We start from the raw sequence: 67,966 nt of genomic DNA, 5'->3' as shown, positions 1-67,966 counted from the left end.
ATCTCATACATGAAAAGTCCACGCCACCTTTTTAAAAATTTTTTATTTATTTATTTTTGAGAGAGAGAGAGAGAGAGAGAGCCGGGGAGACAGGCAGAGAGAGATGGAGACAGAGAGAATCTAAAGCAGGCTCCACGCTGTCAGCACAGAGCCTGACTCCAGGCTCGAATTCACAAACAGTGAGATCATGACCTGAGCCGAAATCGAGTCCAATGCTCAACCGACTGAGCCATGCAGGCTCCCCCATCGCACCGCCCCCTGCCCACCTCTTTTTTAATTATGTGATGGAGTTTTATCATTCTTTCATGTTTATTGGCTTTGTATACATTTTTTTTCTTATGACTTCCTGTTGATGTTGCTCATTTTGGTTTAGTCTTTTTCTTGATGATTTTATTCATTCACCCAACTAATTGCACTAGTACGTATTAGGGATACCACAGTGAACAAGACAAAGCCTCTCCCTCATTAAGTTTATCATCCAGTCAGGGAGACAGAAAATTGGCAAAGAAAGAATAAATTAATTACAAATCCTAGGGAAAAAAAAAAAAAACAGATGATGTTAAAATCATGAGGGCAGCATGAGGGAGCACCTTCCTTAGAAAGAGTAGTAGTCATGGAAGGAACATTTGGAGAAATGAAATTTATGTGGGGAACAGATGGCTGAGAAGGAGACCATCGCGTGAGGAGCAGGGGATCACGTTTCAGGCAGAAGAAACAGCCATATGCCAGAGCTCTAATTCAGGAATGAGCTTAGCATATTTCAGAAAGAGAAAGGCCATTGTGGCTATAGAGTACTTACTTAGGGAGGGAAGAGAGTCACCAGATGAGACTGGAGAGGTAGGCAGGGCCACAGGAGTAGGAATTTTATCTCGAGTGCTGTAGGAAACCAATGCCAGGTTTTAAGCAGGAAACTGACACGATCTTGAATTCTCAACGATCACTCAAGCTGTTCTGTGAATGGATGGGAGGGAGCCAAATGTGGATGAAGCAGGAAGGCTCATCAGGAGACCACTGCAGGAATCCAAGCTAGTGACAATAGCTTGGGTACAGTGGAGACCCCGGAGACTGAGGAAAAGGAAACTTAACGATATTTCTGGAGGTGTGTGGCAGGACGGGAAGTGAAGTTTCAAAAATGACTCCCAGGTCTTTAGCTTATTTGCTGAGTGAACAGAGCATTTACAAAGATGGGGAAGAGAGCAGGAAGGGAATGGTTTGGGAGGTGAAGCGGGAGAGAGCCATCTTAATTCGGATATAATGTTATGACATCCCAGCCGAAGTGGCAAGAAGGAACTGGTTATGTGAGTTAGGAGCTCCAAATCACGGTCTGGATTACACATATAAATTTAATGAGAAATGCTCTTCCGGTTTCCAGCAGGAAGCCTGAAAGTAATTAAGTTTAATGGTGTGAACGTTATACGTCAATTAAACCTCAATTACGAAAGGAGCCTGGGTGGCTCAGTTGGTTAAGTGCCCACCTCTTGATTTCGGCTCAGGTCATGATCTCAAAGTTCGTGAGGTCGAGGCCTGAGCCGGGCCCTGCACTGACAGTGTAGAGCCTGCTTGGGATCCCCTGCACGTGCTCTCAAGCACTCATGCGCGTGCTCTCTCTCTCTCTCTCTCTCAAAATAAATAAAATAAAACCTAAAAAAAGAAAGAGCAGTGAGTTAGAAATTAAAAAAAAAATGGTTTAGCAATGAAGAGATCTTGCACTTATATTGGGCCATTCTCTCAACAACGCAATGCACGTTGAGTCAGAATGGCTGATTAGAAAGAGGAAATCTTGAGCAGCAGGAAGGAAGCAGGGGACAGACCGGCTCCACCACTGTAGAAGGGAATGGTGAGTCTAGAGCCCCTCCTGCACAGTGAGGCATCCCCTCTGCCAGGGCTGAATCACTTGGCCACATTTTTATAAAAACTCTAACCCAGTTCTTAAAAGATAGTTTAGATGCCACAGTACTTGGTGAAGGAGTTTCTCTTTTCTGGGTTTTCCTATGTAGCCTTTCTGGATGAAAACTTCTGTTCTGGTACAGTAAATAAGTGAAGTGTTGAGCACACCGTGTGACACAACTCAAGTGCTCAAGTCCTCACTGCTATTTTTTTTTAACTTTTTAAAATTTATTTTTTTTTTTTTTTAATTTTTTTCAACGTTTTTTATTTATTTTTGGGACAGAGCGAGACAGAGCATGAACGGGGGAGGGGCAGAGAGAGAGGGAGACACAGAATCGGAAACAGGCTCCAGGCTCTGGGCCATCAGCCCAGAGCCCGACGCGGGGCTCGAACCCACGGACCGCGAGATCGTGACCTGGCTGAAGTCGGACGCTTAACCGACTGCGCCACCCAGGCGCCCCTTAAAATTTATTTTTAAGAGACAGAGCATGAACGAGGGAGGAGCAGAGAGAGACAGGGAGACACGGAATCCGAAGCAGGCTCCAGGCTCTGAGCTGTCAGCACAGAGCCCATCGCGGGGCTCGAACCCACGAACTGTGAGATCACGACCTGAGCCAAAGTCAGACGCTTAACTGACTGAGCCACCCAGGCGCCCCCTCACTGCTAATATTAACACTGGAAAAAAGGACCCTGGCCTGAGAGCCAGAGGTTCTGGGTTCATTTCTTTATTCTAACTAGTATATGGGAAAAAAGAAATTTAGGGGCTCACCTAGCCTGGAAGACTAGCCAGATAGGTCACAGAAACGGAACAGCTCCGGAAACCAGGGCCTCTGGAAGCAGCAATTCAACACTTCCTAATGTCTCTGCTTTTCTTTCCCTGTTGGCCTGATTCTCTCTTACTGGACGGCTGAGCCTGCTGAACAGTCCCAGCAGAAAGAATGCTCCCCGCCCCCCTCTCTATGTCCATGAATTAATCCTAGGGAATGACTCTAATGGGCTGCAAGCTGTATGTCTAACCCTTGGGCCAATTACTGTTGTCAGAGGGATGAGACAGTTGGCCAGGCCTAGGTCCCAAGTCCAGGAGCAGTGGATCTGGGCTTCGGGGAACCTTCTTGTGGGTGGTCACAAATCAAAAGCACTCATAGACCAAGTTAATATTCCGATTCTGTCACTTGGCTGCAGACTGTTGGTTCTCATAGCCTCTCTGACCCTTGGTTTTCTCAGAATGAAATGGAGATTTCTGACTGATCTACCTATTTTTCTTTTTTAAATAATGAGGATCAGAGGACACATGTTGTATAAAAATGCCACACACATATTATCTTAGTGAATAACATTGGTCAGGCCAAGCTACTTTATTTGTTTATTTATCTTTCTATTTATTTATCTATATATTTTATTTATTTGAGAGAGAGAGGGAAGGGGGGGGAGAGAGAGAGAGAGAATGTGCAAGTGGGGCAGAGAGAAAGAGAATCTTAAGCCCCGATGCCGGCTCAATCCCACGACCCTGGGATCATGACCAGAGCCAAAATTAAGAGTCTGATGCTTAACCCACTAAACCACCCAGGCCCCCCCAGGCCAAATTATTTTAACCAAGCTCACTTGATTAACAATTTATTAATTTGGGGTGAAAGTCATAATTGTTTTCTAAAAGATTCAATAATCGCAACAACAAAAACGGTAGAATAAGGCTGTCAAATTTAGTTGCCTTATATGACGGTTGGGGATTCCAACTAAGAGAAATGGACTTATTATCAAAAGCATTATCTTTAGCTGGATACCAGAGATATGGTGTCTTGAGTAAAAGTTTCATCAAAAAAAAAGCATAGGACTGCTAGTGCCAGAAGGCATCTGGCTTCTTTTTTTTATTTTTTAAACATTTTTTTTTTCAACATTTATTTTATTTTTGGGACAGAGAGAGACAGAGCATGAACGGGGGAGGGGCAGAGAGAGAGGGAGACACAGAATCGGAAACAGGCTCCAGGCTCTGAGCCATCAGCCCAGAGCCTGACGCGGGGCTCAAACTCCCGGACCGCGAGATCGTGACCTGGCTGAAGTCGGACGCTTAACCGACTGCGCCACCCAGGCGCCCCCTGGCTTCTTTACTTTAGACAAGGAATCTTGAGACCAGAGAAGGTCATATGACATCCAACGTAACACAGCAGTAGGTGGAGTAGCAGGACGAGGTCTGTCGGAGGTCTTTCAAATACCAATCCTTATTCTTTCCACTGGACTGCTGCCTCCCTTCCTGGCTACATCCTACTGGAATTTGATGGATTCTTGTCTAACTTGGAAATGCATTTAGAACAGTATTCGACTGGGGGCACCTGAGTGGCTCAGTCAGTTGAGCATCTGACTCTTGATTTCGGCTCAGGTCATGGGATCCGGCCCTGAGTTGGGTTCCTTGCCGAGTATGAAGCCTGCTTGGGATTCTCTCTCTCCTTCCTTCTCCGCCCCTCCCCTGCTCACACTCGCGCACGCTCTTTCTCTCTCAAAATAAATAAATAAACATTAAAAAAAAAAAAAAAAAAGCTGGGGCACCTGGATGGCTCAGTGGGTTAAGCGTCTGACTTCAGCTCAGGTTCTCCCGGTCCGTGGATTCGAGCCCCACGTCTGGCTCTGTGCTGACAGCTCAGAGTCTGGAGCCTGCTTTGGATTCTGTGTTTCCCTCTCTCTCTCCCCCCTCCCTTACTCGCGCTCTGTCTCTCGAAAATGAACAAGCATTAAAAAAAAATAATTAAAAAGAAATAAACACATAAAATAAAAGCTTATCACTGCGATATTTATACAAGCGAAATCTTCTAAACAGATGTCCAGCAATAGGGAAAAGGCGAAATATGTTAGGGTATGTGCACTTGATGGCTTGCTACAGTGAATAATCTCAGCATCACATTCTAAGCCTAGCCTTTTTCTTTTCTTTTCAATAGAGATCCTTTGTGCAGTAAAGTGGGGCATTAAAGGACAAGCAAAAAGTTGACATGGATGCCTGGGGCACTGCAGACCAATTTCCTGGGGAATCTGACTGCTCTGGGGCCTACTGGTTTAGAAGTGCCTTCTCCAGTTTTCCAAAGGCCAGTCTAAGCCCCTGGGAGGAAGCAGGTGCCCCAGGGAAGCTGACTGTGCCATCTCTTCTTTGAAGCAGGGTGGCCTTACCTCAAATGCGTTTGTTGAACCTACCTTTAGGAACTCTTGCAGAGAGGAACCAAAAGGTACCATCTGGTCCAGGGGTAAATTCCAGCTCCCCTTTTTTTTTTTTTTTTTAATTTAAATGCACGTTAGTTAACACACAGTATGGTATTGGTTTCAGGAGTAGAATTTAGTGATTCATCACTTACAAATACCCAATGCTTGTCCCAACAAGTGCCCTCCTTAATGCCCATCACCCAGTTAGCCCATCCGTGCCCCCGCCCAGCAACTGTCAATTTGTTCTCTACGTGTAAGAGTCTCTTTGTGGTTTGCCAGATGTCCTATTGTGTGTGTGTGGTTGCAGCTCTTTGCGTCCATCCCCTTATCTATAAAACAGTGGGTGTAACGTAACATATACCTTAACCTGTAAGGTACTCATACTCAAGACAGTAATAAGATCCCATTGAGAACATGCCAGAAGCTCATCCTCCAGGAGCCCCTTGATCCCCAGCTCCTGTGTTCTCAGAATGGAAAATGAAAGGATACTGTTTCTAGCCATCCCTGTGCCTCTAATAAAAGTGTGATCTTCAGACCCTTCTCTTTAGTGCAAGCACTAGATATCATAAATTCCTTTTTAATGATACTTGACATAACTTAGCTATTAGGAAGGATTTTTTCCTGAAATTTTTTAAAGATTTAATTTTTTAAAATAACCTCTACACCTGACGTGTGGCTTGAACTTACAACCCCAAGATCAAGAGGCGCGTGCTCTACCAACTGAGCCAGCCAGGGGCCCCGTGTAAATGCTTTCTCTTAAAACAAGGACTGACTCAGCTAACTCGATTAGAGTCTACTGTGTGTGAAGCACGGGGTTCACTGTGTCCCCACATAGTACCTAATTTCACAGAAACCTAGAGACTAGGAAAATGGCTTTGATCTTTTTTTTTTTTTTTAATGTTTATATATTTTTGAGAGAGACAGAGAGAGAAAGCAGGGGAGGGGCAAAGAGAGGGGGACAGAGGATCTGAAGCAGGCTCCACGCTGACAGCAGCGAACTGCCCCGATGCGGAGGCTCAAGCTCAAGGATCATGAGATCATGGTCGGAGCGGAAGTCTGACGCTCACCCAATTGAGCCACCCGGGTTCCCCATTGATCTTGAATGGTCTGAGGCACCGTCAGTTGAGAAGAGGCTGCAGCAGGGGGCTACGCACCACCAGTACTCTTCCTCCTACACTAGTTGACTTTGTCAAGGATCCAGTCCACTGTCTATGGATGTTTTAGGATTCTTGACAAAACAGATCAAAACCTGCACTCACATCTCAGGTGATGTCAATGGCCTACAGCAGTTATGTTACTTGAATATGGTCTGGTGAGAATCGGCATTTGGGTCTTAAGCGAATTGCTTTCTGTTCCCTGAGTAAGTTTAGTCAGAATAGTTAGGAGTATTCCTAAGTCCCAACCTGAAATTAAGCATGTGACTCATTTCCTGGGTAAGGCAAATTAATGGGATCAGCAGAGCCAGGGGCGGGGGGGGGGGGGGTGGTACAAAGGATCTGTCCATTTGGCCCCGGACTCAGGCCTGGAAATGAATCTTTTCACGATCTACATGATCATTTTTGTAGGAGCATAGGGATGGGGCACCTGGGTAGCTCCATCGGTTAGGTGGCCAACTGTCGATTTCAGCTGGGGTTACGACCTCGAGGTTCGTGGGATCGAGCCCCCCCCACCAGGCTCCATGCTGAGCATGGAGCATGCTTAAGATTCTCTCTCTCCTTCTCTCTCTCTGCCCCTCCCCAACTCGTATGTGCACGCTCTCTCTCGCTCTCCAGAAAAAAAAAAAAAAAAAGTAGGAGCATAGGGACATGAGAAGACAATAGGGCATTTGTCTAGTGGTCTATATGCTTGCTAACCTGTATTTTTTTGAGGTTGAAATGATCAGTTCAACAAATTTACTGATTCCACACAGAACCCCAAACGAGGGTACTCTGAATATATCAGGCAGAACTAAACAGAATTCATAGTCCCTGCCCCCCGTTATAATGTAGTTAAGAAGGAGGCCAAAATATATGACACTGGGATACGAACACTTGTAAAGGACAGAAACATGGATGCAGATTCATGTCACACAAACTGCTTAAATGATGAGAATTTTAAAAAGGAGTCATTTGCGTCTATCCTTTGGACCTATAATCATTAATCTGTCTTCTCCAGTGGCTTTATAGGAGGCATGATCCAGGGTGCCTGGGTGGTTCAGTCGGTTGAGCATCCAATTTCAGCTCAGGTCATGATCTCACAGCTCGTGAGTTCGAGCCCCGCGTCGGGCTCTGGTGCTGACAGCTGGGAGCCTGAAGCCTGCTTCGCATTCTGTGTCTCCCTCTCTCTCTGCCCCAACCCACTCGCATTCTGTCTCCATCTCTCTCAAAAATAAACATTAAAAAAAAATTTTTTTTTTTAACTAGGCATGATCTGTAGGGTGTTGGACTTTGTATTCTATCACCTATTGAACTGACAAAGAGCAGATACTTCACAAATATTAATAAAACACTGGATGGTTTTAGGAAGGTGGGGTTAATCAAAGAATCATCCTACAAATGGCATTTAAAAAAAACAAACTTTTTTTTCTGGTGGTGATGGTAAAGTAATGCATGCTCATAATAGAAAATTCAGACAGTATTAAAGACAATATAAATTACCTTGCTCCACCCATCCAGAAATAATCACCATCATCATTTCCTTCTAGTCTTTTTCTAGAGTGATGATCACCTCTCCTCAGCCATTAAAATTTCATCACATTATTTTTAATGTTTTGCATAATATTCCATTGGGGGCATTTAGATGGTTGCCATTTTTTTGCGATCACAAATACTGCTTCAACGGATATTTTGTTTATAAATATTTTTCCCAAAAGATTTCCTTAAAGCAGAATCAGACCTGCACATACAGAGAAAAAACTGATGGTTGCCAGAGGGGAGAAGGCTGGGGGTGGGGTGGGGTGGGTAAAATGGGTGAGGGGAGTGGGAGATACAGGCTGCCAGTTATGGAGTGAATAAGTCACAGGAATAAAAGTCACAGCATAAGGGGGGAAAAACAAGATTTCCCTAAACTCTATCCCTAAACATGAAATTACTGGAAACATTTTTAAGTTCTAAATAAAGTTGCCAAACTAGTTTTCCAGCAAGTTCCACCCACTTAACATTCCCCTTAGAAGTATAAGAGACTTCACTACAGGAACAATGGTTGTAAAAAAGTCTTTCTTCTTCTTCTTCAATGAAATGAAGCAACTTTACAGAAGAACGAAGAATATTGAACTATGAAATGTTCTCGCCATGGCTGACCGTCCTCTGATATTTAATACCCCTGGGATTCTTACGTGATTGTAATTAGTGGATACATACTACTTTGGATTCTGCTCTTTTCACTGCAAAGTACTTTCTACCTATCAATATAGTTCACAGATTGGTCATTTTTTAATGGTCAGCACAGAGCCTGACGAGGGGCTCAAACCCACACACTGTGAGATCATGACCTGAGCCGAAGTCGGACGCTCAACCGGCTGAGCCACCCAGGTGTCCCATTAAATTCTTAAGAATCTTAATTAATCTCCACATTCAGCATAGAGCCCGACATGGGGGTTGATCCCAAGACCCTGGGATCAAGACCCGAGCTGAAGTCGGACACTCAACTGACTGAGCCACCCAGGCGCCCCCACACCTTGGTCATTTTTAATCACTCTGTAATTCCTCGTCGTGCCTCCCAGGGAGCGTGATGGTTTTGTCAGGATTTGCGGCTGTTTCCGCTCTTCACTATTAAAGTTAGTAGTAAAACATCTTTGCAGTCTCCCACTCCTCACTTTGCCAAGAGTGAAATGACTAGATCAAAGAGTACATATCATTTTATAGTTCCGATTGCAGACGGCCAAGTTGCTGGGCAAGGTTTGTTTTGTTTTGTTTTTGTTTTTTAAAGGAAAATGGGCACACCGGGGGGGGGGGGCAGCTGCATGCACTATCATTCCTAAACAAGGTGCAACAGCCTGGAATCTTAACCAGAAGCCAGGACACTTGAGCTTCCTTGTGGGCACTTGGGAAGCTCCCTCCGCATTCCCAAACTCAATTCTCTTATCTGTAAAATGAGAGATTTGATTGAATGGGTTAAGGTCCTTTTCTGCCAGAAATCCAGCAGCATTTCCCCCAGTCTGTATGACCGACTCCTGACTCCTAGGGGCTCAGACTCCAGCTCACTGCTCGGGACAAGGTTCTGCTTGCTTTCCCTTGGCTGTAGAGTCCTATCAAAGTGCCCACATACAAGTGTATTCAGAGGAGAGGCAACAGAGGTCAGGGGTTCAGAGCACAGGCTGGTTTGAATATTAGCCCTGCCACCTACTAATAGTGTGACAAAACATGTGACCTCTCCTTATCCATCTGTAAGATTTAGTGCTAAGTGAGGTTGTTGCAAAAATTAAATGGATTGGGGCGCCTGGGTGGCTCAGTCGGTTGAGCATCCGACTTCGGCTCAGGTCACGATCTCGCGGTCCGTGAGTTCGAGCCCCGCGTCCGGCTCTGGGCTGATGGCTCAGAGCCTGGAGCCTGCTTCCGATTCTGTGTCTCCCTCTCTCTCTGCCCCTCCCCCGTTCATGCTCTGTCTCTCTCTGTCTCAAAAATAAATAAAATGTTAAAAAAAATTAAAAAAAATTAAATGGTTTATAAGACACGAAGAACAGTGCCTGGCACAGTACTTTATACAGTACTTGGTGACTAAATAAGAGAAAAATTGAGCAGTAAACTCTGGGTCTCTTCCTACTGCAACAGCTTCTTGAGTGGCACTTCCAGCCTCTGGATTGCTTCCTCATTCCTTCCTAAAGCCCAGGGTTCTAAGCCCCAAGTCCTTCTACTTAGAGGCCTCCCATGGCTCCCAGGTGCCTCCTGGACGGAGCAGAGATGCCTCGGCTTGAAGACCCAGGCTCTTCGCACAACCTCCCTGAGGTCAGGAGATGGCCAAAGGCCTTTTATTTAAGGATCCCAGTTAATTGAGAATAGACCCAAAAAATGAAAGAAAAAAACAAAAAAGGTAAACTGGGTTACAAAAATTGTGGGGCGTTTTTAAACGTCATTTGGGGCAAAATCAATCCTCAGCGCGTCCCAAACCCAAGAAACCATAATGATGCCGCTCACAAGATAACCGCCAAAGCTTCTCACGGTTATTTCTGGCCGCACGACCGGTGGACCGGCGTGGCCAGGAGCCCAAAGACCAGTCCCCGGGGGCAGCCCTGAGCCCCCGCCCCGCCCGCACAAAGGAAATCCCGCCCACCGCCTCCCCCGGAGCGGGAGCCGCGAGAGCCGCGAGTCCGGAGGCCGCGCCCCTCGGTGACCTCCCCCCTCCAACGGAGCCTGCGAGGGGGCGCGCCCGCCCGGGCTTGCCCCGCTCGGGTCCCGGCGGGAAGGCGGGGGCTCGCTCCCCGCGCCACGCGGCTCGACCAATGGGAGCGCGCGCAGCGAGGCTCCGCGGTCCGTGCCGCGGGTACTGAAAACCCGGCGCGCGCAAGCCGTCCCGCGCTCCGCGCACGCGAGGTCGGCGCGCGCTAGCCCGCGGGCCCCGAGCGCGCGCCTGACGCCCCTGCCCCGCCGGCGCGCGGCGACGCCCGGCCCCGATGGACCCCCGGACCCCTACCCGGACGCCGACCCCGCGCTACTTCACCTGGGACGAGGTGGCGCAGCGCTCCGGGCGCGAGAATGAGCGGTGGCTTGTGATCGACCGGAAGGTGTACAACATCAGCGAGTTCACCCGCCGGCACCCGGGGGGCTCCCGGGTCATCAGCCACTACGCGGGGCAGGATGCTACGGTGAGCGCTGCCGGACGCAGGCACGGGAGGAGGCGGGGCCGGGAGGCTGCCTCCGGAGGTTCCGTGCACGAGGCAGGAAGTTTGGCACCCGCGGAGTAACTCCCAGCTAGCCCGGGGAAGAGCCAGTAGGCGCCGAGCGTCCCCGTGGCCCGCGACCCAGCACGGGATGCAAGGGCAGGACAATGGCTGTGAAAACTGGAATCAGGAGAGCGGAGGTGGAGGCCGGCAACGTGCCCACACAAACAAAGGACTGCGCCGCCCTGCGTGCGTTCCGTCTGCGGTGTCCAGATTTAGGCAGGGCCCAGAGCAGGACAAGTGGGGAGGAGAGCCAGGATGCAGGGTGCCGGGGACCGCGGTGCTGCTGAGGCCGGGGGGGGGGGGTGGTGTCAGTGGCCGGGAGAGGGAGTCTCAACCTGTGTCTCGGTGGGTGGGAAGGGAGCGCAGCGGTGTCTAGACTGCGCGTGCAGGCTTGCCGAGCGGGAGCAGGAGAGGGAAGCAGTCTCGGGGATAGGGCGGAGGTGGAAAGTAATTTGGCGCCCGCTGCCTTAGGCACCCCTGCACAGTGAGGGAGGGGCCTCACCGGCCGGAGAGGACTGACGACTAATGGTGCACAGGGGGTAATAGAGCGGCGTGCAGAAGTGGGGGCGGGGCGGGCATACACTTAGCAAGGACCCTCGGAGCGGTCCTCGAATCCCGTGGGGAGGTCACTCGGCCGCAGGCCAGCGGGGTGTCCAGCCATTCCCCGCGGCGGACAGCAGTTTGCATTCCTAGGCTGTGGTTCGCATCCTTCCTCCTTCGGGCCTCACTAAGGGGTCCGCGTGCCACCCAGCCCCAGTCCTGCCCTTCCCTTTCTAGACCACCTGCTCTCGGAGCTACGGCAACTGGCACCTCCTGCCATATTTGGAGACCCTGTGGGGCCCCGTGGAGGCTTTGCTTCAACGTGTCCCCTCCCCCCTACATCCTTTCGCCATCCTGAGTCCGGCGGTTCGACCCCTTCCGCTGTCCCCGCCCTCCGCCCTTGCCATCCCGGAGGGCGCCTGGGGCCGCCAGAGTTCCCGTTTTGTCGCAGCGGAGCATAGACGTCTTGGGCTGAGGGCCCGCCCCTCCCAGCGACGCGGCCGGCCGGGGGTGGCAAGGCCAGAACCTGCAGGGGTCACCCCGAGTGACCACTGGGAAGCCCGGACGGCGGCGGAAGGCGAAGACGTGGGCTAGCGCATGCGCAGACGAAGCAGGCACCGACGCAGGGTCTTCCCACAGTGTGATTTGGGGCCCGGGCTGAATGGCCGGGCGGCGGGGTTGGCGATTGGTCCAGATTTGTGGTGCCACCGTCCACCGGCTCCGCCCCGGCTCCCGCCTCAGAGTGCCGGGGAAGGTTCCCCGTAAGGCCTGGGTGGGTCTGACCTACCCCACCTAAAGATTATCAAAAGTAGCCGCTCTGGGGCCGGCCGGGATCGGGGTGGTCAGAGTCCTAGGGGAAACATGGAACCCTACCTGGAACAGCAGTCGGCAGAAGGGGTAGAAATGCAAAACTTCCCAGTTCGGGCGTAAGGAATCTAACCACATTTTATGAAGAACCCCTGCCTCAGAGAGGGTCTGTTAAAAGTCCCACAGAAAACAAAGAAACCAGAAATCTCGTAGCCCCACCCATCCCTTCTAGTTGCTTTTCGCTTGTATCTAAATTCTTGTGCAAAAGCTGTCCCTAGACGTGCCTGGAGGAAAGGCCAGGCCAGAGAGGACTTTCTGTGGTCCCCCTACCTGCACTTCGTATTCCTTGGTGTGGTGCCTTTCTTTCTAGAACACATGTCGGGGTGCTCCTGAGCTGTGGACACCTGGGAAGGTCTAAGCACCCTCAAAGGGCAGCTGACTGGAGGGAAGTGGTTTGAACTTGGATCCGGCCTCCTTGCTGGGTCAGGAGGATGGCCTCTGGTGTGAGCCCTCCAGGAGTCACAGGGGACCGGGCTGGCTTCCTAACCAGTCTGTCTTCTCCCTTTCCTTGCAGGATCCCTTTGTGGCGTTTCACATCAACAAGGGCCTTGTGAGGAAGTATATGAACTCTCTCCTGATCGGAGAACTGTCTCCAGAGCAGCCCAGCTTCGAGCCCACTAAAAATGTGAGACTCTGCTGTTTGGAGACCCTGTGGTTTGTTGAAGGGCAGGGGGTAGAGAAGGCAGGCCTCGCTAGGCTCACAGGTGACCACAGTCAGTAGCTCTTGCAAGGCTTGAGGCCCCCGCTTCTCCCACGTTAGTCGTTGGGATGCAGGCCTAAGGGAGGAGGCGGAGCCTCGGAACCTCTGGTTCTCACAAGGCTACCGCCACCACCGCTACCATCACGGAGGCCTATCTGTCCAACCCTCACTGTGCCAGGCATCCCCTCGGCTAACCCTCACACACTTACAGAGGAAAAAAGCTGAGGCTCAGAGAGGTTGAACAAGGTGGCCGAGAGTCACCCTGTGAGCAAACGGCGGAGCAGACACTTGAATCGAGTCTGTTTAACTCCAAAGACCACAGGCTCCTCGGCGCGACGCCAGAGTGCTTTCTCCTGTCCTTTCCTCAGTGTTGTATATTTACCTAGGATTGTGGACTTCCTGCAACGATCTGGGGGTGGAGGGTCCTCGAGCCTAAGAGGGCCCTTGTTTCCAGCAATGTTGGAGTACAGCTGGGAAGAATAATAGCCCTTCCCTCTCTACTCTTCCACAGAAAGAGCTGATCTACGAGTTCCGGGAGCTGCAGGCCACCGTGGAGCGGATGGGGCTCATGAAGGCCAACCATGTCTTCTTCCTGCTGTACCTGCTGCACATCCTACTGCTGGATGTTGCTGCCTGGCTCACCCTTTGGGTCTTCGGGACATCCTTTGTGCCTTTCCTCCTGTGTGCGGTGCTGCTCAGCATGGCTCAAGTGAGAAGCCATCACTTGGCTTGTCAGGAGCACGGCCATGCTCGGCATCCTCGGGGAAAGCTCTTTGTATGCCTCAGAAGGTCACCAGCCCGGCCCTGTGCCGGGGCAGAGTTAGGGCAGAGAGAGATTTTGTTGTCCGTGGCTTCTGTCTGCTCCTTGGCCACGTGTGCGCCTTCATTTCCTCACTGCCTCCCCAACCCCTCCTCCACGGGCCCCCTTCTTTCTGTGGAATTTACCTGAAGCTTCGTAGTCCGGTTCTGCCATAGCCCAAGTGTGCCAAGAGCCCAGGTTCTGACTTCTCAGCAAAGCTTGGCTTTCTCCTCCCCACCACGTTGCCCAACATGCTAATAATGCTTGGGCCCTAATGGCAGGACCCATTTGCCGACCTTCTCGCCTCTGTCACCCTGTCCTGTTTCGTAGTCGCGATTCGGCACATCCTAGGTCCTAGAACTCCAGAGCTGGGGAAACTGAAGAACAGGGAGAAGATAGTGACTTGCCCCCACTCTCGTGTGAGTTAGCGGCAGAGGCAGAGTTAGGAGCCTGACTCCTTCCGGGTTGTGCTCAGGGTACTGTGGCAGTCACGGGCTAGGGAGACGAAGGAAGGGGGTGACGCAGAGGAGCCGCTGAGGTCAGTGAGAGGGATGCCGGAACGGTGGGTTTTGCTCTCAGCGCTAACCTTTCTCGCCCAGGCTCAGGCTGGCTGGCTGCAGCATGACTTCGGGCACCTGTCCGTCTTCAGCACCTCTACTTGGAACCACCTGTTCCATCATTTCGTGATTGGCCACCTGAAGGTCAATGGGATGGGGAGGGGCTCTCGAAACTCTGGTCGATGAGGGGTTTCCTTGGGGGTTTGGGGAGAACGCTGGGCTTTCGGACTCACGGCCCTACTTTTCTATAGGGCGCCCCCGCCAGTTGGTGGAACCACTTGCACTTCCAGCACCATGCCAAGCCCAACTGTTTCCGCAAAGACCCGGACATCAACATGCACCCGTTCTTTTTTGCCCTGGGGAAGATCCTCTCTGTGGAGGTGAGTGGAGGTATCGGTGGAACGGCCTTAGAGAATGGGAGCCAACCAGAACGGAGGGCTCTGAGGGCAGTGCTCAGTGCGGTTAAGACGCTGGGGACAGCTGGCTGGCTGGCACCTGTGGGAGGCAGCAGGCAGTGAATAAGCTGCCGGGGGCAGAATCGTTTGTTCTCCCTGCTGAGTTCACGCCAGCAAGCAGTTAATTGCATAAAGGCACCTCATTCTACAAAGGAGCCAAAGGATGACTGGGAGGTTATGGCGCAAATCTCTGGTGATGACGCAAATTGAAGGTGATGGACGGCCCTCCTCGGGGTGTTTTTGGACACTCCTACCCCAGGCAGTCATCTTCCGGATCCCCGCCCCCCACCCCCGGCCCCGTGCACTTTGATATCCTCCCGTGCCTCAGTTTTCCCCATCCACAGGCTGTTTGAGTCTTCTTTGATGCCCAGTGCCTGGAACATCCATCCATTGGCTAGTTCTTCCCACCCACCTGACCCCAGCCTGACTTCCGGGGTGGTTAGCGTTGGGTTTGAGTTCCCACCGGAGTTATGAGCAAAAGTTGTAATGCAGTTGCTTAAGGATGAGCGTCAGTAGGAGGCTTTGAACAGCCAGCAGGGTTGTTTGCAAAGTTCCTTTAAAACCTTTGTGCCAAGGCTCTCGGCTCCGGTCTGAGTTGCGCCAGGTTCCCTCCCTCTCTGTATGCTATGTCAGCATGCCAAGAATTCAGCTGTTCAACACCTTTCCGTTCCAAGCATGAGTGAGGGCAAGTAGCCCGGCAGCCCTCCCCTCTGGCTATGAGGAGGACAATGCGGAGAGGCCTCACAGCACCGGCTGTCCTGACCCCGGGAGCCCCACGTTTGAGGCTGCCGCCTGTCCATAACATCCTCATTTTCCCACCCGCTACACAGGGACTTGGTTTGCTACACATCCAGTACTATGTTCTGGTCAACAGTGGGCAGACGTTGACTCAGCTCTGGCCCCACCTGCCTCAAGTGGCTACTTCAAGAGCGATATGGGTTGTTAGGCAGAGCATGTGACTCTTGTCCACACTCGTATCGTCACTGTAGAGAGTTTAAAAAAAAAAAAAAAAGGTGGGAGTTTAAGTGGAAGAGAACCTTCTCACACCGCTGCCTCTATTGCATCTTGGTACTGGGGTTTTCAAGAAACTCCTATTGGCAGACACAAAAAATAGAAAATGATCAGGGCGCCTGGGTGGCTCAGTCGGTTGAGCATCCGACTTCAGCTCAGGTCATGATCTCATCGTCTGTGGGTTCGATCCCCGTGTCGGGCTCTGTGCTGACGGCTCAGAGCCTGGAGCCTGCTTCGGATTCTTTGTCTCCCTCTCTCCCTGCCCCTCCCCCACTCATGCTCTGTCTCTCTGTCAAAAACGAATAAACAGGGGCACCTGGGTGGCTCAGTCGGTTAAGCGTCCGACTTCGGCTCAGGTCACGATCTCGCGGTTCGTGGGTTCAAGCCCTGCATCGGGCTCTGTGCTAACAGCTCAGAGCCTGGAGCCCGTTTTGGATTCTATGTTTCCTTCTCTCTCTCTGACCCTCCCCCGTTCATGCTCTGTCTCTGTCTCAAAAATAAATGTTAAAAAAAAAAAAAAACCGGGGCGCCTGGGTGGCGCAGTCGGTTAAGCGTCCGACTTCAGCCAGGTCACGATCTTGCGGTCTGTGAGTTCGAGCCCCGCGTCGGGCTCTGGGCTGATGGCTCAGAGCCTGGAGCCTGTTTCCGATTCTGTGTCTCCCTCTCTCTCTGCCCCTCCCCCATTCATGCTCTGTCTCTCTCTGTCCCAAAAATAAACGTTGAAAAAAAAAAAAATTAAAAAAAAAAAAACAAAAAAACGAATAAACATTAAAAAAAAACCTTAAAAAAAAATAGACGATCTAGGACCAATAGATACGTCTTCCCGTCTAGTTACAAGGCTGAGGATGGGCAGCCTGTTAGTAAATGCCTTGGCCACAGGCTGCTTGGCATTTGGTTCTACCCCTCTGGGCGCAATTCACCTGGGTGCTAATCCCCACGTGCAGCGGACACCTCACCCTCAATACAAACTTTGTGGCTCTGAGAGTTGAAACACAGTAGGGCAGTTCTGAGGATCAGGATAGCATCTGATTGCCATTCAAGAAAGCAGCAGTGGATAGGGCTCCCATAACAGTTCCCAAATAGGAAGCCACTGTTCTTCCCACACACGTCACCGCACAAGACAGGTGCCCCTCGTCTGGCTCGATGTTGGCTTGGGACGGGGTGAGCTTCACCCCAACATCCAGTTCATCGCCAGTTCATCGACAAACCTTGTTAATACTGTCTCCAAAACACCCCAGATCCATTTCCCCATCTCCACTGCTTCCTGTCTCCCCCCCACCACACACACACACACACACACACACACACACGCACGCACGCATCCATCTTGGAGCTGGGTTACTACTCCGGCCTCATTGTTCTCCCTGCAACTGTACCCACTCCCACAGTTCATTCTCCCCTCCTCCTGGCAGAGCAAGCCTTTTAAAGTGCAAAGCTGATGATACTACACCTGTTGAAAGCCTTCCAGTGGCCTTCCCATCACCACCAGAATAAAACCCACGCTGGTTACTGAGGTCTTACTGGGGCTTTCTGAGGTCCAGTGTGAATTGGCCATCCCGAGTTTTCTAGCCTTGTCAATCTGTCTTTCTCTGCCGTTGCTTGCTGTTCCCAGCCATACTGCCCTTTCTGGCTGTTCCCTCTGCTTTAAATGCTCTTCCCCTGAACTTTTGCTTTGCTGGCTCCTTATTCAGGTCTCAGTTCAGACGTCAGCACCTCAGAGAGACCACCTTAGCCAAAACACCGCCTCTGTCACTTTGTCGTATTTTCCTGTTTTTATTTTTATTTAAAAAATTTTTTTTAAAAATGTTTATTTTTGAGAGAGCGAGCGCTAGAGGGGGAGGAGCAGAGAGAGGAGACACAGAATCCAAAGCAGGCTCCAGGCTCCGAGCCGTCAGTACAGAGCCTGATGCGGGGAACCCACGAACTGCGAGATCATGACCTCAGCTTAAGTCAGACATTTAACCGACTGAGCCACACAGGCGCCCGTTTTTATTTTTTTATTTTTATTTAAAAAGATGTGTATTTATTTTTGAGAGAGAGAGAGAGCACATGCACACAAGCAGGGGAGGAACAGAGAGCGAGACACACACACACACACACACACACACACACACACACACACACACAGAATCCAAAGCAGGCCCCAGCCTCCCAGCTATCAGCATAGAGCCTGATGCGGGATTCGAACCCACGAACTTTGAGATCATGAGCCAAAGTCAGATGCTTAACCGACTGAGCTGCTCAAGCACCCCATATTTTCCTGTTTTTAATCTGTAGTTACCTTGAGCTCTGTTCACAGATTTACCACCAGCTTCCTGTCCTCAGATTACAAGCCCCACAAGACTAGGAACTTTGTGTTGTTTGCCTCTGTATCCTCAGCACTTAAAACAGTGCCTGGCACGTAGTAGGTGCTCAGTAAATACTTGCTGAATTAATCAGTTAATATAGAAAGAATGTTTCATTTAGCAGAAGCACCTTGCACAGAATAAGCTGGTGATAGATAAGAAGAAATGTTACTGTCAAAACAGTGGGGGGATGCAGGGAAAAGATGTGCTGGCATTCTGCTCGGGGGTAGAGCGCCACTTGTGCTCTGTGGTTATCTGGTTGCCAGAACTAACTGAGGCAGGCGGGGCAGAAGGAACCATCAAGGGAGTCCGCGGAGCTTTGCTGTCACGATCCTGGGTGCCCATGGTGAGAGGTTCCAGGCTGACTGACCCGGCAGCACCAGCCTGTCTCTTCAGCAGCTAGGCTTACAAAACAGTCACTACCCGGAAAAGCCTTGCTAGAACCTTCAGACTGGCCAAGGTCTTGGTATCCTTCCCACAAACATTTGCCCAACTTTCCTTAGCGTTCAAGGGATTTTATACAGTTCTCGTTGAAATCAAGACACCAAAAGAGAGGTGGATGGATGGATGCAGAGGGAATACATACCGACCTGTGTAGGGGTATAAATGGTTGTCCATGGAGAGTTTGAAGTCAAAAAAGTACCAGATGGGAGACGAGGGGAGGGGGGGACGCGGAGGGGCCTGGACCCCTTATGACAGAGGTGTCTTTGGAGAACGCGGGGAGTCCTGAGGACCCATAGATGCTGTCGTGCTCGCCCCTCATGTGGGCATGGGCCATTGAGCTGTGCACCGTGGTGTGGTGCACCTGGCTTATTACAGCCCAGGCCTTCACGTGCCAGGTGCTGGATGGAGGGAAGGCTGGGCCTGCTGGAGCCTTCCAGTAGCACCAAGCTGACGGCCCCTGGAATAGGCCTGAACTCCCGAGCAGGGAAAAGCCAAGGTCACCACAGGAGGGGAACCGGGTGACTGGTTCTGTGGGTACTCATTTGCGTTTGCTTTTCTTCACAGCTTGGGAAACAGAAGAAAAAGTACATGCCATACAACCACCAGCACAAATACTTCTTCCTGAGTGAGTGACCTCCGGCGACACAGGGGGACTATCTCGGGATGGGGATGCCAACGGGATTGTGGGGAAGAAATGACTTTGTGGAGGTTTACGGCATTTTGAGTAATGGCCGGGGGAAGTCCTGTGTCCCCAGCTGGTTCCTCCCTGCCTGGGAGCCAACTGTCATGTCACCTCAGCAGGGACAGCAGGCATTTGTGTTAGGGGCAGACTCGTTCTTCCAGTCCCACCCTGGCTTTCACAAGACAGTTGAATAGTCAGGTGCAATTGTCCCAATTAAACCTTAAACTTTATCTTAGACCTTGTGAAACAGACGCACGTCAAGGTGACTCAGTGGGGCACAGTCCCAACACCCAGGGGGATAAAAGGTAGACGTGGCTATGGGAGCGGAGGAGCAGTGACAGTGGAAAAGGAGGACATTTTCTGCAGCACGTCTTAAGCTCTTTCTGAAGACTGCGCTATGTTCTTTGCTTTTAAAATCTCCATAATGCCTAAAACTGGAGTTTTAGAATTCCTTGGAGAATTCAGATTTTTAAAGGAAGGGAGGGGAGGATTCCATCGATCCTATTTTAGCTCTAAAGAACTTATCCTAAGTGCCTATTACGAACCTTCACTACTGGGGAAGAATGTTAGAATCCATGGCACATCGGGGTAGAGGAGCCGCGGGTGAGCCCTGTCACGCAGGGGGTTATAGGTAGGCATCAGGGCCCTGCAGAGAAGGGATACAGAAAAGGAAATGGGACAGCATATAGGATGGGGCCGCTTCTTCCACTCCCACTTTTAAGAGAAGCTTCTCTGCCCCTTCCCACCCCTGACCTCCAGGGCTTCGGGTTCAGTGGCATGGGCTCGTTTCCCTAGTCCAAGGGAGTGAGCTTTCAGCCTATGAAGCATCAGCAGGGCCCCCCACCCCCAGCCCGGCGCGCGCGCACACACACACACACACACACACACACACACACACACACACACTTACCTGCTCCTATCCCTTCACCTACATGGCAGAGCAGGCAAGAACACAGGGCAGGTGATCGTGAGGCCAGGCAGGGGCAAGCCTGGGGCCGGGGCGCATGGGGAGAATTGGAGGTGCTCTTCTAAAAGCATGGCAGCGGAGCCAGGTTCCGTGCGTGGAGCTCGAGTTTCCCAGCTGCCTTCTTCCACTGGAAAGGAATGCCACTCCCACCCCTCCCCATCCCGGCATCCTCTCGGGGGGCTCTGCCTTCCTCAGACTCGCACTCATGCCTACCGCAGTGCCTGCCGGTTCCAATGGATTGAGGAATGCCAAGGCGGCTGGAAGGGGCCACAGGAACAGACGGCAGGGGGGCAGCCCCATGCCAGAGGCCCCCTCTCTGGCACTGAACTGCCCCCATGCTGCTCACACCTCCTCTCTGTCTTCATTTCCTCCCCAGTTGGGCCCCCAGCCTTGCTGCCTCTCTACTTCCAGTGGTATATTTTCTATTTTGTTTTCCAGCGGAAAAAGTGGGTGGTGAGTATCCATGGCCCCAGAGTCCCACATGCTTTGTCTTCAGTACCCTGATGGAGGGGAACGGGGTTCTCCAGAGGAAATCCTACTGTGACCTACCCCAGGCCTAATTTAGAGCAAAGTAATAGAACCAAGTATAGACCTTCTTGGTCTCTAGACAGGATAATCTGGGCTCAGCAGACGACCTGACTCCCAGTGCCCTCTTCCATCCTGCCGGCATCTCTGAGGCTCTTGTGCTCAGTGGAAAGCCAGGGGCCAGCCAGGCTGGGGGGGGGGGGGGGGGGGGCGGGGGGGGCAGGTGAGTACGAGATGGCACCTGCTCCCAGGAAATTTCTGATGAAACAGATGTTGTTGACCCCAAAGAGGTAGAAGCAGGAGGTTCTGAGATTCCAAAAGGCCCTGCTGCCTCTGGCTGGACGAGAGGCATTGGAAAAGGCTTTGCGAAGTCCCTTCTGGCTGGCCTTGGAGGAGGTGGGGTGCGGCAAGGATGGACTCTGAGCAGAGAAGCCGGGAAGGGAGGGGCAAGTTTGGCCACTGGATACGTTGTGGACTCAAGTGTCAGGGGAGGACCGCGGTGCAGAAAAGAGGTTCAATCAGGGCACTGGTGCAGACCGAGCCTTGGTCCCGGAAGATTCATTTGGCAGCATGATGAAGGGATAAAGAACTTAGGTGGGTTGGGAGGAGCCAGAGGCAGGGGGCCTTGGCGCCTGTGAGAAACAGGCGAGGAGGACTGGGGGCTGCCGCCAGGACCGGAAGGAAGGAGAGGCGGCACTAGATACGGCAGGACTGGGCAGCTGCGAGCAGCGGACAGGTGCTCCAGTCCGGGCACCTGGCAGAACGGCTGTACCGTGCAAATAGGTGGAAGAGGAAGAGGAAGAAGTGCTTTGTGCCAGTCATAGTGCCCTCTACCTCTCCACGCAGGACTTGGCCTGGATGATCAGCTTCTACGCCCGCGTATCCCTCACTTACATGCCGCTGTTGGGGCTGAAAGGCCTCCTGGGCCTTTTCTTCATGGTCAGGTAGTAGTTGATGGGGGGAGGGGGGCTGGCAAAGAAAAGGAGGTGTTTGGGAGTCACGAGTCTGGTGTGGGGGCCGTTTTGGGGCTTTAAGAGGCAGGGGGTGTTTCAGGGGTGGGCTTGGGAAGATGGCCAGGCTAGAGCAGTAATCTGGGGGAGAGGCAGGGCTCTGACTTGTCCCCTGCTTGTCTGTGCGCCATAATCCACCAGGTTCCTGGAAAGCAATTGGTTTGTGTGGGTCACACAGATGAACCACATCCCCATGCACATTGATCACGACCGGAACATGGACTGGGTCTCCACCCAGGTAAGGGACAGTCACTTGGAAGATACCTGGAAATAACACAACTAATAAACAGGGTGGGTGGGCACAGATGCAGGCTAGGGGGCGGGGGCGGCAACAGTTAAGTCCCCCAACAGCGCTGCCTCATGAGCTTGAAGCTTCTGTCCTGCCACCACATGGAGAAGGGAGTGACCAGGGACGGTCCCACACCCCCTCCTCTCAGCCAGCTCTACTTGGAAGAAGGCCGGCTCGGCCTTTACATCTGGCACGCAGAGTCATGCTCTCCCCTGCCCTCTTCTTCCAGCTCCAGGCGACATGCAATGTCCACAAGTCTGCCTTCAATGACTGGTTCAGTGGACATCTCAACTTCCAGATTGAGCACCAGTAAGTAGGGAGACCTGAGAAGCAGCGTCCTTGGGAGGGTCCGTGGGGGGAAAGCAAGGAGGTGGGAACAGTGGAATAGGAGCCACTGACTGTCCCGTTCTCCCTGAAGTCTTTTCCCCATGATGCCTCGACACAATTACCATAAAGTGGCCCCCCTGGTGCAATCCCTGTGTGCCAAGCATGGCATAGAGTACCAGTCCAAGCCCCTGTTCTCAGCCTTCGCCGACATCGTCTAGTGAGTACCTGAGCCTGGGAAGATGGCTGGCAGGGGGGGAAGAGGGCGGGCAGTGGGGTTGGTGATGTGTAGGACAGGAGCAACAGGCAGGTGTCCCCGGTCCTCTGGAATGGAGGTCACCAAGACAGAGGCAGGGTGCCCTGCTGGTCTTGTTGGCCAAGTCAGGCCTTTGCCGTCAATGCCATGGCCCAAGCTCTTTCTTAGAAGCAAGGGGGAGGGAAGGGGCCATATGCCATGGAGATCAGCCTCTGTACCTCTGTAAGAGCCTCCCTATACGGCTTCTGTAGGGTGGTTTGGCTTACGGGCTTGGCTCTGCCCTCTCTCTCTCACTGCTTGTTCCCAACTTGCCCCCACAGCTCACTGAAGGAGTCTGGGCAGCTCTGGCTTGATGCCTACCTTCACCAGTAACGACTGGCACTCCTCCTCCCACCTGGAAGAGATGTCTGTCTTCACCGATAACACCAGCCCACCGGGAAGGGGAGTCTGCACCAAAGCAGAGGGGAGCTTATGGGACAATGCCACTATAATTCTAATATTCAAAGGGGGTGGGTTTGAGGAGACAAAGACTCTGACTCAAACCTCCCCCCTTTATCTTCCAGGCACAGATTTAAGACCCAAAGGGGTAGGGGACCGTGCATGCCTTCTGGAAGGAGCGGTGGGCCTGATGGGGCAGAGATGTGACAGTTTTGTTTCCTTTTTCTAGTTTGGCAGATGCAGATGGTTGGTGAGCAAAGAAGGGGGTCCAAGGGTGTTGGAAGACTAGGGAGGACCTATTGAGCCCAGAGATCAGGAAGAGAATGAGCATAAAAATTCCATCCAGGGGGTGCCTGGGTGGCTCAGTCGGTTAAGCAGCAGACTCTTGACTTTGCCTCAGGTCGCAATCTCACGGTTCCTGAGTTCAAGCCCCGGATTGGGCTCTGCATTGACAACACAGAGCCTGCTTGGGATTCTCTCTCTCTCTCTCTCTCTCTCTCTCTCTCTCTGCTCCTCCCCCGCTCATGTTCTCTCTCTCTCTGCTCCTCCCCTGCTCACGTTCTCTCTCTCACTCACTCACTCACTCTCAAAATAAACAAGTAAACATTAAAATAGACAAATATATAAAATTCCAGCCAGGAAAGGGGTGAGCCCATCTCACTGGTCCGCTTCTCAGCGCCTTCACCCTCACATGCAAACCTCAGAGGTTCGCAGGCTGGTGGGAGACAGAGCAGCTGAACCTTCCGAGCAAGATTTAGAAAGGAAGGGTTAGTGCTTAGATCTGAGGCCTGGCATAGCACCCTGGGAGGCTCAGCCTACTCTAGGGCTAGGGGGGACCTAGGTCTGCCTCCGGCTGCTGGAGAAGCACTTTTCCCACTTGTAGAAGTGGGCAGGGCAAAGGCCAGGGCTGTGGTAATGGAAACATCTGACTTTAAAGGATCCTGGTCCTACTGGTCTTGAGCTCATGGTCCATCCAGGGCACCCAGGGAGCAGTAGGTCCTAGGTCTTGCCAAAACAGCAGAAAGAGTGGCTGGCCACTCGGAATCCCTTTACCTCGGGTTCATCTCTTGCAACCACCACCCAAGGAACAGGACACTTCTAGGATGGGGAGTCCATTTCTTTTTTTTTTTTTAATTTAAAAAAAATTTTTTTTTTCAACGTTTATTTATTTTTGGGACAAAGAGAGACAGAGCATGAACGGGGGAGGGGCAGAGAGAGAGGGAGACAACAGAATCGGAAACAGGCTCCAGGCTCTGAGCCATCAGCCCAGAGCCCGACGCGGGGCTCGAACTCCTGGACCGCGAGATCGTGACCTGGCTGAAGTCGGACGCTTAACCGACTGCGCCACCCAGGCGCCCCTCCATTTCTTGATCCATAAGCAAGTGACCACATGGGGCAACTGAATCTTCTCCCTTTGAAACAAATGAGGGCCCCCAGGGGTTTCCCTCTGCCTTCCTACCTGTAATTAATTCCAAGTTTAATAAAGTAGTTAGCACAAGTGGACCACATTGGGAGACCCTGAACTACCAGTCACGAGGAAACCACAGATTGTAGTCCTAAAGAATAGAAGGGCCGTAAGACATTGTCTACAACCTAACTTATGTTACAGTATTCCTTCTGAGTAGGAACAGTGAATTAAACACAATCACTTCATAGTTCTAAACCAGAGATAGGAAGATAAAAAAGAAACACAGAAGTTTTGTGAGCTATCAACCCTCAGCCGTTCAAGCATCCTTCCCAGCTGGAGACCAGGCAGGAATTTAGGACAATCTCTTTAAGAAGCCCACCAGTGTAATTCCGAAATACAATTTTTAAATCTGGTTCTTAACCGTTTAACCCATCTCTAGACTGAACAAAGGAATGTACTCAGGAGCCTGCCTTAATTGCCAGGGTTTGTCGATCCGCCTTCAACACCTTCCCTCCTCACGTCCACACCTTCCAGTGCCGACGGGGGTGGGGGGATTAGTTGCCTGTTCAACAGCATCTACTCTAAGCGCATTGAGCATTGTGGATACAGAGAGGAGGAAACTTCAAAGTAGAAGGAAAAAGAGCCCTAGGAGAGTCCACATTTAGTTTTAGGAGAGACTAAAGATCATCTTAAGGCAAGTTGGGATGGGGTTCGAGGTACCACCTATGGAAGGGCTGTTGGGATCCCTCGAGAGGTGTGTCAAAACAAAGATTAAAGAAGCAACAAACATGGGGAGGACGGGTTGCCAGAGCATACTCAGATCTTTTCCATTTGGCCAGAACCTGCTTTAAAATAGCCTGGGTCGAAAAATGAGAAGTAGAATTGAAACGTTCTACTTTTGTTGGCTTCCTCACTCCAGAATAGGTACTGACCCTTCCCTATCCCCCTGGTTCCCTGCTACCTAGGGTTTCAGCGTGGGGTCACCAGCCTATCGAGCCATCTGGCTGCCAAGCTGAGCAAATCCAGTGATGCTTACTGAGCCAAGGCCGGGCCCTCGAAGCACTTCAACCACCGTGGCCTTCTCTCCTTAACCTAGACCGGTGTGCTCTCACGTGGCCACAGAGGGACACCCCAGTGACAAAAGGCTTAGACCGTTACAACAGTAACAGGAGTCATTTCAAATCCAAGCAGTGACACAAGAAAACAGGCTCAAAGACCATACAAGTCACCGCCAGTCAGACTGGCAAAACTAACCTTTGAACTCCCGTGTTCTAGAGTTCCGGCCTCTATGTGCATCTTTGTTTCTTTAATTAGGCCGACATGCGTGTCCTTTGTGTTGATGTTACTACATCTCCAAGAAGTAAAGCTGAAAAATAAAGTTAATTTTGACCACCTGAAGGCTATAGTCACTTGTAATCCACGAAGCTCGTCTGTCAATGGGAGAATTTAGGCCTGTGCTGTAAGGTACTACCTACCTCTGGCTCTTTCTGACCAGGAGTTCCCAGATTCCCCTTTGCACAAGGCCTTTGGGCAGAACACCAGGATCCTCCGAAAAACAAGGCACGGGTGGGCTATGGCAAGGAAAAGGAAAGCCAGGCCCTCCTCGTGACCCCCTGTGTTCAAATGCTTGACTGGCCAGACACACTAGGCAGGCGTCCCATGCTTCTGTCATGAGGCAACACCCCGGCCCTTTTGAACGTTCTAGTTTCAGTATGGGTAGACCCTATTAGTCTCCTTTCTGCCCAAATCCTTCTCTGCTGGCACAATGCCTTTTTAGCCTCAATGCTCTTACAACAGCTCTCTTTTTGAGCAAGAGTATTAGACGTGCTAGGTAAAAATTTGTAGAACTGGTTTCCCCTGCAGTGTGCGGTGGCTAAACCTTTTAGAAAAGACCAGACAACTGGAACTGAAAACACAAGAGGAAAAACCACTCTGCATGTTTTGACTGCCACAGGATACAAGCCCTTAACTACTGCACCGAGGTGATCAGGTGATTGCTCCGTAGGAAGTCTTTCCGCCTCTGGGCCCCATCACCAGAACCACGGGCTTAGCCGTCAAATTCCTTGGGGCTCTTGTTACTTGTGTGGCGTGGGCCAATCGGAGAAAATCCGTTTCAACCGCTGGAGACAGCAGTGAACAAAACTACGATCCCTGCCCTCGGAGTAGAACCTTCCGTCTATACCAGTGGTCTTCAGGGTCCCATCGTCATGGGAGCAGCACTGCTGGGGAGACTATATCCCGCTCCTGCTTCAACTGGAGCTCATATCCTGAGATTCCATGTAAGATTTCATTTGAAAAACAGGTTGCTCCATGAGAAATTTTGAAAACCACCAGCCTCTAGTCTTCTACCCGCTTAATCTGTTGGAACACAGGCAGCTTAGATTTCCGGCTGCTTAAGTGTCCCTGGTAACTTTAAACAGCAGTGATAGGAATGCTAAAAAAGGAGAAACTCAAACAGGACAGCGCCTTGCCAAGTTTTATCAGGATTATAACTTTTCAAACATTCCATCTTTATGGGAAACAGCCACCTGAATTTGATGTCACAAGAGGAGCGAGAAAGTGACTTTTGAAGTGCGGTTTTGAACAATTTATAAACCGGTAGAATAAATGCTCGGACGCCGTGAAGCAGTTGATCTAAATTGTGAGGCTTTCTCCGAGAAGCTCCTTTATCCCACACAGCAGGTGGAAAACTAGGAACCCATTCGATTTATTAAAACTTGTTTCCCAGCAAGTTAAACTAAGCATCCACCTACAAATGGCTGATGTACTGCCAAGGCCACTTTGGTCATTCTGTGGAGCGTGGCGCCATCTTGTGGCCACTCTCAAACCTCTTGTAACAAGGATACGTCTACTGTGTGTTCTCTTGGGAGTGAAAAGAACCTTACCTACTTCCTGAAGCCTGCGGGCACTTACGATGTTTGGGTTTTTTTTTTTTTTTAATGTTTATTTATATGAGAGAGAGAGAGAGAGAGGGAGAGAGAGAGACAGTGTGTAGGTGGGGGTGGGGCAGAGAGATAGACACAGAATCTGAACCAGGCTCTGAGCTGTCAGCAGAGAGGACACAGGGCTCGAACCCACAAGATGCGAGATCATAACCTGAGCCGAAGTCGGATGCTCAACTGACTGAGCCACCAGGTGCCCCTCAAGGTGTTTTCAAATGTTCTCAAAGAACACGACATTCTGGCTACTTTTCTAATTTTATTGACTCTTTTTTCACACGTTTAAAACAAAACCAGCACGTGAAAATAGCATCTCATCCCCAAGTCTCAATTCCGTTGGCTGCCTCAGAGAAGCCATTAGAATTTGGCCCATCTTATGCCTCGAAATAAGATATGCCACTGTGAAGACTCAAGTTACATAGCAAGTTCAAGTTTCTGCGCACCCCAGGACACACAGCCAGTGGTCGGACCCTTGTGGCCAACTCCAGGGACTCCAGCTGTCCGCCTGTCTCATGTCTCAGGAGCTCTCCCCGTCTTCCTGATGGCTGTCCTACAGGGCCGGTCAAGGCTGAGCCAGAGAAAAATACAGCTGGGTTCCACCACCCCTTCCCATCAGCCACCAGTTGGGCCAGTCAGGAAATCATTTTTATACAGTCTTCCATCTCTACCATTTATCCCCCCCTCCTTCTTCAAGACCTGTTGCTATCCCTTTCATTTAACAATAGACTCAGTGTCCGTTAAATTGCCTGAGAGGTGTTTGGAGCCTGACATACTTTCCTGAGCTAAAACAAGAAGAAAACAAGATACCTCTGTGGCCTTCCTGCCACCAGATCAAGTACAAAAGGGAAAGCACTACTGAGACGGGCAGAGCTAGAGAAGCAATGCGAGCCCCTCCCTGCCCCCACAGAGCTCTCTCTCGTGCTAGCGTTTGAGGGCACATCAAGGCAGGTGTTCTGGGGCCGGGGAGGCAAGAGGGGAAACTCCTTTATTTTCCCCGTTTGAACTTCCCTCCTGCCCCGGTCTTTGCCTTCTTCTTAGCAGACCCCTTGGGCTCTGGCTCCTTGCGCTTAGCTGAGGAGAGCGAGCCAGTCACCTTGAAGAAATCATCCAGGCGGCCCTGGGTGCTGCCCTGGCGGCTCTTGCTCAGCCGCCTGACCCCACTGCGGATCCGCTCCTCTGAGAACTGCTTTTCACCACACATGAACTTGACGAGCTCTTCCTCATTCGGCTCGCTCCACTTCAGCTCCACAGACTCTGGGTCAAGCACCTCGGGCTCCAGGAAGAGCTGCTGGGCCTCCTTGTGGAGCCAATTTTCTGGCACGGAGTACTTGCTGGGGTCGAGCCGACGCACGATCTCCTCGATGCTCTTGTGCTTCTGGATGAGGTCCACGGCCCGCTTGGGCCCAATGCCCCGGATGCTCTCACAGTAGTCACTGCCCAGCAGGATGCACAGGTCTACGAACTGCTCCTGGTTCAGGCCCAGCTCCTGCAGGACCCGGCTCAGGTGGAACTCCTGGATGGGCAGCTTCTTGGCCTCGCTGGCCGTCAGGTGCCGCATGAGCACAGGGCTGCCAAAGGTCAGGCAGTCCATGTCCTCCGTGGCCGCGGCATAGACTTTGCCCGCCTTCACGAGGGCGGCACAGCTGGCCTCGGCCTCGCTGGGCGCGTCCAGGTACGGGATGCCCATGAGGCTCAGCAGATGCTTGCACTCGTCGTTGTGCTGCTTGGTGACCTTCACCAGCCGCTTGGTAAACTTCTCCACCTCCTCCCCGGCCCCGGCGGCCTGAGCCTGCTGTAGCTGCTTCTCCGCCTCGGCCCGCCGCTCGCTGCGCTTGGCCAGCTCGCCGGACTTGAGCTGTGGCGGCTTGCCGTCGAAGACATACACGGGTTTGATGCCGTTCTCCATCATGCGGATGGTGCGGTAGAACATGCCCATCAGGTGGCTGGTGGTCTCCCCCTCCTCGTTCTGCAGCACATCCCCGCCCTGGCGGACGGCGATCAGGAACTGATAAATGCTCATGGAGGCATCGATGGCCACCTTGCGGCCGAAGTAGCTCTTGATGTCATTCTCCCGGATGGCACCGGGGGCCACGTCTGCAATCAGTTTGGCCAGGCCTTGAATGCCCATAGCAACACAGAGGAGGGACGGCTAGAACCAAAAACGAACAAACAAAAAAGGACTAAAGTAAGAACAGGAGGAATTTCAGGGAGGCAAAGGATCAGGGGTTAGAACTGGTGCCCTCTCACCGACTCCCATGCCTCCGACTGTACAAATTTAGCGCAAGAAGAGGACACCGCTTCGGGACCACAGAAGATGAAAAGATGGCACAGGACAAGGTCAGCATTCTCAAAAACCTCACAGTCGAGCAGGGGAGCCCACTCCATGACTACTAAGGCTTCCTGCGTTTCAGGAGGAAACCTGGGTGTTAGGAGGATGAAGGCACTTCTGATGTCCGGGGACTCAAGGTTTCGTGGATAAGGCAGCAACAGGGCTAGCACGCAAGGAGGGCTACCGCTGACACCTGCGTCAAGGTCCCTGCAAGTCCAGAGGAGAGTGCCTGGCCCAGCCCGAGGCATCCATGGATCATAAAGACAGGACCTGAAGGACAGGCAAAGACTGGCTACCAGAGGATGACGAGATAAGGCAGGGACAGAGGCAGCCATGACACAAGGCTGAATGTGTACGGTGGTAAAATAAACACGAGTGTCCACCCTCCTCTGTACCTTTATGCCAGTCATTGACCATCCCCAACTCGTCCTTCTGGGTCCCCTCCTCTTAGCAGCTGTGATGGGTAGTTTCCTGTGTCAACAGTGGCTAGGCTATAGTACCCAGGTATTTACTCAAACATTAATCCAGGCGCTGCTGGGAAGGTATCTCGTAACATCTGTATTCGGGTGACTTTATTTATTTAGTTAAAAAAAAAATTTTTTTTTTGGATGCTTATTTTATTTTTGAGACAGAGAGAGACAGAGCGTGAGCGGGAGAGGGGCAGAGAGAGAGGGAGACACAGAATCCGAAGCGGGCTCCCGGCTCTGAGCTGTCAGCACAGAGCCCGATGCAGGGCTTGAACCCACAAACCACGAGATCATGACCTGAGCCAAAGTCAGGCGCTTAACTGAGCCACCCAGGCACCCCAATATTCAGATGACTTTAAACAGAGATTATCCTGCAGAATATGGTCGGGGGGGGGGGGGGACTGAGTCAACTGAAAGGCCTTGGGAGCAAAAACGGAGGTTTCCAGAGAAATTCTGCCTGAAGTCTGCAGGTTCAACCCCTGCATGAGTTTCTAGCCTGCGGGCCAGCCCTCTAATTTTCAAACTGGTCAACCTCCACAATCACTTGAGCCAATTCCTTCCAATAAATCTCTTTATGTATGTCTGTACCCTAGATCCTACCGTTTCTCTGGAGGACCCTGACTGATAGAGCAGCCCTGAAGAAGGACCGGCAAAAAAACCCACAACATATCTGAAGGGAGGTTATGTGGCTTTCTCACATGCTGCTCCGAGTGTCCCTTCAGTATCCCCTCGGCCCTGCTACTGGTTTCTATTTCTACCATGACATTGCTAGGAGTTTTAAGTCTTTCCCTTTATATTTTCTCTCCACCACGAAGTCCAAGATGTGAACTCCATGGCTCCCACCTGACCCCAGGTCCTGATCTAGGAGCCTGGCAAGCTGTAGTCCCTCAGTCCAGTAATACACTCCTGTGTTTCAGGCCCCTTGACAAATAAAATAGTTCCCAGGGCAGTGTTTCCTGAACTTCGATCAGATCCAAATTCCGCTCCCCTCACAATTTTTTGCCACTTCCATCTAAAACCTGTATTTGGGGGCGCCTGGGTGGCTCAGTCGGTTAAGCGTCCGACTCCTGGATCCTGGCTCAGGTCATGATCTCATGGTTTTGTGAGTTCGAGCCCCACATCAGTCTCTGTGCTGACAGCGTGGGGCCTGCCTGGGTTCCTCTCTCTCTCTGCCCCTCCCCGACTCACGCTGTGTCTTTCTCTCTCTCAAAATAAAGAGACATCAAAAAATTTTTTCAAAAGGGGCACCTGGGTGGCGCAGTCGGTTAAGCATCCGACTTCGGCTCAGGTCATGATCTCACAGTCCGTGAGTTCAAGCCCCGCGTCGGGCTCTGCGCTGACAGCTCAGAGCTTGGAGCCTGCTTCGGATTCTGTGTCTCCCTCTCTCTCTGCCCCTCCCCTGCTCAGGCTCTCTCTCTGTGTCAAAAATAAATAAAAACATTTAAAAAAAATTTTTTTAATTAAAAAAAAAACACACACACTCAAAACCTGTACTTGCATTCACTTAGTATTTTCTTTAAATGGACCCCATTGTCTTAAAAACCAAGTTGAAAACGAGAACTCATCTTAAGCAATAATGTCTGTGTCACAGTAGTTAAATTTTAATGTTAATTGTATAACTATTAAAAAGGATTTAGGGGTGTCATTTAAAGTCGCTGCGTGCTCACTGGTGGTATGTGTCCGCCACCCGAAGACATATACGAGACCTTTTAGCTATTCCCACTTTTCAAAGGTTCTTTCCAAAGCATAAAAGACCCTGTCGCATGCCCCCTTCCGTGCTGAAGTCCAAACACCTCAACCTGGCGGCAAGATCTTCCATGAGCGGCTTCCCAACCTACCGTCACAGTCTGGGAGCCAACACAAAGTTTGGGAGAAGGCCGGCCCTTTCTCACTGCTGCTCAGCCGCGCCCTCCTCTAGCCCCTGGCATACAGTGGGCGCTCGGGATCGTTCCCCCCACAGAAGCCGTTCAATCCTCGGGGTCCGGCCTCAGGCCGGCTGCTTTGCCAGAACGGGTACGGAGGGGACAGTGCCTGCTGGCTTAGCCTCCCACGGCCCCCGACGCAGGGAGGTGGGAAAGGAGTCTCAACAAGTGAAGTTTACAAAATGTTTCTCAGCCAGGATCTCGGTCGAAATACACAACGGGCCCATAAAGTGGAGGCTGTTTCCCTCCTTCCACAAACGAAGCAAGAGGCTCGGGGCTTCGGCGACCGGCCCAAGTAGCACAGCGGGAAGGTGGCAGGCCGGCGCTCCGGCCTCCGCCCCGCGCGCGGCAGACGGTCCCCTACAGCACCCAGCGCCAGGCGGACCCCGCCGCCCTCGGAAGCGCTTCCCATGGGGTCTCACCTGGCCCTTGGAGCGCGAGGCCTCGACAGCTAGCGCTTGGTCCGGGGTCGCCCACGACGGTGCTCAGCCCCGCAAACCTGCTCAGCGCGGCCGCGGACGCCCTCCCGCTCAGCCGCCTTCCAAAGCCCGCGCTCCCGTCACGTGACCCGCCGCCGCGCACGGCCTCCTGGGAAGTGTAGTGCAGGCCCGGACGCCCTCGGCCAGCTTCCCTTGTGGCAAACAGTCCCCCCCCCACCCCCGTGGGGGAACGAACCCTCCCAGCGGCTCTGTCCTACCCTTCTCCATCGCTCGCCCCAACTCCACATCGGGGCCCCACAGGCCCCAGCGCCCCCTACCTCCGAAACCACAGGACTACAAATCCCACAATGCCACGCGAGCGGACGCACTTCCTTTTCCGGCTGCACAAGGCGCCTGCTCCTGCCGACGTGTTATTCCTGTGGCGGAGCGGTGGATTACCCTGTACCTGGCAAGATGGTGAGAGGGTTGAGGGGCGTCCCGGACAGGGCTGTGATGAGGACCCCTCGGGGCCCGTCCCACACCCCGTTTCTCTCGCGGAGGTCTCAGACTCCTGAGACCCAGACAGCCGGCGGCTCCTATATCCGACTTGGGCCGAGGGGCGGGAAGGGAAGGAAGCCCCTTGCTACGGACTCTTAGTTAGGCTGAGGTTTTGATCCCGCGATTTTTAAGGGTGAGGCTTGTGCGGCGCATTTTTAACACCTCGAACTTTTATCTGTTACCTGTGATTAAGCCGTTATCTCTATTTGATCTCTGTTTGGAAAGTTCTTCCTCCCGGAGAACTCATACTCATTCTGCAAGGCCCAGGGCAGATGTCCCCTTCTTGGTGAAGCACTTCCAACTCTCTCAGGCACTTGGCCGCTCTCTGCTGGGAGCTCCCACAACCCGCGTACAAACCTCTTGCCACATGTCACGGACTTCTTTGTTATCTGCCACGCCTCCTAGTGACCACCATCTGACGTGCAGCTAGCTCTGGGATGATGGCTATTCATCTTTGTATTCCCAGTGCCGAACACAGGGCCTGCGATCGGAGGCTCAATAAATGGCAGCGATTGTCTTTATCATTTTGGGGGGTGTGGGCATAAATGTTTACTGAATTGAATTCCAGTGTCTCTTAGAACAATGGGGTCAATTTATTTCTCTAGAGTTGTTATGTTCTGGGTTTTAGGAGCGTTGGCTGGTGAGTGACAATGGAAGTTAACATTTGTACAGAACTTTACGTTTACAGCCCTCCTTCACAAGCATTATCTCATAATTTTCCCTGTAACCTTGGGAGGGAAACAAACACCTATTGAGCAACTACTTTGTGCCAGGAAGTGAGCTAGATACTTGGACGTTCGTCACCCTTCTTCAGTCATACATCAACCCTGTGAGGGTTGTTACTATAACTACTTTACAGAGACTCATTCAGTAGAGCCAGTTTATTAATGGATGTCTTTGGTGTTAGATCCTGAGATTCCGTAATAGTGTAGTGGGAAGAATACAGAAGTAGAAGTTGAGATCTGGGTACTGGTCCAGGCTCTGAATTACAGCAGGGATTCTGAGCTTGGTGTCTATAGACACGGGTCCATAAATCTCCTAAAATTATAGGTAGACTATTTCTTGCATGTGGTTTTTTTCCAGGCAGAGTCCATACCTTTAACCATTTTTTTTTTTTAATAGTCCTCACTGGCCTCAGAAGATGTTAGGGACCACTGATCTATAGCTAGTCAATCATCGTCAGTGTCAGCCTCTGACTCTCAGCTGCCCTTCTTGTCTCATAGTGAAAAGACAGAGTGTCACCTAAGTTTAAGATGGAATCGTCATTTCCAAATGGAATCACTTGATGTTGGTTCTGAAGGATTTCCATATTTCCCAGGCTGAGACAGACCTTTAACAGTCATTGGAGGATGAGGCCCATTGGTGGATGACCTCACACTCCCCCTCACGTTGAAGTCCTGGGATTCTTTGATAGCTCTGATCTCCTGCCCTCCCCTAGGAGCTCGAGGCCATGAGCAGATACACCAGCCCAGTGAACCCAGCTGTCTTCCCCCATCTGACCGTGGTGCTGTTGGCCATTGGCATGTTCTTTACCGCCTGGTTCTTCGTGTATCCTTTTCACTGAGCAGCCAGTGGGCCAGAGTTAGTGGTGTGGGAAACTAAGGGAGAAACCATGCTGGGTACGTGCACCCTGCCAGTTTTGTTCTGGTGTGGGGCTAGGGGGAAGGTAAGGAGGTCGAAGGACAGCTGTTGATGTGTAGGGTCGGGCTGTGGCCTTACTTCCCAAGTTTAGGTGAGCTCAGTTCTTCAGATTTCCGGGACAGTGGACAGAAGGCCTGGCTGGACTGCAGGTTGGGGATAGGGGATCTGAAGTTGGCAGAGTGCTAAAGGAGGGGCGTGCTCAGGTGGCAAGAGATCCGAGGGCTAATGCCAGTTCCTCAGTTCACTGGCTGTGTGACCCGGGGCAGGTGACCTAACCTCTCTGGGCCTGATTTTCTTCACAGGTGGTTGAGGGCTGGTAGGAAGCAACAGAGTCCAGATCATCTCTTGGGCCTCTCTTCCTGGCTGCGCTGAGCCCGGCAAGCCTCCTAGAAAGCCCTCACCCCGTACCTTTTTCCCAGAGCTGCACTGGCCGGGCTTCCTGTCCTACGCAGCCCCATCCCTCTGCTTCTCCTTAATCACCCTGCCAGCTATGAGGTGACCTCCACCAAGTACACTCGGGATATCTACAAAGAGCTCCTCATCTCCTTGGTGGCCTCGCTTTTCATGGGCTTTGGAGTTCTCTTCCTGCTGCTCTGGGTCGGCATCTACGTGTGAGCTCCCAAGGGTAAGTGCTGCGACAGGGCGGGCATTAGAGAGGCTTCCCACATCCACGTCAGTGCAGTCCTCAGGCCTGTGCAACACTTTGGTTCATGGAGACAGACTCGGCAGAGTGGATAGGGACGCCGGACGCGTGTGCCTCTTTCCCTGTCCCTAACAGGGATCTCTGACCTACGTTGTCATGCTGAGCTCTGCACACTGCCCAAGGCCTTGATCTGGCTTCGGGGTGTACTTCATAGGGCTGTGGGAGCAGGCTTCCCACGTGATGACATTTGGGTTCTTACACATCACACGCCATTGACTTGGCTGCTCGGGAAGAGGCTAGAAGGGGGGTCAGAACCTGGGGCTCCCAGTTTGCTGCAGGGAGTGCCACTGTGGTAAGTTTGAATGTTTTCAGTCATTAAAAGAAACCTTGACTAAAGTGATGAAGCAAACCCAGAGACCCTGGCTGCAGATAATCCACTAAACAGGTCCCTGAGAGTCAGCTTTGGTAGCTCCGCTTCAGAGTCGTGTGCCCGCCAGCCCTTGCCCCAGGGGCACAGGCGTCAGTGAGAAAAGCAGGCGGAAGGAAGGGTCATTGGTCTCATTTTGATACCCCTCTCCTCTTTCAGGTTCCAGCCCGGCGGCGTCACTGAACCCCTGCTTTTGTAAATTAATTTTTTTACCGTTGCCACAAGTGTCCCCCACCTGCTCACAATAAAGGCAGATGTGTGACCGTCTCGTCTGACCGCCCATTTCGCAGCGGTGGGGTGGTGCTGGGACTACCTGACTTCCCTGGTCCCACCCCTTCCCATTTCTCTCCTGCCTTTCAGATGCTCCCTGCTGCCGGGAAGCCCTGCTTTCTACTGTGAGGGGCGAGGAGGGTGAGGGAGGGGAGGCTGTCCTTGTAACGGAAGGCTTCGTGGACAGGGAGGGACCAGCTCTCTCCTCTGTTGTTTTTACAGCAGACTTCTCTGGGAACCCACACCAGTCACGTCTGCCCTGGACCCGTCCCATCCTCTGAATGTACTCTCCCTTCTGTGGGTTGGGGACCTTCACAAGGCTCAGCTTGTCCCCAAAGGGGAGGTTTTCCTTGGGGAAGGGGGCCACTTTAACCCAGGTAGGGCAGCCGTGGGTCTGGGGGGGAGTGGCTAGGGAAGGCGGCTGCGGAGTCCTGTTCCCAAGCCTGGCGTGAAGTTGAGAAGGATGTTGGGGTGCAACGCATCCACGTGGCTCAGGAACCTCAAGAGATTCCAGTCAGTCTTTGCCCCACAGGCAACTCCCGCCTCCTACCAGAACAGTCTCAAGAAGAGATGGGGAAGCAAGGTCAGATACAAAGCCATATTTATACATTTATTTATATACGTATATTTACTTCAGAAGAAAAGGACGGGGACAGGAAGCAAGCAGGCCCAGGGCTGCCTCCCTGTGCCCACTCCAGAGTCAGAGTTGGTACGTGATAAATATGAGTCAGCACTCAGGGACAGGAACTGGGAGTTAACTGGGAGGGAGGGGCGCTCTATGCACACGCGGGCTTTTATGGGGGCGGGTATAACGTGGGCAGAGGGACTTGTGCGTTGAGAGGCCCTATGTACAGCTTGAAGCTCCGGGGAGATTAGCCCCGCGACTATGGGAATAAATGCCGGAGGGGAGGGGCAGCTGCTGGACCCCATGTAGGGAATGGAACCAAGACACCCATTTACCAGTGCCAGCCGGGCAGCTGTCAGCCTCCAGCAGGTGACCTGCTCCCCTTCCCCGAAGCCCATGTACCTTACTGGGCTTAAGGCGACTTTGGTCCAAGGCTGACCCCCTCTCAAGCAGCTTGGAGCCCCAGCTTCCCAATCCTCGCACTGAGGACCCCTCCTCAGGCATGGAAACAGCCAGCTGCTAACCAGATTGGGGCAATGCTGTGTCCAGAAGGGCTCCAGGGGGCAGTGGAGGGTCACTTTCCAGTTCAGGACTGAGGGGCCACAGTCCAAGGCCAGGCACCCTCACTGAGGAAGCGCCAGAATCCTATTACAAAGGGTGGGGCTCAGCAGTTTTTAAGGCATTTCGGGAGGGTTTCCCCCACTCTGGGGGAGGGAGAACAGAGTAGTCCTAAGGAAGGCCTGGCCCCCTGCATGGTGTGGGGAACCGTGGGATTCCTATGTCAGAATGAAGGAGTGGAGCCACGCTGGGGAAGGGGCTGGGAGGCGAGGTATCCCTGCCATCCCCCAACTCCCCTAAGGGTAAGTGCTTTGTGACCCATGCCGGAAGGGGGCCCACAGTTCCCAGGCTTCAAGACCCAGCTCCCCATAGGAAGGCCTCCCATTCAAAGTCGAGAATGAGACTTCGGAGAGGGGTGAGGCCTGGTTCCCAAAGAGGTGGCAGGATACCACAGGGCAGGGACCGCAATTCCCAGGCCCATGCGGACGTGGCTCAGTGATTTCCACATTCTTCTGTGAGCCTGGATGTGGCCTCAGTGCTCCAGGCACCCACTAAGAAAGGTTAACTTAACATTGGCACTTGAGATAAGACTTCTTCCTAACACGAGCCCACTGCTCCATCTCTGGGAGGAGTGAGTGGAGACGGGGCCTGCTGCCGAGCCTGGGTCGCTCCAGCTCAGCTCTCCGAACCCAACATGGGAGCCCTTGATCTGGGGAGACCAGGTGACCAGGAGACAAGAGTGAAGGGGGAAGCCAGAGTCTTGGTGGTCGGGAGTGAGCTGGATGTCTCAAGCCTCCCTGGGATGGATCAGAGCCAGGCCCCCGTCTCTGCAAGTGTCCCCCTGTCCCCCCCCCTCCCCCAGGGCTCTGCACTTCTCCAGGCTTTACCATCTCTAACCTCCATCCCCGCTCTGGCTTAAGTGCATTTTAGTAATTATTTCGTTAATAACAGCAACAACTCTGCATCCACACACCAGCCAAGACCAGCCTGCTGCCTGGCATGGATTCCTGCTCCCCTGCTCAGAGAGAATGATGGGTCCCGGATACTGCTGCAAAGCTCTGGAAACTCCCAGGAACCCAGGCCATGGGGCCCCGACACCGTCTTGTGGGGGGGGGCTCACAGGGAACTTCAGGATACTCCAGGTTCAAGGGTCCGGGGCTTACCTCGCCCACCGCCCCACCTCCCTCACTGGTTCAGCTGGGCACGAAATGTACATAAGGCACATGGTCAGTCTTTCCAACCCATCCAGGGCTGGCTCCAGCTGCCCTGGGAGCTCTCGGGAGCCCGTGTTCCCAGGGAGAAGAGACCTCCTGGGCCACACTTAAAGCTTAAAAGTCCCAAGTCCAGCGTAACAGTCAAACCCCGAAAAGTCCACCACCTCGCCGCCCCGCAGGGAGCAGCTGTGAGGGTGATGGCTGCATACTCTCCACCGACTCCTGGATCCAGCCGAGTCTTTTAGGGCTCCGTCCAAGTCCCCAGCTGATAGCAAGGTCAGCAGGTCCCCTCTCCAAAAGAGGGGGGGCTCCCAGTCTCAAAAGGGGAGGGTGGGAGGTAGGCTCTGGACAGTCACAGGCTTACCCTTGCCGCCAGGGTACCTGAGGCCGGCCCTCCAACCACCATAACTGGACAGATAGGAACTGGTCCCGGCCTGGCCCCAGGAGGTCCCTCTGGCTCCCTCCGCGATGTGTGAGGGGCGACCGGCAGGGACAGCAACTCCAGTGTGAGGACTTCCAGTTTCACCAGTCGTGGGGAGGGCCAGGCCCGGTTCAGTCTCTCCAAGGGGGTGCCAGTGAGCAGAGAGCTGGCGGGCAGCGGCTCCAGTGTAACACCACCGCGTCCAGTGTGGAAGGGGCGCCCGGGGACCCGGGCCGTGGTGTGGTGCTGCCTTGGGGAGGGCAGCTCAGTCACACAGGCGGTAGAAGTGGAAATAGTAGTCTGTGGCCGGCAGGACCGGGGCCTCCACGCTACAGTTGGCCTGACCCTGGGTGGGAGGGGAGCGGGCACAGGTGAGGTGGCTCTGGGGGTGCAGGGCAGGAAGCACCCCGCCCCCGGTGCCGACATCACCTGCCCCTGTGCCCCACGTCCTGCCATGCGCTCCGTGAACCCCCGCCTCCCTTCCCCGAGCCCCACGCTGAGCTACAGGCGCCTGGACCTCTGGGGGCAGGTGGGTGCCTGGGCTCACCAGCAGTGCCACCCGGAAGTGGTAGGTGAATTCTCGGAAAGACAGGATGGTCACTGGCCACTGGTGGGACGTGCCCTGGAGAGAGGGGAGAGAGAAGGGTGAACACAGCCCCCTGCCCCTATCCCGACCAGCAGCCCTCACCGGGGCTCCAGGGCAAGTCTCCCAAAGGGTAAAATGAGCACTGAGAAGAGAGCAGGGAGGGAGCACGCTCTGCTTTGGGGAGTGATGGCAGCCCCCCTCTATGCACACTCTGTGCCAGGTACCCACAAGCCCACAGCCGCCATCCCCCGGTCCCTGCCTCCCCTCACCCATTACACTCCAGGCACAAAGTATTTCATTAACCCCAACCTCACTACAACCCAGTAAGGTGATGCTGCTGGTAGATGAGGAAGCCGAGTTCCAGCCTAAAATCACAGGGCACCGGGTGGCAGAGCTGGGGTTGACACACGGGTCTGGTCTGCTCTCCTTCGCCAGGGAGCGTGAGGCCTGGCTTCAGACCGCTTGCCCATCTCCCCCCTGAGGCTCTGGCTTGGCCTCCAGGGATGTGGATTCTGGCCTGAGCTCCACATCTGAAGATGAGGGGCTGGCTGGGCTCTCCCTCTACTTCCGGGCACGTTCTCCTCTGCGCCTGTTTCGAGGCTCCCACGCACCCCTCCGCTCGTTACTTTCTGCACATCTTTTCTCCTCAGCTAGAGGGTGCGTTCTTCCCAGGCAAGGCCTGGGTCCACCCCGCCTGCCTCCCCACTGCTAAGCCCAGGACAGGGCCTGGGCTAGAGGGGCCCCGACACATACTTGTTGAATAACCACAAATTGGTGAGAAGTCCCCTTAACCCGTGCTGAGAGTCACAACTTTGGGTTACGTGGGGGTCACATGGCCAGTGAGGAGCTGAACAAGGAAAGGGTCTCAGCCATTTGGTTCTCCGAGCAGGAGGTAGGCCTCTACGAAATCGCCGAGAGATCTTCCAAAATGGTGGCTTGAACCATGCCGCTGCCCAGTGTGAACTCACTGGGCCCAGTGTGAGCCACTGCCCGTGCTCCTTCCCGTTTCCTGCCCCCTAGCCCTTGCCACGTGTCCGGCTCTGCCAGAAGGCCACCCAGTCCCTGGCCTCCAGACCTCAGCATGTGCTGTCCTACTCCTGGGACACTGTCCTCTCTTCTTTCTCCAGCTGACCCCAAATCATCCTTCAGTTCTCGTCTTAAACGTGACTTTTCCGGGGTGGCTGTTCTGACCCCGAGCACAGACAAGGCTGGCTCTCCCTGCCAAGGACTCCTAGAATACCCTCCCCACCCGCACCGTTGCGTTCAATCCCAGGTTAGCCCTGGTGGGACTTTTGTCTTCCCAGGGGGCTCTGTCAGGGCAGGGCCGGGGATGGGACAGAGCAAGGGCAGGGCCACGAGGCACTCAGCCGTGACCAGTGCACCTGTGCCCCCTCCCCAGGGCCCAGAGGCCTAAAGCGTCCCTTGTGGAGGTGCCTTCGCTCTGGCCCCCGGCTCCTTCACCTGTTTGGGGGCGCGGCTGTGCCCGGGGAGAGGAAGCTCTGGGGTGTGGCTGGCCCACGGCTTCCCAGTCGCCCCCTACCTGGGTGTCCCGGTAGGTGTGCAGGCTCTGTGGAAAGTCCCTCTCCTCACACGGCTGCTCCTTTGACATCAGGCTGCACAGCACCACAGACACGGGAGACGAAGAGCTGGGGGAAGGCCCAGTTAGCAGGGAGGTGGGGCTCCTGGGGGCCCCCTCCCAACCAGCCCTCCCCTCCACCTCCCCTGCCCCGCTGAAACAAGCCGCGAGTCCGCACGCGGCCTGACAACGATGCCCACGGGTCAAGGCCCGAGACGGCCGCAAACCCTTTGCCGTCTACCGTCCCACATGGCGTTCACACCCCGGTGCAACCACGGTGTGGTTTACAGATGAGAAGCTGAAACCCGGAGACTGCCAGGGTCACACAGCCAATCAAGGGCAGAGCGAGCAATAAAGTTGGCGTCGCTCCTCAGACCCCTTCCCCAGGTTGCCGGGGACCCCCACGTCCCTCCACTCACTTCATCTGCAGAGTCAGGCTGAGGTGCAGCGGGGTGCCGCTGCTGACAGGGATGCGGTAGGTGAAGTTTCCAGGCCTGAGAGGGCAAACGTGGCTGCTGCTTAGTCCAAGGCTACCCTGCTGAGGCCCCCTGCCTGGACTCCCCGCCCCCCCACCCCCACCCCGTCTGTCCTGGAGCTCACGGAAAGGGACTGTGCCACCTCTGGGGTGGGGGAAGGGGGATGACATCTGAGCATCTGTACTGCCTGGGCTCACGTCACCTGAGGGAGTCTGTCCTTGGGGTGAGGGGAGGGGGGCAGCCGGGCCCACCTGCAGGCATCCTCTGGAGCGCAGTACTGGGAAGTGATGGGCATTGAGTTCTCCAGCACCTGGATGGAGGTCAGGGAGGGCACTGGGTCTGCAAGGAGAGAGGCTGTTGGGGCAGGGAGGAGGGTGACAGGGGCGAGAAGCCGCCAAGCCCTTCCTCACCAGACTCGCGTTCAGTCACACACACCTTAGTATAGATAAGTTTCAGGTCATTCTTTCCAGACCCCCCCACATTGGCCAGGGTCACACCACCCTCCGCCCCAGCAGCACTACGAAGAGCCAGTTCCCGGGAGCCTGAGGCCCGCCTCCTTGACAGGAACCTGCACACCAGGGGCAGGGATGGGTGCCGAGGGGTGCACAGGAGTCCGCCCACAGTGCTCTGCTCCTGACTGCACACGCTTTTCAACACTCAGTTCAGAGGCATCAGGTTGGTACCTTGAAATCAGCCGTGGTGGGAGTATTCGCCACAAATCGGGGCTTTTTTTTTTTTTTTTTTCCCTCCAGAGCCAACTGTGAGACACCTGCCAGCACCACACTCCTGGGGGCCTGTGGCCCTCTGTGAAGGAACCCGCCACAACTGGCTGACTGGCTGGGTGAGGGCAGGACTGAAGCGTGACACGGAGGGCGGGTGAGGTCATCTCAGCTCACCTACAGGCTAGCTGCTGCCTGCCTGACCATCCCACCGAGGGAGGGGAGGCTGGGGCCACCGAACATGTGCTCAGCTCCGTGAGGCACAGCCAGGCACCCAGGGGCCCCAGCAGGCACATGGGCCCACGGACACCACACACAGACAAGATGGAAGAGACCCTCACATGTCTCTTCTGGGCAAACTCCTGCAGTCCTTCAGAGACTCCGCTCCCATGTCACCTCCTCCGGGGAGGCCTCCTGATCACCTCTCCACCCCCGCCTGGATTACGTGCCCTCCCCAGTCACCAAGCTGCCTGCAAAGTCCCCTCAGAGCTGCGGCCCGCCCCTACGCTGCCGTGTTCTCACGTCTCTGAGCCATCCGGGGCCGGGCACGTGTGTCCTCAGCACCCCCAGCCCCCCACCCCCCTGTACAATTGAACTTCAGTCTCGGCAAGTCACAGTTTCTAAGCTTTTTTTTCCCTCTAAGCCACAAAACCCATCAAGTGAAAGCCAATGAGAAGGCCCAATGCCTAGAGCAGAGCCGCCTGGGAAGCCTGGAAGGCCCCTGGCCTCCTCTGCAGCCCCCAGGACGGCCGGCAGGGTGCGTCGGAGGAGTCAGTGGCAGACAGAAAACCTGTGCGGCCAAGGGTTCTCTGGCTTGGTGACAACCAAAGCCTTGAGATTTGGAAAGCTGGGGGGGGCGCGGGGGGAGACCCTACACAGCACCCTCCTTGCCCTGGCATGGGGGCGAAGGAGCCAGGCCCCGGTGTCGGGGAGATGGAATCCTAGCTCTGCCGCTGACAGGCCGAACACCCTGTCTCCGTTTCCCCATCTGAACTACGGGGATGATCCCCTCCTTGCAGGAATATGTAAGGATTACATGAGGCGAGCTACATAAGGCTCCTGGCCTCATTCCTGCTACTTAGTAATGCCCAGCAAGCGTCTGTGGGCTGGCAATCCCGCGCCAGGCGTTCAGGTGGCTGAGCTGAGAAGATGGGGGGCAAGGTAGGGCAAGTACCTGGCTGGCCCTGGGCCCGAGTGGGCCGAGCAGGGCTCAGGCCGGGCTGGGGAAGCCCTCTGCGGGCCCGGCCGTGGAGACCAAGGCTGGGGCTGTTCTTGGCTTTGCCCTGCCCTCCAGGGAAGGGGACTTCAGGGCTGGCCAGAGGCTCTGAGCTCTTTGGATGCTTGGAGTGGCCAATACCATTGGCCGACAGGCCCCAGGACTTGGCTCTGATGTTGGTGACTGGTAGGAGGGCCATCTGGCCGGGGCCTGTGGACAGAACCAGGGGTAGGCTGAGAAGAAGGCACAGGCAGCAACTGGCTACCTCCTGTCCAGCTTTCTCTAGGACTTCACCAGACTGTGGGTGACCCCCATCTGTCTCTTGGTCCCCTCAGGGAGACCCACCAGTCTTCCTCCAGAGCCTCATTCTGGGCTCCCGGACACCCTCCCTCCAATGAGTCTTTGGGGTCTTTCTCTGGACTCCCATAACACCCCCTCGACCCGAACCCAAGACAGCCATACCTGAGCGGTTGGTGGAGGGGCTGGGACTGGGGCTGAGGCCATGGCCAGGGTTAAAGCTGGAGCCAAGACTAGGGGCAGGGGTAGGGCTGGGGGTGGAGGAGGAACAGCAGATGACTGGACAAGGGCGGCTGGAGCACAGGTCCAAAGTGGGGATGACAGGACCTGGGGCTGAGCTGCTCAGGCCGGTGGTAACTGCGGAAGCCAGGGGCCGTATGAGCGAGCAGCAGGTAGCTGAGCCCCGCGCCCCCGCGGCCCCAGAACGCGGCCACCTCTCCCCCATCCCAACCCTCCAGACCCCCCACAGGCACACACCCAGCAGCAAAGAGGGCCGTGTGCCTGGCAGCCCGGTGGTCACAGGCGACTGTCGGAGCTGAGTGGTCCCAAAGCTCTGGCTGGACCTGCTGGGGAAGGGAGGGCTGAGCTCAGAGGACAGCCTCAACAGGGAGGCCTGGGGGTTCTGGCGGAGCAGGAGGGACAGGAGGAGGCGGACAGGGATGGTGGAAAGGAGGCAGGGAGAAGGGTGGCAGGAGCCAGAGGCAGGAGGGTGGGGGCTCGGTCCAGACACGTACCATGGGCACCTGGCCTCACTCCCCCCAGGGTGCTGGGGCCGGAGCAGGGCCAGAAGACAGGAAGTGGACACAGCAAAAGAGCTAACGGGCAGCAGAGAGGAACAGGAGGGGGGGATAGGTGCAGGGGAGGAGAGAGAAAAGAAACAGTCAGAGATAGCCCAGGAGCTGAGGTGACAGTGGGCAAACAGAGCCCAAGGTCCCACGGTGGCCCTCTTTCCCCCGCCCCTCCCCCCATGCCCATTCCAACCTGGGCCCCTCGATGCCCTCTGACTCTCAGAGGCCCAGCTACCTAAAGGAGCACTGAACGGGCCCACGAGACACACTGGCTTCGGTAGGGACCGGGAAACGTCTGCCCCTCCTCCAGGGAGACCTCCCCAGCCACCCCTGCAGGCCGAGAGCCCGAAGCGCTACCCCCTTTGGAGGAGACAGCCTCCACGGCTCCTCTGACCCTGGGCTGCCCACCAAAGCCCCACCTGTCCTGGTGGCTTGGCCAGCAGCCAGGCCTCCAGGGACATACCCATCGGTTTCCACCAGGTCCTCCTCGGTGCGCAGGCTCAGCACATACAGTGTAGACATGGACACCACGCTGGGAGCCACAGAAAAAGGGCCACTGTTAGAGCTGGAGCTACTGTCCCGGCCCCTCTCTCTAGGGCAGGGTCTGTGGTCCTTGGTTCCGGGGGTGGGGCTCGCGAGTGACAGTGAACGGTGCCTGCGAGTGGGTCTCCCCAGCCCCAGGGGCACGAGACCGAAGGAGGCAGCCCACTTCCTTCCCTGAGACGTCCCCCTGTCCCTCCATCCCTCCGTGAGGTCTCCTCTCCCGGCCACGTCTTCCTCTCCCCCCCCCGGGCCCGGGCCCAAGGGACAGCTCAACTTCCCCAGCCAGCCACCCCTGGAGCCTGGGGGACAAGTCACCTGAAGGCCATGACCACCACCAGGGCAATGATGGTTCCCTGCAGGAAGCGCTGGCTGATGCAGGCCTGGTCTGGGACCACAGATGACGACTGAGGACCGAGCGTAAAAGGGGAAGAAGCAGAAGAGGCCCAGACTGAGGGAGCCCATGGTCTCACTCAGTGTGGACTCCGCTGGACGTGGGGGTGCTACGGTCTGCTCGTTCCTACGGGGGAGGGGGGGCAGCGGGAGACGAAGGAGAAACGGGGCCAGAGGGCTAGAGAGCTGGGAAGCGAGGGGAAGTGCTTGCAGTCCGAGAGCCTGGAGGAGGAGGGCCCCGGTCCCACCCGCCTCCCATCCGCGCCCATCCTCACCTTGCTGGCCACCTTGGGGGGCCTCTTCTTGTGGGGGACGCTGCCCGCCCGGCTGAACTGGCTCCCTGCATGGCTGCAGCAAGAGGGCCAGGGTCAGAAGTGCCTCTGGGAAAGGGGTCTGGCCCCCGCTTGGCCCCGCCCCCACCTGAAGGCACCCGAGCTGCCAGTGGACTTGAGGCTGTCCAGCCGCCGCAGTTTGGCCAGCTTGTGGCTCCAGCGCTCCAGCTCGTCAATGCGCGTCTCCAGGTTGTCCGTCAGCTTGCACAGCTCCTTCACGGCACCCACGTTCTCCATGAAGATGCGCTCCTGCCGCGGGCGGCCGGCACGGTCAGCCCCTGGGAACCCTGGGCTACAGGGAGCAGGACCCACGGCCGCCTGGAAGTCCTCAAAGCCTCCCTGCCCAGGTCGGCCTCGGCAGCCCCCAACTCCCCGCGCCTGCCTCCAAACGGCACCCCCGCCTCTGCACCTTTGCGCCGCCATCCGGCCAGCCCTTCCCACCCCTCCTCGCCGTCTGAACCCCGTCTCTCAGAGGCTCCCACCCTCTGATGAACGTGATCTCAGGCTTCAGCTCCTTATTGCTCAGCCAAGGCCAAGACATAGTACTACACGCTCCTTGATGCCCGGCCTCATGCCGGGTAGTTACAAACATCACCCTCACGCTCCGCTGTGCGTTTCAGCTTCTCAATAACCACCTGGGAAGGTCTTGGCAGTGGACTATCTCTAGCCTCCTTTCAAAGGGGAGGAAAATGATCCCCAGGGAGCTTCCTCTTACTGTGGATCACACGACCATCGTGTCGCCAAGTCCCCAGCTGGCCCTTGAACGCTCATCCCCTTTCCCCGGGGGCGGGGTGGGGGGGTGGGCAGGGGGCTCCGGAGGCAGCATGAGAGAAGACTGGGCTGCCTGCCCCCTCTGCACTTCAGTGCCCCCAGTCTCTAAGTGGGAGATAACGCCCCAGCTGGTCCACCCTCGGCCCTTGGGCTCTCTCCATCCCCCCACCCTGCAGACCTTGTTCACCACCAAGAAGTTCTCTATGGTTTTCCCATTGGCAAAGACCACGTCTCCAGTGTCCTTCACGGCCTCAGGCAGGATCTCCTTCACCTCCTGGGCGATGACACCTGGAGAGTGGGGGAGGGTGGGGTACAGAACACCACAGCGCCAATTACAATGCAAACTTGCGCCCCCAAGTTTGAAGAGGGCGAAATTCTGAGGGCTAGAGATTTGGGATCCAAGGAGCACTGGAGCAGGGGGCTCCCACGGACCAGTGTTCTGAAGGCTGCTGCTCCCTGGCTCCGGTTGTGGGGTTCCCTGGCCTGGGGGAAGGGTGGATTCCTGGGTGTAAGGCTCCCAGGGAAAGTGGGCCTGGATAGAGGCAGGATTCACCTAAGGAGCAGAGGATGCCGGGACCACCATTCCCGGACTTCTAGTGTCCCGGGCACCCAGGGCTGAGGGGCGGGACTTCTAGAGGGCAGGATTCCTAGGCAGGAGTTCTAGGAGTCAAGGAGAGGGGTTCCTGGGAGTGGGGTTTCCAGCGGGCTGGGACAGAGTTGCCAGAGGACAGGGACAGGGGGCGGGGTTACTGCGGGCCGAGGCTGCTGGTTCCGGGACCCCAGCTCCCGTCGACGGAGCAGGTCCCTACCCGTCTCTGGTGCCGTGGCCTCGATGCCTGCGGTGGCTGCAAACTCAGGCTTGTATCTGTAGTGCACCAGCCGCATGCGTGAGATCCTCTTCAGCTGCTCCGTGGTGTCCACCTGCACGGGAACCGGGGCCGAGACTGAACCCCTCCCCTCCTGGGCCCGTCCGAAGTAGGCCCCGGAGCTCAAGACGGTGGGGACCCAGGGTCTGCAGTGCGGAAGGGAGACCTTGCACCAGGGTCGAGCTCCAGAAATCTAGAGCCGGCCTCCCCCATCTCCTTCCCCTGCAGCCCCGCCCTTCCATCTGGCCCCGCCCCTCCACGAGCCCCACCCACACACCAATCAGCCCCTCGCGGCCCAGCCCTGCCCCCGGCCCCTCCCGCGGGAAACTCTGCTCTCCCCGCCGCACAGCCCCGCCCCTCGCCCACAGCCCCGCCCCCACCTCCTGCACGTGCTCCTTGGCCCGCAGGTCGGAGGGGTGCATGAGCGAGCCCATGACCTTGACATTGCCGTGCACGACCAACGCCTCGTCGGGTCGGTCCGTGTTGATGCCCACGCGGCCATGGTGGAAGACAGTGTCGGGCACCTGCGCCCGCTGCCACAGCACGTCGCTGTCACTCTCAAACTGGCCTGGGTTGGAGGCCTAGCACAAGTGGGGGTTGGATCAGTCCTAGGGGACGGGGCACCTGCAGTGCCCTGGGAAACCCTGCCGCCACCCCTCCCGCTCCAGGCAAGGATTCTCACTCCACCATGCCCAACTTCAACTGACCCTCTCATTGTGGCACTTTTCGGTTGTGGGATCTCAGAAGGCTACCTAGGTCTTGTGTTCCTCCACGCTTGTGGCTCAGAGGGTGGGAACTTGCCCAAAGTCACACCACTAGCACCGAGTGGGATCAGCATTCTAGCTCCTGACCACCCCCCGCCCCCAGTACCCCGTATTCCTCCTGGGTGCTGTTTCTCCCAGCTCTGGGGAGGACTCTCAACCCCTTGGCTGGAGATGGCCCTCACCCTCACGATGATGCGCTCTGAGATCTGGGCAGCCAGCGTGTAGTTCTGGTTCTGTGCATGGGCCTGGAGCGCCACCACCAGCATGAAGTACCTGGGGCGCACAGGGGTTTAGAGGCACCCAGGGCCCTGCCCCACCTGCCCCTGCGCCCCAGCCACCCTTCCCAAGTCTCATGTTCAGTGCTGAGGCTCCTACCACCCCTAGCGGCGGAGGAGGGGCGGGGGCATTCACAGCTCATCCCACAGAAGAGGAACCTGAGTCTCCACCAGGGGGCAGACATTCCCCAGGACCCACAACTAGGAAACCTTTGAGCTGTTTCACCCAGAAGCCGCGCTTCTGGTCTGTCTCGTCCTTAAATCAGTTAGCCTTAGGTACGAGTCTCAGGTCTCTCATCTGTAAAATGGGTCAGTCTGTGGGACACTGACTACGGGGTGGCGTCCTGCTGCCCTTCCTCCTCGGAAATGGAGGGCCTGCCAAGGCAGAGGTCAAGCCCGCTCACCTCTGGTCAGGGTTAGGTTTGCCCTTCTTGCGCATGTTGTTGGCGGTGGTCTCGCTGAAGTGCAAGCGCCCCACAGTCACCTTCGTGACCTGCTCAGGAGGCAGATTGACCCTGCAGAGGCGGGGGGTTGGTATTCAGTGGGCAGGGAGGGGGACCCAGTCAAGAATGTGTAGGAGGCAGACACTGGGGGTGCCAGCCGGGCCCCCTCAGCTCCCAGCCCAGCTCCGGGGTCAGCCCTCCCAGGTCCTCCCCCCTCCCCCCACAGGGCCAGACACTCACGTGACAGGGTTAAAGGGCCGCTTGCTTCGGTCGGACTGTGACTGCTCAATGTTGATGGACTGGTTCAGGGCCTCCAGCTGGGGGAGAAAGCAGGGCCCCCGAGGCAGATCAGGGCGAGGGGACCCCCTGGTTCTGCTGCCTGGTTCTGCTTCCCTTTACCCACTCGGCCCAGACCCGGCCCAGCTGGACCTCCCTGGGAAGAGGGGCGGCCCTCTCTTCCACGAGGGCACAGATAGTCCCATCACTCCCCCACCTCTGCACACACCCACCCACACATGTATTCCACAAAAACACTCACAGCTCCCACATCCACACCCGCGCACGCCCTGACCTCCTCGTACATATCCCAAGCGGGCCTCCATCAACACACACACACACACACACACACACACACACACACAAACCCGCTCACTCCCCAGACCCTCTCCCACACTCACATCCAGTCCCCTTAACCCTTCTGTGAGCACCGGCTGAGCCAGACCAAGGAGCCGGCCCAACTCCCAGCACTGAAGGAAACACACCCAGCTGTTCCCCCAGGATGCTCAAGGGCTCCAAATCAACCCCTCCTGGGGGGTGCTGGAGGGGACTCAGGGCAAGTGTCCCCAGGGACCAGGGACCCCAGCAGAGTGACCAGGGAGGCCAAGGAATGGCCTGCCAGGAGAGGAGGGATGGACTGGGCATTCTCGGGGCATCCCAGAGAAACGGAGCTACTTCCGGAAAGCAGGTGCTATGAACAGGCCCAGATGGTCTGGGGCACAGCAAACGGCAGGGCAGGAATGAAAGGCTGGATCCCAATGGCCTTTGTGGGCTAAGCTTAGAAGTCATGGCTCTTTGCTGGGAGGGCACCAGGTGTCTCGGGGGGAGCATGAGCTGAGCGCCAGAGTAGAAGCCGCTGTGGACGTTCAGAGAAGCGGTGGGGGGCGGAGGGGGCATGTGGTCTGGTCCAGGGGGAGGCGGAGGGGAGACATGAGAGAAGGGACCAAGGCGGGCAATGCCCTAGGAGAACAGCCAGGCCTGGTGCGTGAGCCTAGAGCGAGGGGTGAGTTGGCAGGGACTCCATTTGGGGATGGGGAGCTAAGGCAGCCGACAGAGGAGTCAGGAGAAGGGTCTCTGCTGGGGGTGCAGACCTGGGGTCACAGGGTAGAGAAGGAATTAGGAAGCCTGAGGAGGCTGACGGGGCACAGGGACACTCACTTTGCCTTGGGGTCTCTCAAGCTCCCCCCAGCGTTCCTGACTCGCCTCTGCTCCCCTCCCCTCCTGGCGGAGCCCCCAAACCTGCCTTCACTCCGTGCAGTTTCAGGTAGAAGCAGTCAAGGGGCTTGAGGCCTTCGGGCGTCTTGACGTACTTGGGCTCCCCCAGCATGCCGATGTATACCGTCACCTGAAAGTGGTTCTTCTTCTGGCACACGAAGGCGTCGTCACCCACCGAAAAGTTGAAGCCCTTGTCAGCGTCCACGCGGTAGGTGAGCATGGGCCTGGGGGCAGAGGAAGGGACTCACTGGAGCCGCCGCCCCCCCCCCCAACCAAACCTGGAATGTTCCTCCTACACGCCTGCATTCCAAAGCAGCTTCCTATCTGGTACCCCCGATCCTCAAACCACTCAGGCGGCTGCCCCCACTTCTCAGAAATGGAAACTGAGTCCCCAGAAGGATTTTGAGCTCAGGTCTGCCTCGGCCAATATTCTTTCCTCTACAAGGCTGGGACCAGCCCACCCTGGTGATGGGGGAGGCAGGGCAAGACCCCTGGGGCCCACCGCCCAGGCGTGAACTCCTGAGGAGGGGGCGCCTCATCACGCTTGGCTCCTTCCCAGAATGCTGCCTGAAGCCCCCTCCCTCACGGGAGATGGGGTGAGAGAGGGTGCGTCTGCAGAGCCTCACTGGCCTGACAGCTGGTTGCCATGGAAACGGTGGAACCAGGCGCCGGCTCTGAGCGCTGGCCCGGCCCCTGCCCACTGGCTTGCTCAAGCCCCCAAAGTCCTCATTCTGACTCTTCCCTCTGCCCAAGTGGGGAGAGGGGCACTCTGGGCGGCCGGAACTCGGCCTCGGTTTACCCGTCTGTTGTTGGGGAAGTATTCCAAGTAAGGATCCTTTGGGGGACCTCTAGGTGGCAGGAAAGGGGGGCAACCGTTGGCCCGTCCTTACCCAGGTCCCCAGGCACAAGCAGTACCCTCCCCAGCTCCCCCGGTGCCTGGGGCCTGCCTGGAGGAGGATGGGAGAAGAGAATGCTTCCAAACTTGGGGGAAGAGTCTGGCTAACTTCTACCGGAAGGCCTGGGGCTCCACCCACCTGCCTGCCCCAGGAGAATACCCCGGAAGTACACGGGCCACTCTGGGGGCCTCAGCTGCCAGCTTCCTGGCCTTAAGGCCTGGAGTGGCAGGGCTGGCCCAGAAAGCATGGTGGTAAGAGTGGGGGGTCCTCACCAGGCCATAAGGGCGGGATCCCTAAAGACGTCTCCCCCAGCCCTGGCAGGGCCTCAAGGGATACTTCAGCCACTACAGCAGCTGGACCGCCGCCCCCCCCCTCCCCAGCCCTGAGGGCTTCTGGCTAAGAATCCCACATGGCCTGGGGTACCCGACTCGGGGAGACTGGTCTGTTCCACCCTGCCCAGGCCTGGCAATGTCGCGGGGAGTTGGTGAGCGACGCTCTCACCTCCACGGAACTTCGACAAGAGTGAGGGGGGTGGACCCAGAGTGCTCCTGGCCTGGTCCCAGGAAGTTGAATCCACATGGGTGGGTGCTGAGGGAAAGCTAGGAACGCCCGGACAGCCCGTCCTCCCCCACCCCCTCATCCCCCACCCCCCCGCCAGGGAGGGGGCTGCTGGAAGGGCCCGGCCAACACAGCTTCCTGCTACCTTCCTGGAATGCAGGCGTGGAGGAGGCGGACGAGAGGAGGAGCCAGAGAACACCCATCCACCCACGTCTCCCTGCCTTGGCTCCCACCGGCCCCTCCCTGGTGGACACCACCTTCTGAAGGAGGCCTTGGGCTGGCCCAGAAGTCCAGAACCCCGAGTTCCAGTCCCGGCTCTGCCCTGAGCCTGCTTTTCCACTGTAAACCGGGACCACCTGGTACCCAGTGTGCTCCCAAGCCCCGCTCTAGGACCGTGATGCCAGGGCTGGGGGCGGGGGGCAGGGTCCCCGGAATCGGTGACCAGGAGGGGTGGGGTCGGGGCACAGGTCACTTACAGCTCCTTGTAGTTTGCGTCGTACAGCGTTGCCCACTTGTTCTGCTGATGCGGTTGCCACTTGATGGATTGGTAGTTGGGATCCAGGTAGGAGCCACTAAGGCTATCATTGTCCTGCAGGAGACCTGGAGGGAGGGAGCGCCCATGTGGGCCCTGCGCCCCACTCCCCAGCTTCAGGGGTTGGCTCCCTGTGAGGTCCAGCAGGCCAGGCACGTACCTGGTGAGGGTGCACCCGGTGGGTGCCAAGGTGGCGTCTGGACCCGGGCGATGCTGAGGGGCAAGGAGCCGGGGCCGGGGGAGAGTGGGCCCTGGGGAGGCCAGGGTGGGGAAGGGGCTCGAGCTGGGTGCGGGGGCAGGGTCGTCGCGGTCCCGGGCTCCTGTTTGATCATTCCATTCAGCATCTGGGCATTAAGGGTGTTGGGAGGTGATTCGGAGTGCTTCCTCTTCTTGGAGGGGTGTGTGGGGAGCCTGGGGGCGACACGGGTGCAGGTCTTGGGGGGCTGGCTCTTCCTGAGCCCCCTCCCACTAGGCAATAGCCTTCTTCCCGTCTTCAACCTGTTTCAGCAGGATTTACCTAATCCAGAGGACACCTCCTCCAGGAAGCCCCTGGGCTTTACCTTCTCACTGCCGCCCCCCATCACTCTGTGTTGTCATTCTCTATTTCTGTCACTCCTCCCTTCTCCTGAGATTACGGAATTCAAGGAGGGCAGAGGCCACACCTGACTTGTCGGTGTGTCCTCATCATGCCCGGCGATAGGCCTCGTGCACAGCATCCTCAGAATCGTTTGTGGAATGAACAAGTCGGTCCCTTCCCTGTGGTGTCACTCTCAGTGCCACTCTTTATAGTTGGGGGCTCCACAGAGAGCAGCCTCCATGGTCAGAAACAAGCCACAGAAGGCATGGGCCACGAAGGGTGGGAAGGAGAGTTTCTTGGGGACAAGGCTGCGGAATCTCGGCTTGAACGAAACCTTTCACGACATCTCAGTGTGTAAGATAAATAGACAAAAAGATAATTCTGCTGGTTGGAGTCAGAATGGGGTGCTTGGGTCTATGGCTCACACTTCCGCAGGAGGCCCAGGACTCCACGATCGGGTTAGAAAGTCCCTGGTGTCTGGGAAAGGATACAGCCTGAGGTTCAAGTCCTGGCTCTGCCCCTTCCTAGTTTCACGACCTGGGCAAGCGTTTCCTCCCCTGGGAGCCCCAGTTTACCTCTCTGGGCAATGGGGGTGGCCATGCTCACCAAATAAGGTAGTCGTAAGCGCTTGGCCGTGGCTATAAATCTCCAGCAGGTTTCTGGGCACATATGCATACGTGTGCTGACCCTCATCTCCTGGGGTCAGAGCCTTCTGCCTTCCTGGTTCGTCCCTGTCCGTACCTCCATCTCTGTCCTGCCTTCTGCCGCCCTGAACCCCGACCCCCAAGCCCACCTGCCCGAGTCTTACTCAGCTCCGTGCTGATTCAGCAGCTGGTGTAGCATCTGGGACTGCTGTGTGTGGTGGAGATCCGTGGGCACCAGCCCCTGCCCCATGGCAGCGTAGGGGGGCATCGGGGGCTCGGCCTTCATGTACAGGTCCCGCTGCAGGACAGGGTAGTGAGGCGGGGGTGGCGGGGGCGGCGGAGGGCCTGGTAGGTGGGCTGGAGGTGGAGGTGGGTGCTCCAGGCGGGAGGGCACTCCCACGTGGCACAGGGACTCAGGGGTAATGGTGCGCAGGAGATGGGGGTCTGCAGGAGAGATGGGGGTGCATCAGAGACCTACCTACATCACGCAGGTTCCCGGGCACCAGCTCTCCCCCCACCGGCAGGGTCTCCTGATTCCCACCTTCTCCTGAACCAAGCCCCGGGGCCGCCCTCCCACCAGCCCCACGTGGGAGGAGGGCTGGGCAGCCTAGAGGCTGGCCACTAGAGGCCTGGGCAGGGAGACAAGACCCTGTCCAGGGGGCGGGCTGCTTCCCCCCCGCCCCCCCCCCCGGTCCTAATGGGGTCCTGCCCCCAGACCGGGCTGCCCTCCCTGGGAAGGGCCCACATCCCAAGGTGCTCCCCCAGCCCCCTCTCGGGCCTCATCTTCCTCCGGGCCTCCGGGAGAAGTCTCTCGGGACCCCCAACACAGTCCTGCGGCAGCCCTCCTCCACCGGGAAGCCCCTCCAGCGGGCTCCCAGGGGCCAGCCCCCCAGCTCCCTTTGTTCCCCAGGAGGCATTCCAGAAATGTTTCTGGTAAGATAAACAGAACTCTTGACCCCTCTCTGGGCTGTGGGGAGAAGGCTGCCCGCGCTCCTTCTGTTCTTGGCCACCTGGGGGCCGCTGCACCCCTGGCACCCCCCCCAGGGGGAGGTGGGCCCTGCGGGCCGGCGACGCCTGTACTCAGGCTGCACCCACAGCCTTCCCCAGCCGTCCACTTACCGCCGAAGGGCGCGTCCATGATGGCGCAGGCGGGCAGGCGGGTGGCATCACCGGCAGGGACACTTGCTCAGAGGCAGGGCCAGGCTCCCCACCCGCCCGTGGGGAAACAATAGCCAGCGCCGGGGAGTATTTGACCAGCGATAATCTGGGCCTGTTGGGCGGCCGCTGGCCCCCTCCCTCCCTCGCTCCCTCCCTCCCCGATAAGGCCGCCCCAACCACTTGCCCAAACCCCAGAGGGGGAGGGCGGTGCCCGCTGGACTCACCATTCACCTGCTGGGGGGAGTAGGCCTCGGAGCCCGAGTCTGGGGGAGAGTCCGGCAGTGTGCTGCAGGAGCAGGAGGAAGGGGCTGCTGGGCGGGCAGCACTTCCGTGGGGCAGGGTCCCAGAGACCCTAGAGGCTGGAGGCACTGGGGTCTCCTCGCTCCCGCCCTCAGGGGAATTTCTCTGCACCAGCCACCTTGCCTTGCCAGGCAGGGCCTGGGGCTGAACTCAGGCAGCGGGTCTCGGGCTCCTCCCACCCGGCGTCCCCTCTCAGACCTACTGGGCACTTGGGGACCGGGAGCCAAGGTCCCCGGTGAGGGCACAGGCATTCAAGGACTCCTCCCAGATGCAGAGGCCAGGCTGGCTCCTCCTTCCCACACCCGCTGAAGCCCCACTTTCCAGAAACTCTAAGGGGCTCCAGGGGGCTAAGCCCGGAGAGATTCGGTGGGGGTCACCATGGGCAGGTGTGGGCCAGGCAGGGAGCCAGCTCCGCCAGGCCTGGGTTTATTTTTCTCTTGCAGGTTCTGTTTTATCAGCGGCTCAGGCAAAAGGAACAAACTCAGGCCTGAGAGACCAACATGTCCTGCGCGAGCCCTGCACTCGCCCGCTGAGGGGAGGCTGTGGCCAAGCAGGGATCCCGCTCTTTGGCCATCCTGGTCCCCGCATCTGGAAAGACTGCCCACCGCTGGGCCCAGGCAGCTGCCTTGAGGCAGCGAGCCCTCATGGCCACAGCCCTGGGCTGATTCTAGAGTCCTCAGGCTCCCCTGAACGAGCCACCCACCCAACCCCTCAGGCTAGGCGAGGATGACCCAAAAGGCCATAGGGGCTGAATTCTCGGTAGCCCTCAAGGCCACTAGGGCTGACTGGGGTCTCTGCCCTGCGACCCCCATCTCCTGCCTGTTCTCTGTACTCCCCTGACCATGGCCCCCGGTCTCTCTAATGTGTAAAGGTCTCTCACACCCTCTGGTCCCTACAGTGAAACGCCCCAAGTCCATGGGACCTTGTATTCTTTCCTCATAACTCTTCGTGGTGCTCATGAGTCCTCGATTTGGTGATTTATTGATTAACAACCCTCTCTCCAATCAGGCCGAGGGATCTACTACAGGAGGGACGTGTTTGTCTTGTCTGGCACCTAGAACAGGGCCCAGAAGGGGCAGTGGCAGGGAGAAGCCCTGGGTCCCTCCCTGGAGCAGCCCGGGCCACAGGGTCTCTGTGCAACTCTGGGCGAGCCCTTTCTCTCCCGGGACGAAGGGCCCCGGTGTGCCATTCGCATCAAGCTGAGGGGCAACAGATCTTTACTGCCAGGCGAGCTGGTTTGGGGGTCCCCCAGGAGCTGGTGCCTGGAGAGGGTTGATAAGCTTCCACAAACAGAGCCACAGGGCACAGGGGCAGGCACCCAGCAGGTGCTTATTACGCGTTACTTCCCTTTCCTAGTCTTTGCCCTTCAGGGTCTGGGCATTGGGACAGGCTCGCGGCAGATGTCTGCCCTGCTGTGGCAAAAGCTAACCCCAAACACGGCAGCTCGCCTCCACTGCCTCCCTCAGCAAGCCAGGAGAGCTCAGGTCCCCCCCCCCCCCCACCGGGCACGTCCCCTGTGCTTCCTCCCCGTATTTCCACAGTCCCGGAGGGGAAAGCATTTTGAACTCATTCTACAGCAAAGACACTGAGGCCCTGACCGAGGCTGTGGGTCACCCAGCCAGAGGCTGGAAACGGTGGGGCTGAAGGAAGAGCCAGGCTGTGTGAATGGTGTCCCGCCCCCGGCACTCTACACTTCTCCTACCCAAAGACAGGGTCCCCTGCTCCTGCGCCAGGCTGGGGAACCCAGAACTTTCTTCGAGCCCCTCTGCAGAACCCAGGAGACCCACGTTCCTGTCTGTCCTCACGAGAGTGTGTCTGTGGGCTGGCGGCCACGTGCACACAGCCAGGTGACAGCCAGGCCCAGGCTGAGCCCCTGGGTCAGGCTGCTGGCGTGGACTCCTCGGAGAGAGGAGAGAACGGGCCTGGGAGGCTGGCTTGGGTCGGGGGAGCTTCAGGTACCATATCTGTGCCATCGGCCGACCCCCTGTGGCCGCAGTAGCTAAGTGCATGAGTGGATGGGCCTGGCCCAGTGAGGGGACTTTGTGTGCCCTGCGTGTGTACATGTGTGTGCTTGCGTGTATCAGTGGAGGTAAACAGCGGTGCCTCCAGGCTCACGCCCTCCCTCCCCTCTTGATGCAGCTGTCAGAGAATTTTCTAGCCCTCATCACTCCCCTGCTCAGGGTCCTCTGTGGCTGCCCAGCGCCTGAGAACAAAGCCGTGAGTCCCTCCTCAGCCACCTCGCCTACCCACCCACAGGGCAGGCCTGGGCCAGCACCTCCCAGGCCCGCAGCCACTGCCCCCGCCCCCCACCCCCGTGAGCCTGGCCCCTCACTCACCCTGGGGCATAGGGAGCCTTGGGCTCTGCCTTGATGGGGGGCCCAGAGCCCCCCAGAAAGGGCTTGGGAGCAGTGCCCATGGCATTGTTGTTGTTGCAGTTGAGCGGGGCGCTGTAGCTCGGGGCGGGGAGGGGGCCGTGGCGCCCCGGGGAGGGTCCGCCCCCAGAGGGGCTCAGGTGGTGGCCCCCGCTGGAGCCCGGGATGGCCGGCTGCCCGTGGGGGTAGGAGGCCGCACTGGCTGGAGCAGAGATGTCAGGGAAGCAGCTGTAGAAAAGGGAAGAAGCTCAGCGCCAGCCCGGCCTCCAGCCCCTCCCCAGGCCTCCCCCCCTGCAAGGCGGCCGAGTCAGTGGATGGGAAAAGAGGGGGAGCAGGCTTCAGACACCTTCCAGGTGAAAGGTGGAGGCCGGAGGGCGGGGGTGGGGCCAAGGCCGTCTCAGGGCCACTCACAGGTCAGAGGCATCCTCCTTGCTGATGTACTCCTCCAGGATGCTGGTGTCGATGTTGGAGGGCTCCAGGGCACCATTGATGTCGTGGCCTGCAGGGGAGGGGCAGATGTGAGCCAAGGGAGGGGTCCGGCTGGGTCCTCCCCTCCAGCTCTCTGCAGGCTGGACCCCATATGCCCCCAGGCTCCTCCCCATCTGTGTATCTGATTTCGGGGGTGGCGGGTGGAGGGGGGAGAGTCCTTCAATGTCCACCGCCTGACGTCCCTCCAGGAGGCATCGCAGTGGTGACACCTCCCCTCACCCACCAGGCTGCCTGGCATGTCCGAGGAGGGGAGGGGCCCAGAGCACAGACCGGGACAGACCAGCCACTTCCTGTGACATGAGCAAGTCCCTCCTCTTGTCTGTAAAATGGGGTAACCGTCCTAAGGTGTTAGGGGGTGCTATGAGGAGGAAGCAAGGTACTTTCCTGAACTGAGTGCCAGCGGATGCCCACCACCCTTGATGACTGGACCCAGACTCGATGATTCTGTCCTGTCCTGCCCCCCTCCAGATGGCCCAGCTGGTGGGCATGGCTGGGCTGGACCACACATGGGCAGGGGGGTCCATGGGGCCAGGGGAGCCTCTGTATCAAGCCCCAGCTGCAGATAGACAGGGAGTGGGGACTGGAATCTGAAGTGCCCAGCCCAGCCTCTTGTAGAGCTCATCACCCCCATAAACAGGGGCCGGGGGGGCCTAGCCCTGCCCTGCTGTTCCAGAGGGCCCAGAGAGGCAGGGCTTGCCTGGGCTCACAGCAGGGAATGATGGCGGCCAGAGCTCTGTTCCTACACCACCCTCCCTCCTGGGCCCTCCCTGCTGGCCCCAGCCCCACAGAGGGGAGGGACTCACAGAAAAGGCGCCCAGTGCTCTTGAGCATAAGTAAGAGAGGAGAGGGGGAGGCGCTGGCCTTTCCCCTCCCAGGGTCACCTTGCTGGGGGGGAGCAGGAGGGCGGGGTGATAAGGGGGCTGACGTAGGAGATGCGTCAACCCCGATAATGGAGGACGGCCCCACCCACACTGCTGACCTGGGCTGGCCAGCCCCACTGAGGCAGGAGATGCCCCTCCCACAGGCCCCTGGAGCCATGAGCCTGGGGTCTGCACCTCATGCTGTCTCCCTGGTGAGCCCTGGGGACAGTTCAGGCAGATCCACGAACAATTCCCGGCCTTCCTCCTTCCCACTGTGTGACCTTGAGCAGGTCACATACCCTCTCTGAGCCTCAGTCTCCTCATTAGTAAAATGGGGCCATGAAAAGCTAACCTTCCACAGGGTCAAATATGGAACAAGTTAAGGTCTGTAAGGTGCCTGGCATATAATGGGTGCTCAGCAAACCGAGTGGCTGTCCTCACTTCCCAGTCCCCAGAGCCCTGGGGTCCCCGGGAGCCCCTGGCCCAGGCCCCTCCCTGGCCCCAGCCGGTATTTCAAGAATGCTGAGCCCCGCTTAGGTGATTAATGAGTGGCTAAGCCCTCCTAGGAGTCACGCGCTGCCTGGGACAGGCCCTCCTGCTGGCCCCCACCCCTGGCTCACCCAGCTGGGAACCAGGGACACCCAGCAAGCACTGCCAATGGCCATCCAGGGCCCTGTGCGGCCAGGGTACGCGAAGCTTCTCAACCTGGGAATGACCAGTCTGCACATCAAGGTTCTAGAATGCCCGCCCACGCGCCAGCCCCCACCCCATCCTTCCCTGTTAACTGAAGATCCCGTTTATTGAATGCCTGCTGTATGCCAGGCACTTGTGGAACGAAGGACATTAATAATCACAGGAGTTTATTATATGAGAGCCATCCCACGGCTTCTCTGTGTGCAGCGTTACTCTTAACCCTCCCGACCTGGAACGGTGATGATGGCAAAGGACAGTGGTAATGACAGCGGCTCGTGCGGACTGAACGCCTACCGGGTCCCAGCACTGTCGGGTTTATCTACCAATCGTCCCTGCAGACTTAGCATTACTGGCATCATTTCCTTTTTCAGGGAGGTCAAGTGTCTTGCCCAAGGCAGGGAGCAGGGAGGATTCAAACCCAGGCACAGGGGCCTGATTCCACGGGGGGGGGGGGGGGGGGGAGGGGGGGGGACGGTGTGGTTGGTGGTCACTGAGACTTCCTGGCCACCCTGGGCTGCCCCACCTGATGGACTGGGGGGTTCCTCAAGGGACGGGGAGGGAGGGGGCACTGAAGCATGACCCCGGCCCTGGCTGCTGAAGCTGCAGGATTTTGAGACTGAACTTGGAATCTGCAGTGAATGATGGGGTGATGGAGTCATGGTGTTGCTCTTTATAATAGGCCAGGCGCCCTCCTCCCCCTCCTCTGGCCAGGAGAACTCCTAATCACCCCTAATCCTCCTGCCCACCTCCCTTGGGGTGGGGGGGGCCTCAGGCAGAGGCATCCTGGGAGACCCTAACGAGAACCAGATGTGGTTGAGGGGAGGAGAGACCCTCCCGTGCCAGGGGCCGGGAGGACCGGGAGGACAGAGGAGGGAGGAGGGAGCCACTGGGGCAGGGTGGGGGTGGGGGCTTGCCAGAGCCCAGAGACTCCTGAGGCCCCCAGGAACCCAGGAGAAAGACATCAGAATATCCTTGGGGGTCCCCGCCCTGTTCCCAGAAGGGCCCTGGAACACTCTGGAGCCAACAACAGATACCTGCCAGGCAGGAAACTAAGGGAGTCCCCCTCCTGCGGATCCTAAGTCCTCCCTGGGGGATGGAGAGGCTGCCCAGGACCCCACCATCCGAAAGTGGCACCACCGGGTCCCAAACCAGCATCAAACCCTCCCACAACTTCCCCACTGCTCGGGAAAACCAGAGCCCTCCTTGAGATCCAAGGCAGCCCCCGCCCCCCACTCTGCCTGCCGCCTACAGCCTCATCTCCTAACCCTGAAACCCTCTGCCTCTCTCCGGCCTGGGGCATTTGCACATACTGTTTCCTCTGCCGGAGGAAAGTCCATTCCTAAGCGCGCTTGAGGTTTGGGCTTAAATGTAAGTTCCTCCAGGAGGTCACCTCTGATTCCCTCTCTCTTGAGTGGCGGCCTCCTTTCTCCTGGGCTCCTTACTCTGCTGCCTAGTGCAGACCTCACAGGTGGGCAGAGGTCCGTCCACTGCCCACCCGCTGCCCACAGCTTACTCACCGGGTGCCCACACTTTATACGGTTCGCGTCTAAGTCCCAAAACAACCCTACAGGAGAGGTGGTTTCCTTGTTCTTCATCTTACGGATGAGGAAGCAGGCTCAGGAAGGAGAAGTGCCTTGCCCTTGGCCTACAGGCGTGGGACCTGGGCTATGAGACCGGCCCTACTCTGCCTCTCTGGGATATAAGCATCTAAGCATATAGTAGGCATGCAATAAATGTCCACAGAATGGGTGAGCAAAGTGGCAAGCGAGAACTAGAACCAGGCCTGCCGACCGCTGGGGACCTCTACCCGGCCGCGCTATGCTCAGGGTCCAGAGCTAGATGGTGGCGGTGGCGGGAGTGGGGGGGGGGGTGGCTCCAGGTACCGCCCCTGCCCTGCTGAGCTATGCGCCCCAGCTGCTTCTCATTAATTAGGCCCTTTATTACCTGCTTTTAACAGGAGCCAGACACTGCCCTGTCCCAGGAGGCTGGGAATAGGGACCATGGGGAAAAGACCCTCCCCTCCTCTCTCCTCCTCGCTTTCAGGCCACCCAGCTGGGCAGAAGAACCGAGGGGATACAGGCCAGGTGCAGGATGAGGGTGTGGGGAGCCCAGGTGGTCTCCCACCCTGGACCCCTCCCTTTCCCCCCTCCTCCCGCTCATGACCACCCCCCCACCAGCTGTGGCCGCTGGCTGAGTCTCGGCCATTGTCCCAGGGAACGGGGGAGGGTGGGGACCCGGCACAGTGGGAGGCTTGTGCCCTGCCCACACCTCCCCCCCAGCCGTCAATGGGGCACTTGTCAATTCATGTCCCAAACATGGCGGAAATCCCGTCGGCCACGTGGCTGCGGGCAGGGGAGGCCAGGGCCTAAGGATGCTGGCCAGGCCTAGCTGATCAGAACCTGGGGCTGACAGGGGCCAAGGCCCAAGCCTGTCCCCCCCATGCTCCTGAGGAGCGATCCCAGGCCTCTGAATCTGAGGGCACCCTGGCTCCAGGCAGATGCCTGGCAGCCAGGATGGCAAGGGGTCAGGGGACTGCTCACCCTAGCACCCCCATGATGCCCCAAGGGACTCCTAAGGTCAAGGAGGCCCAGCTGCTCATGTGGGTCCCCCTTCATTGTCTGGGACCCTTGGCAAGTGAGCTGACCTCCCTGAGTCTCAGCTCCCTTCTCTCTCAAGTGAAGCAGGGACCCCCGCATCACGGAATAGTCAGGAGTCTTTGACGAGATGGTAGGAAAGCTCTTCCCTCCCGGAGGCCATTCCTCAAATATCATTCATTGTTGTTTCCATCTCTCTCGGGGCTCCCCTCTCCTCTCCTGCCCAGGCTGTACCCCTCTCCCCCCATGCCTCCCCTCCTAACTGCGTATCTGCTCCAGAGAGCCTCTGGGGGGGCCCCCAACTTCCTCCTGAGTCCCTCTGAACCATGACCCGTCCGCTGATATTCCGGTGCATACAGAGCCAAGTCCAGCCTGCAGACTTTGGCTCTAGCCCCCCACCTCCACCCCGGCGGGTTAGCCTTCTGTGACTGCCTGTCTGCCCCAGCAGCCCCTCCTCAATCACAGAGGGCCCCCAGTACTGTCACTTTATATCCCAATATTGACTAAGTTACTCAACATGCTCCAAACTAGTTCACTCTGGGACCGGGCACAGTAGGCTCTCACCTCCTTTGGTTTGAACTTTCTACCTTTATTAATATGATCAGCGATTAATACAATCACCGCTAGCCGTCCCCGCTTCAGGCTTCAACTTATGACCAGAGCCTTCTCACACACACCGTCTTCAGGTCAGATGCTTGATTTTGCAAGCCACCCTTTGCATGTTGCATCAAGTCCCCGGTTAGCTTGGGGCTGAATGATAAGGATATGGCTCTTAAGCCACTGCCATCAGGTCCTTCGATCTGAGCCACCGTTGCCTTTACTCCCTCTCAATTTCTTGCCAAAAAGTGCAGAAGAACCTCATCTCCTCCAGGGGACCTGGAATCTTTAGCTACCCTTGGGCTATAGCTATGTTCTCCCTTGGTCGCCACGGGCCACGGGCTACCACCCTGTCCTCAGGTCGACACAAGGCTCACAGTCCCAAGATGCTCCCAAGCCAGGTCCAACAGAACTGAGCCCAGAAGCTGCAACCTGTTCTATGTATGGGAACCCACAGTGGTCCCCAGGGATCTTCAGTTTGCTCTGGGGACCCCCAGCCCTGAGTCTACAGGGCCAAGTTAACTCCCACCCGATGGCCCCATCCCTCTCCCACAGGGACCAGGGCAGGCAGGCTGGGGAGGGCCCTCCCCACAGAAGCAGAGTGGAGACCCTGCAGCTTGGGGGGAAGGCCAGTGACCCACGTCCATCTGTATTCACACACCAGCACGTCCCACACACAGGTGTGTGCCCAAGGGCCCAGTGGTGCACACATGATCACGTACAGACACACACGCACGCACGCACACACACACACACACACACGGGGGCTTACCCTTTTCATGCTGACACACACGTGCACACGCCGGCAGGCTCCACATGTGCTCATTCATTCATCCATTCAAACGATCAATGAGCATATATCATGTGTCAGGCACAGTGCTTGGCTCTGGTATGATAATGAACAAAACAAAACCTCCTGCCCACAAGGAGCTGACATTCTGGAGGCAGAGTCAGATGACTGGATGGGTAAAAACCCATAGCATTTAGAAGGTGACAAATGCTATGGAGAAAATAAAGCAGAGGGAGGGGGTTGGGATGGCAGGAGGGCAGGGATGCGCTGCAATTTTAAATAGGACAGTCAGGGACGGCCTCGCTGAAAAGAGCTAGGAAGGTGGTGAGCCACGTGGACATCTGAGAAGAGCATTCTGGGCCATAGGGAGCCAGTGCAAAGGCCCTGAGGCATGAGCATGCCTGTGCATGTTCACATACTAGCACATTTCCCAGACTTGAACACGGGTGCACACAAGCGCTCACTGACCCAATGGCAGGCCCAGGCCAACCCCCCTCCCGATCAGGTCTAGCTAGAGCCAGATCCAAAAGAGCCAACTCAGTGTCACAGACTCCCAGCTGCCCCCTCCCCTCCCCCAGGCCACAGACCGCGCGGGGGAGAACCACAGAGTGGGGAAGACGGCTCAGGGACTGAGATGGCGAAGAGGGCAGTGAGAGAAGGCCCCAAGGGAGCAAGGGTCCCCAAACTCCATGGAGGGACAGAGGCTGTGGCCGTACAGCGTGAGGGCTGGAGGGCCCTAGGTCCGACAGAGACAGGGCTTTCCCGCTGATGCAGGCTGGAGGCAGGCGGAGGACAGGACGCGCTGGAGCAGCCATATGCCAGGCCAGGGGAGGCTCTGGACCCTACTGCCCCCATCCCAGCCGGCGTCGTGCCCTTCCCTCCCCTCCCCCCCCAGGCCTTGGCCGTGGGGTCTCACTGCTTGCGTCACACAGCCTCGACCGGATGCGTGAGGACCCTGAGGGCCCTAGAGGTCAAGCGGCTGAATGGAAGTCACCTCGCCCAGCCACTGGCAGTGGGTCAGGAACCTCAGCTCTGGAGGACAGCCTCCTGACCCAGGATCCCGCTTCTGCCCTGCTGCGGCCACCCCGAGCGAGCCTGACCCGTCTCCTTCCTCTCCTGCCGCGGCACCTCCGTCTCAGAAATAAGAGGGCACCACTCCACTCCCACAGAGCCCCAGGACTCCCGGGGAAGCAGCTTATGCAAAAACCTCCGGCCTGGGTGCTGCAGGCAAAGACAAAGGACAGTCAGCCCCTTCCCCATCCCCCCACACCCCTCCCCGCCAGCCCAAGGCCCAAGTTCCCCATCTCCGAGATGCAGGGTGGGGCCCCAGCTGGAGGCTGGAAGGAGCGCCAGACCTGCGCGAAGCTGGGTCCCCACGTGCAGAGTGCATTCAACGAGGCTGGAAGAAGCGGCCCAGAACGGGTGAGGGGCTTTCCCCAAAGCACACAGCGCCAGCCACAGGCCCCGGCCCCGGCCCAAGGTGGGGCGCCGACCTACGCCCGCGCGTGAATCGACAAATCCTCAAAGTGGGGAGCAGAATACCTACAGTGAGCCTGTCGAACTCGGCTGGGCAAGCCCCTTGGGACAATAATCGCAACCCAGGCTGCCGCGGTCCCCACAGAAACCCTGAGCAGTGGGTACTGTGACCCCAAGTGCATTCCCATTTTAAGGATGAGAAAGTGGAGGCACAAAGAAGTGCGGTGACAAGCCCAGGAGAAGGGCGGTGGGCAGGCAGCGGAGCCAGCGACAGACCCTGGCGGCGCCCCCCTCCAGTGAGTGCATCAGGCCATCACACCACCCAACACCTGCCCCTAACCCTGGGGCTACCCACACCCAGGGGCAGCGGGGGCTGAAGACTTTCATAGGGGAGGTGAGGTCCCCCCCACACACACCCAGGCTGTGAGGGAAACTGAGGCCCAAAAGAGGGGGCCGTGATGAGGAAGAAGGTGGAAGAAAGGGCAGGCAGCCTGGGTAGGGCAGGGCCACCCCCGGTTAATGATCCAGTTAATGATTTCTGCTCCCCGTTCTTATCAGAGGGCAAAGTCCAAGGGCAGCAGCCAATCAGAGTCCTGCCGGGCTGTTACCCAGCAGCCTCAGCTGCCAGAACCCCCTAGTCCTGCGAGCCCTTGGGAGTCAGGGAGTGGGGGCCAGGTCCCTAGGAGGAGGCTGTTCTGTCCAGAGACACCTGTCTTTCCCCCAGATACTCTGTTTGGCCCTGCCTGAGACCCCAAGGGACATTCTGCCAAGTCCCCAGACTCAGGAGAGGCCCTGAGGCAAGCAGGTTGGGAAAGGCCTGCTTCTCTCCCCCCCCCCCGCCCCCGCACTGACCCCAGGCCCTCCCAGAGAGCTGGCGTCCTGGGGTGTACCCCCCACCCGCCTTTGTTCACATAGCCATCGTGGCCTCCAATGACCCTGAGAACATTTCCTGCCCTCTCCCTTGCCCAGCCCATGTGGCCCCGCACTGGGTGTTGGGGACACGGGGATGAGTCAGACCCCCCACTATTTATTTCCCCTCTGGTTGGACTCAGGGGCTGGGGAGGTAGGGCTGGGGCGGGACTCCTTCAGAGGGCTCCAGGGGGACTCAGAAGGCACCCCATCTCATATTCTTGACAATCAGGGGTCCGGCTGCCTCCCCCATCCACCTCCTCCCTGGTGCACTACAGAGACAGACAGACAGACAGACAGGCTGATATGGGGCACAGCGCCACACGATGACACATCCCACCTCTGCCCCAGACTCCTGTTGAGGGTGGGCGTCCTTGCCCAAAAGTCGTCAGGTGGCCCTCCCCCGTGGCCTCCTCCTGCCCTCTGGAGGCGGAGATGCTGGTCCCCACAGGAAGGCCACCCTTCCTCCCCCAAGGCCCTGGGGGCAGAGGAGAGAGTGGAGGGGGTGGTCCTTGGTATCAGCTCTGCTTAATGCTGGCTAACTCCCTCCTCTCGGAGCTGCAGTCTTGGCCCCAGGGAAAGGGGACCCGTGCCAGCCCCTCCCTCAAGAGGCTTTCAGATCAGGACCCTGGTGCTCTGGGGGGCTCTGGGGAGCCCAGCCGCCCCCACCCCCTGTGCATCGGGAGTCCACGAGTTTGTCTCTGTTTGGTGGCTAAAAAGAACCTCGTTGGGGGGCACCTGGGTGGCTCAGTTGGCTAAGCGTCGGACTCTTGGTTTCGGCTCAGGTCATGATCTCACGGTTTGTGAGTTTGAGCCCCACATCGGGCTCTGCGCTGACCGCGCGGAGCCTCCTTGGGATTCTCTCTGTCCCTCTCTCTCTGCCCCTCCCCCACTCGCTGTCTCTGTCTCTGTCTCTCTCTCTCTCTCTCTCAAAAATAAATAAATAAAAACTTAAAAAAAAAAAAAAAAAGAACCTTATCGGAAGCCCCTGCTCTGGTCCAATCCACCTGCCTACTCCAGGAGAGGACATGAGACCAAAGAAGGGAAGTCACCGGCCCAAGCCGCCCATCGGGCCCTGAAGGAGTGGAGACCCAGCCTCCCACCTCCAGCCCTTGTGGGGCTCTAGAGGCTGAGCGGAGGTCCCCCAGCCTTTCAAAGGTCTTTTCAGCACCTCCTGGAAGCCCAGTTCCCCTCAGTCTGTAAGGTTTCCTCCACAGCACCTGTTTTTTGGGGCCGGGCAGGTAGCAGACGGCAGGGGGCGGGGGGGAATGTGCCCCTGGAACCAGACTTCGGCATCCTCCACCTTGTATGCTCAAAAACATCCCTCCTTCCCAGGGCTGGGAGACAAGGCTCAGCAGATCTGAAAGTATCATCAAGACCTTCCCTGCCACCCCCTCCTGTCTGGCAGGTGAGGAAAGGGGGCCCAGAGAGGGTGAGAGCTCAGCACAGGGTCACACAGCTCTCAGCGGCAGGGGCCGAGTTGGCCCCAGAGCCTCTAAGGTTCTATCGGGATCTGCTGATGCTGTCTTGGCCCTGTCCCTGACTAGGTTCTGGGAACCCAAGGCCCCACCCGATCAGGATGAGAGGAATATACCTGCCAAGGCGACGCTGTTACCTGCCGGGACCCAGTGCATCCTGCCTGGAGGGTCCCCTCTCTGCAAGGCCCTGTGCCCGCCGATCCGGGCGGCCGTAGCCTCCTTCTAGGGGATTAGCAGGGCGGTCACGGGGGCCCGGCTGTACCAGCCTGGAGGGGCCGCCCCGTCCCAGCCTCCCACCCGAGGCCCAAAGCGCCTTAGCCCCCCAGCCCACCACCCTGGGGTGGGGCACAGCCTGGCTCACTGCACAGGGCAGGACCCAGGACATGTGCTGGGTGTTCCTAGAGAGGGGCGATGTCAGACAAGGGGTCTCGACAGGCCCCTGCCCTTCAGCAAAGCCCTTTTCCAGCCCAGAGCTGAAGGCACAGACGCTGCCCGTCGCGCCCACTGTCCACAGAGAGTGACCAAGGCCAAGA

At 56.7% G+C, this 67,966-nt stretch overlaps 4 protein-coding genes across 4 annotated transcripts; 2 read left to right on the top strand and 2 right to left on the bottom strand.

The window, feature by feature from the left end:
* The first annotated feature begins 10,657 nt into the window (after positions 1-10,657).
* Positions 10,658-25,936, top strand: FADS1 (fatty acid desaturase 1). Its single transcript, XM_047071571.1, has 13 exons — positions 10,658-10,849; positions 12,849-12,959; positions 13,546-13,743; positions 14,433-14,534; positions 14,642-14,770; positions 19,210-19,270; positions 20,671-20,747; positions 21,666-21,763; positions 21,971-22,067; positions 22,348-22,427; positions 22,537-22,662; positions 23,019-23,386; positions 25,510-25,936. The coding sequence occupies exons 1-12, from the start codon at positions 10,658-10,660 to the stop codon at positions 23,068-23,070; spliced, it is 1,323 nt and encodes a 440-aa protein (XP_046927527.1). The 3' UTR covers positions 23,071-23,386; positions 25,510-25,936.
* Positions 25,937-27,729: 1,793 nt separating this feature from the next.
* FEN1 (flap structure-specific endonuclease 1) lies at positions 27,730-32,720 on the bottom strand. Its single transcript, XM_047070882.1, has 2 exons — positions 32,624-32,720; positions 27,730-29,632 (listed from the first exon to the last, which is right to left on the bottom strand). Exon 2 carries the CDS (start codon positions 29,609-29,611, stop codon positions 28,469-28,471), a length of 1,143 nt encoding a protein of 380 aa, XP_046926838.1. The 5' UTR covers positions 29,612-29,632; positions 32,624-32,720; the 3' UTR covers positions 27,730-28,468.
* A 307-nt stretch (positions 32,721-33,027) lies between these two features.
* On the top strand, positions 33,028-36,156 carry TMEM258 (transmembrane protein 258). The gene is made up of 4 exons (XM_047070859.1): positions 33,028-33,097; positions 34,617-34,726; positions 35,308-35,444; positions 36,049-36,156. The coding sequence occupies exons 1-3, from the start codon at positions 33,095-33,097 to the stop codon at positions 35,432-35,434; spliced, it is 240 nt and encodes a 79-aa protein (XP_046926815.1). The 5' UTR covers positions 33,028-33,094; the 3' UTR covers positions 35,435-35,444; positions 36,049-36,156.
* A 3,086-nt stretch (positions 36,157-39,242) lies between these two features.
* MYRF (myelin regulatory factor) lies at positions 39,243-67,589 on the bottom strand. Its single transcript, XM_047072524.1, has 26 exons — positions 67,571-67,589; positions 57,959-58,046; positions 57,512-57,775; positions 55,100-55,161; positions 53,882-54,161; positions 52,657-52,907; positions 52,441-52,564; positions 50,539-50,734; positions 49,260-49,336; positions 48,981-49,091; positions 48,484-48,574; positions 47,918-48,118; positions 47,481-47,592; positions 46,850-46,959; positions 45,989-46,149; positions 45,844-45,916; positions 45,494-45,582; positions 45,099-45,167; positions 44,325-44,413; positions 44,013-44,204; positions 43,509-43,760; positions 41,867-41,954; positions 41,559-41,633; positions 41,104-41,209; positions 39,525-39,599; positions 39,243-39,323 (listed from the first exon to the last, which is right to left on the bottom strand). The coding sequence occupies exons 1-26, from the start codon at positions 67,587-67,589 to the stop codon at positions 39,243-39,245; spliced, it is 3,336 nt and encodes a 1,111-aa protein (XP_046928480.1).
* Between the last annotated feature and the right edge of the window lie 377 nt (positions 67,590-67,966).

This window comes from Lynx rufus, unplaced genomic scaffold, assembly GCF_022079265.1.
Source record: "Lynx rufus isolate CCGP_SWC_20201006 ecotype Redwood Valley unplaced genomic scaffold, mLynRuf1.p SCAF_9, whole genome shotgun sequence".
Taxonomy (NCBI): domain Eukaryota; kingdom Metazoa; phylum Chordata; class Mammalia; order Carnivora; family Felidae; genus Lynx; species Lynx rufus.
Note: the sequence above shows the minus strand (reverse complement) of the source record. Positions and strands in the feature narration are given on the sequence as shown.

What these genes read in the sequence shown, in the direction of transcription:
- FADS1 (XM_047071571.1), top strand. Translation starts at nt 10,658, where the DNA reads ATGGACCCCCGGACCCCTACCCGGACGCCGACCCCGCGCTACTTCACC. An exon ending in TCGTGATTGGCCACCTGAAG is followed by an intron (nt 14,535 to 14,641) that starts GTCAATGGGATG and finishes ACTTTTCTATAG; the next exon opens with GGCGCCCCCGCCAGTTGGTG. An exon ending in AACTTCCAGATTGAGCACCA is followed by an intron (nt 22,428 to 22,536) that starts GTAAGTAGGGAG and finishes TTCTCCCTGAAG; the next exon opens with TCTTTTCCCCATGATGCCTC.
- FEN1 (XM_047070882.1), bottom strand. Translation starts at nt 29,611, where the DNA reads ATGGGCATTCAAGGCCTGGCCAAACTGATTGCAGACGTGGCCCCCGGT.
- TMEM258 (XM_047070859.1), top strand. An exon ending in TTTACCGCCTGGTTCTTCGT is followed by an intron (nt 34,727 to 35,307) that starts GTATCCTTTTCA and finishes TCACCCTGCCAG; the next exon opens with CTATGAGGTGACCTCCACCA.
- MYRF (XM_047072524.1), bottom strand. An exon ending in CCCCCAAGGTGGCCAGCAAG is followed by an intron (nt 45,583 to 45,843) that starts GTGAGGATGGGC and finishes CTCGGTCCTCAG; the next exon opens with TCGTCATCTGTGGTCCCAGA. An exon ending in TCGGGCCCAGGGCCAGCCAG is followed by an intron (nt 41,955 to 43,508) that starts GTACTTGCCCTA and finishes CTCTCCTTGCAG; the next exon opens with ACCCAGTGCCCTCCCTGACC.